Below are 72,089 nucleotides of genomic sequence, written 5' to 3'. Positions count from 1 at the left end.
AGTAGAAGTCAGTTAGAAAGGTAATCATACAGTAGATATTACCATTAGAGTCAGGTAGAAAGGTAACAGTAGATATTACCATTAGGAAACAGGTAGAAAGGTAATCATACAGTAGATGTTACCATTAGGAGAATGTTGAATCATCAGCATACATCATACAGGATATTACCATTAGTGAGTCAGTTAGAAAGGTAATCATTTACAGGGCCAGGTAGAAAGCTTACCATTAGGGGTATAATCCCAGAGTCCTGTTAGAAAGGTAATAAGATAAACAGTAGATATTACTATTAGGAGTCAGGTAGAAAGGTAATCATACATGTTATTAGTGATAGGTTTAAAAGAGACATTTAAACAATTATTGTTAAACAATGTATTTTGAAAACCAGAATACAGCAATGAGGAGAGTGAAGAGATATTTAACAATTATTTACTTAACAAACAGTAAGATATTTCTGTCCTGCTAATGTTGTGTTTCATGTCCTCCACTCTAGCACCCTGCAGCTTATCTGGGTGTATGGTGTCGTGGAAATTTCCTCTATTTACCAAATCATGGGAGCAAACCACACACACACGTCAGAGTTAGTTATAAAAGTCCATCTTTAATTATATGAGCTCTATCAAAGTCCTGTGACTCTCAGATAAATTCAGTGTCACCCCAGTGAATTCTCTGAGAGACCCCTTACAATGCAACTGAGTTCCTTTTAATAGCAAAGACACACATAGTCAGACAGCATAGACATAATTCATCGTTCAGCTTTGTCCCCTTTCCCAAACCCCAGAACCATAAACCAATTCCTAACAGGCATATATCAAATTGTCATTTAGATACAACCCACTCTAAATACAAACTCCTGGACAAACTCACGGAGAGGAGAATGAGGCTATAGGTTAAGATAGAAACAACATAAGAGGGAGCATAGAATGATTCCAGACACTGCAACCCTTCTTTCCCCACTAGAAAAGATAGGGAGTAAAAGATATGTTTACACATGATGACACTTTGACCTCTCCCCTCTCTGCGGCCCATGCAACTTAGTTTTGACCTAGAACAGATAACTGCAACCTCACCACAGAATTACACAAAAATACCATTCTGATGAGAAGTAACTTACACACATTTGATGAATATTAAACATCTTACAAATGTTACCAACAAATTCTGATCCTTCCACGACAATGGTTTTACTAGGGATAGCTTGAGCTGACAATTGATTGACTTGGTGATAAAACCATCAGCTGGCATTCCAGTGACAGGATGTGGGGTGGTTGTAATTGTGATAGAGACAACTAGACCTCAATGGTCCTTAGACATCCTGACATCTGGGACATTAGGTCAGGGTCGGGGGTTAAGATAACACCAGGTGCAGATAAAGACAGGATGAGCCCAAAGTGGTTTATGGTGCCCCTCAGTCTATATGGGGGGGTGGATCCAAGCATTCTAGGTATTCGCTATATAAACTGTGTATTGTCTGTAACGGATAAGCTCTCAGCCTGACAGTCAGTTAAGACTGTTGGGCTGACGGTTTCATTATTGCAATAATTAATCAATATTAAATAAAGATGATTGTTTGAATAAATGACCAAGTGTCTCTAAGTACTGAATTTCCATGATAAACTTCCACCAGTAGACCAGGAAGTTACTCAGGAATCATAAAAAGGTGAAAAGAAGTAGAAGGAGGTGACCAGCTACAGACCAATTACAACAACATGGCTAAGGAGAGAGACCAGCTACAGAACAATTACAACAACCTGACTAAGGAGAGAGACCAGCTACGGAACAATTACAACAACCTGACTAAAGAGAGAGATCAGCTGGAGAAGGAGTAGAAGAGATAGCAGAGGAGATAGGAAGAGAGGAGATAGGAGGAGATAGCAGAGGAGATAGGAGGAGAGGAATCTAAGAAAGACTAATTGAGATAGAGCCTTCGTGTCAGAAAGAGACATAGAGGAGGAAGAAGAACATTAAGAGAATAATGAAGGGAGGGAAAAAAGACAACTAATTGTTCTTTTTAGATTTAGAGGAGAGTGTGTAGTCATACTGTACTCTGTAAAATGCTTCTTCATTATTTTTATTAGCAACATCGCCATCAGCTTATGCTTAGTTAAAAATACATGTTTTCAAAAAACAGTGTGACCTGCAGTTGGACACACACAGATGGCAGAACAGTACTGAGAGCACACACACACACACACACACACACACACACACACACACACTTCCCTTTGAAAATTCTGAGAAAGATGCCGACGTAGATTTCCCCCACACACTTCTGAATAACTCCTTACACTGATGTCACACACTTCTGAATAACTCCTTACACTGACGTCACACACAGACAGTATAGAAAGACAAAAGGCCCCTATATGTCATCAGGCCATTGGTGATGTATGTGATGAAATAGGTGGCTGGCCACAGAATACAAGCCATAACGTGACCTCAGTTTGAAGGTCGGGGTGTCAAAGTCTCAGTAATACTATATGATCTATATGTGACTTCAGAGGGTCACATTTTTTTTATCCACTAAAATATATGATTACTTGAAATATTACCTGAATCATATGTTTAAATCATATGCACGGTGGGAAACAAAAATGTTTTCATTTGAAGCTAAAGTGTGGGAAGTCACGTGGTGAAAAGTGATGAGTTGATTTGCCAGTTTCAGTTAAAACAATGTCACTTACAGTAAGGCACAGGAACAGACACAGGACAGAGGTAATGATGTCACAAGAACCTGGGTAGTCTTAACATAGAGCTGTTAGACTGAAACACAGTATGTTGTTGGAAATGTCTGAGAACATTTATACTGAGCCCACCTGAAGAGTCTTACCAGTCAACGTCTAGTGAAAAGTTAGCTATTCGCTGGCGCAAGTGAGGACACTTCAGGCTGAGGAGTAAGTTTCACACATCCCCATGTGCTACACATGCACACACATACACACACACACACACACACACACACACACACACACACCAGTTACTGGCCAGTTACTACAACCTGACTGAGGAGAGAGACCAGCTACAGACTAGTTACTGTAATACAGTATGTTGTAATTTAACATTAAGGACATCTAGTTGTTAAAGGACTAATGAATAACTATTGTATGGAGTAACATCTAGTTGTTAAAGGACTAATGAATCACTATGGTATGGAGTAACATCTAGTTGTTAAAGGACTAATGAATCACTATGGTATGGAGTAACATCTAGTTGTTAAAGGACTAATGAATCACGATGGTATGGAGTAACATCTAGTTGTTAAAGGACTAATTAATCACTATGGTATGGAGTAACATCTAGTTGTTAAAGGACTAATGGATCACTATGGTATGGACTAACATCTAGTTGTTAAAGGACTAATGAATCACTATGGTATGAAGTAACATCTAGTTGATAAAGGACTAATTAATCACTATGGTATGGAGTAACATCAAGTTGTTAAAGGACTAATGAATCACTATGGTATGGACTAACATCTAGTTGATAAAGGACTAATGAATCACTATGGTATGGAGAAACATCTAGTTGTTAAAGGACTAATTAATCACTATGGTATGGAGTAACATCTAGTTGTTAAAGGACTAATTAATCACTATGGTATGGAGTAACATCTAGTTGTTAAAGGACTAATGCATCACTATGGTATGGAGTAACATCTAGTTGTTAAAGGACTAATGAATCACTATGGTATGGAGTAACATCTAGTTGTTAAAGGACTAATTAATCACTATGGTATGGAGTAACATCTAGTTGTTAAAGGACTAATGAATCACTATGGTATGGAGTAACATCTAGTTGTTAAAGGACTAATGAATCACTATGGTATGAAGTAACATCTAGTTGTTAAAGGACTAATGAATCACTATGGTATGGACTAACATCTAGTTGATAAAGGACTAATGAATCACTATGGTATGGAGTAACATCTAGTTATTAAAGGACTAATGAATCACTATGGTATGGAGTAACATCTAGTTGTTAAAGGACTAATTAATCACTATGGTATGGAGAGGTAACATCTAGTTGTTAAAGGACTAATGAATCACTATGGTATGGAGTTTTTGACATCTAGTTGTTAAAGGACTTTGTGCATCACTATGGTATGGAGTAACATCTAGTTGTTAATGGACTAATGAATCACTATGGTATGGAGTAACATCTAGGTGTTAAAGGACTAATGAATCACTATGGTATGGAGTAACATCTAGGTGTTAAAGGACTAATGAATCACTATGGTATGGAGTAACATCTAGTTGTTAAAGGACTAATGCATCACTATGGTATGGAGTAACATCTAGGTGTTAAAGGACTAATGAATCACTATGGTATGGAGTAACATCTAGTTGTTAAAGGACTAATGAATCACTATGGTATGGAGTAACATCTAGGTGTTAAAGGACTAATGAATCACTATGGTATGGAGTAACATCTAGGTGTTAAAGAATACTAATGAATCACTATGGTATGGAGTAACATCTAGTTGTTAAAGGACTAATGAATCACTATGGTATGGAGTAACATCTAGGTGTTAAAGGACTAATGAATCACTATGGTATGGAGTAACATCTAGTTATTAAAGGACTAATGAATCACTATGGTATGGAGTAACATCTAGTTGTTAAAGGACTAATGAATCACTATGGTATGGAGTAACATCTAGTTGTTAAAGGACTAATGAATCACTATGGTATGGTGAAGCAGTGTGTAATAGATTGATAATTGACATGATGTCAAATAGGAGAGAGGGATGATTTGTTTATTGTACAGGAGAGGGAAGATCTAATTGTGGTGCTATGTCATATAGGAGAGAGGGATGATTTATTGTACAGGAGCCAAGTGACTTGGTGTCATATAGAGAGAGGGATGATTTATTGTACAGGAGAGGGCTGGGGGCGCACGTGGTGATGTCAAATAGGAGAGAGGGATGATTTATTGGCCCTGTCCCACAGGAGAGGGCTCAGAACGCACGTGATGTCATATAGGAGAGATTTATGATTTGTTTATTGTATGGGAGGGGCTCAGAACATCAGTTGTTATATAGGACTAGAATGATTTATTGTATGGAGAGGGGACTCAGAACCTGTGATGTCATATAGTTGAGGGATGATTTATCACAGGAGGGCTAACATCTGAGTTGACATATAGGACTAGAGGATGATTTATTGTACAGGAGAGGGCTTATTAAAGGACGTGATGTCAAATAGGAGATGGATGATTTAGTTGTAATGGAGAGGGCTAGAACGCACGTGATGACATATAGGAGAGAGGGATGATTTATTGTACAGGAGAGGGCTTGACACGTGATGACATATAGGAGAGAGGGATGATTTATTGTACAGGAGAGGGCTCAGAACGCACGTGATGACATATAGGAGAGAGGGATGATTTATTGTACAGGAGAGGGCTCAGAACGCACGTGATGTCATATAGGAGAGAGGGATGATTTATTGTACAGGAGAGGGCTCAGAACGCACGTGATGTCATATAGGAGAGAGGGATGATTTATTGTACAGGAGAGGGCTCAGAACGCACGTGATGTCAAATAGGAGAGATTTTTGAAAATGTTTCATTGTAAAAAGTTTCATTTGTTCAATTCTTCTATTGGAAAATGTATTTAGACGTCTTGTTTTCGACCCAAATCAATAAACATATTAACCAGCATCATCTTAGTTAATTTATTAATTTACTAGACCTACTATTGACCAATAATAACTTGTGTTTGGGTTGACTAATCACTTATATTATTAGGCCAAAAAAACATGAGAAAGAGGAAGAAATAAAGCACAGAACAGAATGAACAAGGGATGAAGAGGACGATAAACACAACTGTCTGGTCCACAAGGCTGAATCTCAAATAGCATCCTATTCCCTATGTAGTGCAGATAAAGAGAATATGGTGCCATTTGTTTCACATCCCAATAGTCTACATCTTATTGGTGGATAGAGACTTGACACATTCTAACACCTAGAGCCTTCTTATTGGTGGATAGAGACTTGAAACATCATGTCACCAGCTGTGGGCCACAGACAGAGAACAGAGAAGTGCAGGATTTAGACACATCAGACCAACTACTGCTCAGTCAGTTAGAAAGGTAATCATACAGTAGATATTACCATTAGGAGTCAGTTAGAAAGGTAATCATACAGTAGATATTACCATTAGGAGTCAGTTAGAAAGGTAATCATACAGTAGATATTACCATTAGGAGTCATTTAGAAAGGTAATCATACAGTAGATATTACCATTAGGAGTCAGTTAGAAAGGTAATCATACAGTAAGTTAATACAGTAAGTAAGAATCATAAATATTACAATAAGATGTCAGACAGACTTAATTAGTTGATTTATGGATTGATTGGTTTATTCATTGATATCCGGTACGGTTAGTTAAGATGGCCGAGTATGTCAACAAAGAGATGATTGAATTGAACAAAGTTACTGAAGAAAACCGGAAGAGATTAACGAGGAGCATGAAGACTGAAACCCATCTCTCAGGTAAGAACTAAGTATTCTAAGTATCTTAGTGTCTCACACAGTAGCTGAGGCACGCATGCACACAAACACACACTAATACCACAGGCTAGAAAAACACATCTACATATTTATTGTTCTGTCTTCTGGGTGGTTCAGTTGGTACGGAGCATCGTGTTCAAAACTTGCTGAGGTCACGTACACTAAAATGTATCAATTCAATGTATTTTTTTCTTCAGCTATTGAAAGTATTAGGAACTATTTAAATATGATTAATTGAAAATAACCTTTTTAAACAACAACACATTGGAAACCCAGACTGAGGAGCTGTAGAACTGCAATCACTCTCAGTATTTCACTTTTATTTACCTAGGCAAGGCAAGTTTAGAACAAATTCTAATATTCAATGATGGCTTAGGAACTGCCTGTTCAGGGACAGAACAACAGATTTGTACTTTGTCAGCTCAGGGATTTGAACTTGCAGCCTTTCAGTTATTAGTCCAACACTCTAACCACTATGCTAACCTGCCACCCCAGTGTGTCTGCAAGGGGTGACCATCCATGATCAAAATGATAGTTTGAACCATTTGAGGCTGTGCAGTGTTTGTTTACAATTCCATTGTTTATAATTCCATGGTAAAACAAGTTTATATTTGGGTTCTGATGGGGCTAGACAATTAAACTAAGTTCAGCTTTCTAAGATACATTTTTAAAGAATCAATTCAGTAAATATTATGAATTTAAATGTGTACATTTTTTAAAATACAGAAATCGCAAATTGACCCTTTAAATCATGCTATGACTATATTGTGTTACTTTGGTCATTTCTTCATACATTTGCTTCCTGTTTATCAGATTGGAGATGACCGCAAGGTTGAGTAAACTGTTGCTGCCAACCCTCAAATTGGGGGAAAACCAAAGACACATTGGAAATGTTTGGTTAGGGATGTGTGTTCTCTTTTAATTTGAACCATTAGTGATGATGGTGTGTATGTGTCTGTCGGGGTGTGTGTATGTGTGTGTGTGTGTGTCAGCGAGTGTGTGTTCCTCTGCAGATGGAAGACTTAGACCCTACAGGCTGGCTGCTGGGTGTTTAGGAGTGCTGTGTGTTCTACAAGTCACTCTCAACATCTCCCTGAGGCTGGCTTTCTGTGAGTGAGGCTGTGTCCCAAATGACACCCTATTAGCGCTCTGGTCAAATGTAGTGCACTATATAGGGTATAGGGTGCCATTTGGGACACTATTTCCCATTTGGGACACTATTCCATGTGTAGTGCATTACTTTTGACCAGGGCCCATAGGACAGATATGTATTTTATTATCACACCATAGTTCTGTACTTACAGTGCAGGGATCACAATTCAGACTTGATGTTACATAATGTTGTTGTTGACATGGTCCATGAAAAAAGTAGTATGTACTGTAACTGGTACACTAGGCCTTGTGTACATCACTGAAAATGGTGAACAATGTAAACACCACAACCAGAGCTGTGTTCCAAATAGCACCCTATCCTCTTTAAAAGGCACTACTTTTGACCAGGGTACATAGGGCTTTGGTCCTCGGTACTGCACTACAGAAGGAATAGGGTGTCATTTGGGACGCATCACATGCAGGAACTTCTTTGTTTTTCAGCTGGCTCTAACGAAGAGAGAAACCAGTTAAAGGCTTGTTACAACACCACCAGCCTGCCGCAAGACAGAGACCAGTCAGATACCAGTAGTCGTGTCATTAACCTGTGTACAGAAAGAGACCAGCTGCAGAAGGAGAGAGACCGGTGCCGGAAGAACATGAACCAGCTAGAGAGGATGAGAGGCCAGTTACTGAGGGAGAGAGACCAGTTAGAGAGTGAGAGAGACCAGTTACTGAGGGAGAGAGACCAGTTACTAAAGGAGAAAGACCAGGTACTTAAGGAGAGAGACCAGTTACAGAGTGAGAGAGACCAGTTACAGACTGAGAGAGACCAGTTACAGAGTGAGAGAGACCAGTCAGAGAAAACAGATGACAAAATACAGTTACAGGAGCGTAATAATGCCCTGACTAAAGACAGGGACATGTTGAGAGACAGGGTCAGTGTTCTGACCAATGAGAAGGTGGCGCTGGAGAAGAGGCTCTCTGTGAGTGGTAAGTAGTCAAGTCAGACACTAGGGCTGCATCCCTCTTCTCTACCCTTCATTCTCCTGAAGGGTGATTTTACAGTCTGACCTCAAATACTAGACGTAACATAGTAAAAGTAAATCTGTGGCACTCAAATTACTGTGATATGTTACGTTTGGTATAGTTACAAAAGAGAGAAGGTTACTTAAGGCAAAAAAAGAAGGGATGTAAAGGTTTTCCTCCTCTTCCTGTGAAGAGGAGAGGCGAGAAGGATCGGAGGACCAATATGCGGCGTGGTAAGTGTCCATGGTTCTTTCAATGAGAAATACTCAACATGAACACAACTGATACAAAGAACACTAAACGTGAAACGAACGAAAACCAAAACAGTACCGTGTGGTGAAAAACACAGACACGGAAACAAACACCCACAAACACACAGTGAAACCCAGGCTACCTAAGTATGATTCTCAATCAGAGACAACTAATGACACCTGCTTCTGATTGAGAACCATACTAGGCCGAAACATAGAAATCCCGAAATCATAGAAAAAACAAACATAGACTGCCCACCCCAACTCACGCCCTGACCATACTAAATAATGACTAAACAAAGGAACTAAAGGTCAGAACGTGACAAGGGAAGATGGAACTGTCTATCAACTCAAAGATTGTGTGTTCAAATCACATCATGGACGACATCAGTATTTTTAACTTATTAGCAACTTTGCAACTACTTACTACTTTTTATCTACTTTGTAACTATAAACTTAACATGTGAGCTAACCATTCCCATAACCTTAAAGTAACCCCTAACCCTAAACTTAATCCCTAAAACCTAGCCTAGATAATGTTAGCAACCGACCCACATAGCTAACATTAGCCACAACAAAGTGAAATTCATAACATATCATACAAAATTGACGATGGACATCTACAAATTAATACATACTATGTGAGATTTTACATTTCATACTAACGTTTGCCATGTTACATTTGTTGCTGAGACCAGGGTGGAACAACACTGTGTGCTGTGCACACAATCATGGATTCACCAATAGTTAAATGACAATGTGAATGAAAATATTCAGTACAATAAACACGTGTTATATATTTCACATATTATGTACATTTCTTCAACAGAGCTAAATATTTGTCCGAAAATCTGCAATTCTTGTCCGGAGGGTTGGAGGCTGTTGGGATCCAGCTGTTACTTCCTGTCAACTCAGAGGAAAACCTGGGAAGAGAGCAGACTGGATTGTATGAACAGAGGAGCAGACCTGATGATCATAAACAGCGAGGAGGAACGAGTGAGTGAGTGAGTGAGTGAGTGAGTGAGTGAGTGAGTGAGTGAGTGAGTGAGTGAGTGAGTGAGTGAGTGAGTGAGTGAGTGAGTGAGTGAGTGAGAATCAATGTAACTGGTCAGTAATTTATCTTCCAGTACTTAACACATGCAGTCTATAGTAGTTGACAATATCAGTATCTTTCTCAACAACAGAAGTTTCTCTGTGGCCTCAACAAGATTGTCTGGATTGGTCTGACTGACTCCGTTACTGGGAGGACATGGAAATGGATGCATGGCACACCACTGACCACGGCAAGGTAAGAGTCTAATGCTCTAATAACAATGACCACCCCAAGGTAAGAGTCTAATGCTCTAATAACACTGACCACCCCAAGGTAGGAGACTACAGCTCTATTATAACACTGACCACCCCAAGGTAAGAGACTACTGCTCTATAATAACACTGACCACCCCAAGGTAAGAGACTACTGCTCTATAATAACACTAACCACCCCAAGGTAAGAGACTACTACTCTATAATAACACTTACCAGGCAAGTCAGTTAAGAACAAATTCTTATCTACAATGATGACCTACCCCGGCCAAACCAGGACGACGCTGGGCCAATTATGCGCCGCCCTATGGGACTCCCAATCTCGGCCGGATGTGATACAGACTACTGCTCTCTAATAACACTGACCACAGTTTAAGCAGTCTAACTCTGTGTTGTTCATACTCTGGGTTCTGAGAGAGTGGTCAGTCTAACTGTGTTGTTCATACTCTGGGTTCTGACAGAGTGGTCAGTGTAACTCTGTTGTTTCTACTGCAGGTATTGGGAGGAGTGGAGGCCCTTATGGTGGTGCAGTGCAGAACTGTGTGGTGATACGTTACTGGTCATCAGGATACAGAGAATGGTGGGACTATCAGTGTTCAAATCCACAGTACTGGATGTGTGAAAAAGGCTCTTTGTAGGTACTGCTGTTGAAGGAACTCTGAAGACGGATTCTATATTTTGTTAGAATGGCACTCTGAACTAGACGTTGGAAAGAAAGGCACACACACACACACACACACAAGCATGCACACATACAAAACAAATGAGGTATATATCACCCAATAGCTGCTGTCAATGTTTAAATGTCCAGTTCATTATGTAGCATTGCATGTAGGCTGTACACAATTCTCTCTCTCTACCTCTACCTTTCTCATGTTGATGGATGTTTACACTGTTGAAAGGTTACGTGATGATTCCACCTAGTGGTTAACGTGAGAGATGGACTCACCATAGAGTTGAAAAAGTGGTATTACAGACTGGCCTACTGGCTTTTCCTCAATTCATCCTTCCTCGATTACTCCTCGCATCCTCTCTCCTCTTTCTCAAAACACATTGGAGAATACATTCCTTGGGGAGGGACCTTCTCCTCTAATAGGGGTGAGGAGGAGAGGATTTTATGTTAAGATTTAGATGAGTGTGTAGACATACTCTGCTCTAAAATGCTTGTATTCATTGTTTTTATTAGCAACATGTCATGTGATTTGCCATGCTTCCGCTAAGTCCATTAATCAATTTTCTCTATTTTTTTCATGATCGATTATTATCATCAATCCCTTTTTTAATGAGAAGAACAAAGGCACAGATTAATAAATAAATGAACAATGTCCTCTGAGTTCTACCAGCTTCCTGATTGAATGTGATTGGATCGTTTAAGTGTGACCTGCAGTTGGACACAGACGACAGAACAGGACTTAGAGGACACACACTGTGTGCAGGCAGACACGCACACATGCACAAACGCAAGCTGTGAAGTTCCCCTTTTAAACCTCTGATAAAGATGCAGACAGATTTCTTACACACACTTCTGAATATTTTCTCACACTGATGTCACACACACACAGCATAGATAGGACAAAAGGCCCCTATATGGCCATCGATGGCCAGTCACGGAGTGCAAGCCATAACGTGTCTTCCTTATGAACAACGACACAAGCAGGACTTGCAAAATATGACGTCCTGCTTGAAGGTGATTGGATACTTAAGACATTCTATCAACTGAAGTGCACTACAGACAGACAGACATCAGAGAGGTACCAGTGGAGACACACATCAGAGTAACTACTCAACTACTAGTAATCATACAGTAGATATTACTATTAGGATTCAGTTAGAAAGGTAATCATACAGTAGATATTACCATTAGGAGACAGTTAGAAAGGTAATCATACAGTAGATATTACCATTAGGAGTCAGGTAGAAAGGTAATCATACAGTAAGTAAATAATGTAAGTAAAAGTAACTTAGAATCATAGATATTACAATAGAAGTCAGACAGACCTAATTAGTTGATTTATTGATTGATTGGTTTATTCATTGATATTCGGTACGGTTAGTTAAGATGGCCGAGTATGTCAACAAAGAGATGATTGAATTGAACAAAGTTACTGAAGAAAACCGGAAGAGATTAACGAGGAGTGTGAAGACTGAGACCCATCTCTCAGGTAAGAACTAAGTATTCTAAGTATCTTAGTGTCTCACACAGTAGCTGAGGCACGCAGGCAGGTCTGCACGTACAAACTGAATGCGTTCACGCATGCACACAAACACACACTAATACCACAGGCTAGAAAAACACTTGTACATTTGTATTGTTCTGTCTTCTGGGTGGTTCAGTTGGTACGGAGCATCGTGTTCAAAACCTGCTGGGGTCACGTACACTAAAATGTATCAATTCAATGTATTTTTTTACTTCAGGTATTGGAACTATTTAAATAAGATTAATTGAAAATATTTAAAAAATTAGCAACAACACATTGGACACCCCGCCTGAAAAGCTGGAGAAATGTAATCACTCTCAAATTCATAGAGAGAGCTACAGTGTGTCTGCATGGAGTGACCATTCATGATCAAAATAGTTTGAACCATTTGAGGCTACACAGTGTTTGTTTACATATCCATAGTTTATAATTCCATGGTAAAACAAGTTTATATTTGGGTTCTGATGGGGTTAGACAGTTCAACTAAGATCATAAGGTATTTCTATGTTACATTTTTCAAGAATCAATTAAATATCATTCATTTAAATTAATGTTTAAAAAATGTATATAAAAATCGCAGATTGACCCTTTAAATCATGCTACGTCTATATTGTGTAACTTTAGTCATTTCTTCATACAGTAGCTTCCTGTTTGTCTGATGTGAGATGACCACACTCTTGAGCAAACTGCTGCTGGAAAACCAATGACACGTTGGAAATGTTTGGTTCTCAGAATTAGTAAGGGATCTGTGGGATGATGTGTGTTCTGTTTAAATCTGAATCATTAATGATGATGGTGTTTGTGTGTGTGTGTGTGTGTGTGCGTGTGTGTCTGTTGCCGTGTGTGTGTTCCTCTGCAGATGGAAGAACAGGAGTCTACAGGCTGGCTGCTGTGTGTTTTGGAGTGCTGTGTGTTCTACAAGTCACTCTCAACATCTCCCTGAGGCTGGCTTTCTGTGAGTGAGGCTATCCTCTTTTATAATGCACTACATTTGAACAGGGCCGATAGGACAGATATGAATGTCATTGTCGCACCATCTTTCTGTTCTCACAAAACAAGGATCACAATTCAGACTTACAGACATTACATAGCTTATGGGACCCGTAGTTTGTTGAAACACAAACTAAAAGAATGACAACACCACAACCATTATGTCCCAAATAGCGTCCTATGCTCTTTGACCAGGGCACATAGGGCACTAAGGAAGGAATAGGTTGTCATTTGGGACCCAATTCCCTGTCTTTCAGTCCACTCCAACAGAGAGAGAGAGCAGTTAAACGGCTGTTACAACACCACTGGCCTGGCGCAGGTTGGAGACCAGCCAGATACCAGTAGTATCATGGATCTGTGTACAGAGAGAGACCAGTGCCGGATGAACAGAAACCAGCTAGAGAGGGAGAGAGACAAAGAGAAAATGGACAAAAAAGAGTTACTGGAGCGTTACACTGCCCTGGCTACAGAACGGGTTGAGAAACAGGGTCAGTCTTCTGACCAATGAGAAGGTGGTGCTCTCTAGCTGTGGTAAGTTGTCAAGTCAGTCACTAGGGCTGCGTCCTATTCTCTACCCTTCCTTCTCCTGAAGTGTATACTTGTTCAGTCATGAATTTAAATGCACTGGTGCAAGCATATTCATTTAAATCGATGTGGAAGTGTACACTTCGGGAGAAGGGTTTAGCATTGGAATTTAACCCCTGTGTGCACCCTCGTTATGGATTTACAAATAGTTAATGACAATGTTAGAATTTGTTGTTTAATACTTGTTACATACAGTATACTGTACAGTATTTCTCTGACAGAGCTAAACATTTATCAGAAAATCTGGAAAACCTGACTTGAAGGAAATCTGTCCCAATAATCTCTCCTTTCTCCAGATGTGTGCACTTGTTCACTTCCCTTCATAGGTTTAAAATAAATGACTGGTGTAAGGCTCTTATTTTTCAGACTAAATAACCCACGGATACTAGAGAAGCTTCAACCAAGTTTAATTCTTCCCAAAGGTTCTGTACAGCTGTATTCAGACAACCCAACATTTGTTCCATCCAGATATTTATATCTCACTTAAGACACTCCCTCTCTCCAATCCTTACATTTTATGGTCCAACGGGAAGAGAGTAAAGAGGGTAACATGATGCCAAACCTTTATTACTCCCTTATGAGAATCTGTCCTCACCTCCTGACCTCAACCCCTCCTTCATCTAATCCACAGATGTCCATCTGTCTCCCCTGTATCAACATGTTGCTCTCCTCTTCTCCATCCAACACATTCCACAGCTATCTGTCTTTCTACAGAGACCCAGTCTCTTTTATTATACTATGTGTCTGATCTATCATGTCTTTAATATCTCAATGTTCAAAATGTCGAATCCAACACTGGTATATGGGAATTCTCTCTAGCACCCATGTCTACACCAATGCTTTTAGATTTGTGGGAAGTAGTGAACGAGTGCACACTTCAAGAGAAAGAAGAGATTTTTGGAACGCAACCCAGATCTGAATATTTGAAAAACAATATTGCGGACACTGTCTGTCTTGTCTCTAGGTCCTGAAAGAGTGGTGGAAGGGAGTGGCATGGCAGTCCAAACTATGAGGACTGTGTTAAAGTGTCCTAAACAATGGAGGATGTTGGGATCCAGCTGTTACTTCCTGTCTACTGAGAGGAAAACCTGGGAGGAGAGCAAACTGGATTGTCTGGCGAGAGGAGCAGACCTGGTGATCATAAACAGCAGACAGGAACAGGTGAGAGAGGGGAGGGGGGGAGAGATTTGATGTGGATCTCTTTTAGTCTTCATTTGGACTAATCTTCCAAGAGTCCTTAAACATGAAATTACCATTTATATTATATTACGATCACATTTTCACATATAACACGCTGTTACAAACAGACATAATACACTAACATATTGACCAGATAAATACTCTAACAGTCTAAAAAGATAGATTGATTCCTCATCTACCATAGTCCAGCACAACTTCCCTATGTATTATATTTAAATGGTTTAAAGTATTGTTTAAATGTATATATTGTAAGGTTTCTGGTTTGTTCAGTTAGAGACAGAAGAGGAGAGAGAGAGAGAGAGAGAGAGAGAGAGAGAGAGAGAGTCATGATGTTTAGAATAACTTTATTCAATCCTAACAGAAGTTGTTGTACCAGCTGCATGGTGATGCAGATCTCCTGGTCTGGGTTGGTCTGACTGACTCTGTTAATGAGGGGACCTGGAAATGGGTGGACGGCACACCACTGACCACATCGTAAGAGAAATTACTACTTTTATAATACGACTCTAACATCTGGATATCATTTAGGATGATGTTTCTACCACAGTATCTCACAGTGTCTGACAATTTCACTTATGTGTCCTGTTCTCAGTGGTGATTTTAGCATGTAAATCTTGGTGGGGAAAACCCAACAATTATTTTGGGATGAATGCCAGCAAAGCTGGCATGGGACATTATTACAGTATTCTCCCTGTACACCAAGTCAGAACCGGGGGCATATAATCAAATAAGCATTTAAGCAGACAATGAAAGCTCTTACAATATTCAATGATGACATTTCTCTAAAACAAGCTATAGGCTACATGTGCATCACCAAGTCAGAACAGTAGGCTAAATTATGAGGGGGAAAGGAACCAAAGTATTAGGATGAGACACATGGACTACTAACAGCTTACTACACAACACCCACGTAGTATTACTTTCTTAGCTTCAGTCTACATATCTCCTTGACATATTACATCATTTATGCAGCAGCATATAAGACCTTTTTCACACCCTCTCCACCGAATAGCAGGCAGCGGTCGCAAAATAGGGATTGCTTTGCAACGCTTGCAGATAGCCACTGTTTCCTTACAAACCACTCCTTGTTGAATTTGCGATTTCTGAATTGCTGTGTAATGTTTATGTCCAATGGCCGATGATCACCGATACATTTTATCTATAATTTCTCTTCATATGACAAGGATTTAAAAGAAATTGCCAGTAGATTGTCGACGTGATTCATGATAATGACTGCTCGTCTAGCTTGATAGATAAGATTTTTAAAGTATCATGTCCAATCAAAGCTACGGTAGATATAACGTGATTTGTCATTTATCTGTGGCCAATGACCTTGAGCTATCTTGGATGGGCACTTCAATGTAAATCTACGGCAGCACCCAAGGGGGCTTGAACTGCCAAGCTTTCTCTGTAGATTGTGCTGTGACGTAGTGTCCCCATGAGTGACAGAACACTGAGCCAATCACGGCACAATTGAAGAACTCTACCAACCCCTACGCCCGGTATATTCCGCTGGCTGCCCCTCCACCACAGAAAGCCCTGAGCTATGCTGAAACACCTGTATACTGGAGCATGGAAGTTCCCTCTAGTGCGCACCCCTACACCAACCCAATTCTTTTAGATTTGTGGGAAGTTGTGGAAGAGCTCACACTTCAGGAGAAAGGAGAGATTATTGGAACGCAACCCAGATCTGAATATTTGAAAAAACAATATAGCGGACACTAACTGTGTTCGAATACCCATACTAACATACTGTATACTACATACTTAATGAGTATATACTACATACTAGTAGTTAATTTTAGTATACTGTAAACTAACAGTATCGTTTCAGTTGAGCGTACTAGACAGCGTCGTCTGTCTATCGGAAGTTGAGGCTGTTGCTCTGCAACCTCTTGCTAGCTGATTAGCATAACTAATGACTAGCTAAACTTTTTACGATTTTTGGTGTGTTCGTAAATTACATTTGGAATGGCAGCGTGTGCTCTGGGCATTCGTAAATCCAGAACGTTTCGCTCTTGGAGAGTTCAAAGCGCACGCTGGATGCTCTGGCCAAGGACTAGGGTTGATCCGAGCATTCAACGGAAGTCAAGCACCCAAGCTAACTGGCTAACATTGGCTAGATTTACATTTACATTACATTTAAGTCATTTAGCAGACGCTCTTATCCAGAGCGACTTACAAATTGGTGCATTCACCTTATGACATCCAGTGGAACAGCCACTTTACAATAGTGCATCTAAATCTTTTAAGGGGGGTGAGAAGGATTACTTTATCCTATCCTAGGTATTCCTTAAAGAGGTGGGGTTTCAGGTGTGTTTGATGCCATTCCATTCGCTCTGTTCCAGCCATTCCAGTCGTCCTCCCCTCAGCTGCTTTCACTGGTATGTAATGATAAGTAGTTGTGATGTATGAAAGCATGTGTGTATTTCAAGGACCAGTTGACATTAACCCACTACTGCTACACTATGAGGACTAAACACACTGTTTTACTCACCCTAGCAGAACTTGTTAGGCTGTTTTCATGTTATCCAGAGTGTTGGTGACTGATCGCAACAATTTAATTACGCTTTTTGCCAACGTTTACTGACAACCGGCCATATTCAAAGGGTGTTGAGCGTTTTTACGTAAATTCATCAGTTATTCTGCGTGAGAGTGCTCTAAAATCAGAGTAGATAGTTAGAATTAACAATGTCCATTGAAACGCACAACGATTATACCACTTAGTTAAGAATGGTGTGAATAATCAAGTCAATAAACGTTGAGTAGTCAGATAGTGAATATACTGACTGGTACGTTCGATGTACTAGTAGCAAACTAACGTTATGTAGATAGCTAACATACCGGTACATACTGCTGTATTGCTATGCGATATGTAAGGATAGCGTAGCAAATAAATTGTCAGCCAACATAACGTGTAACGTAACTTATTTGAAAAGTCATTACTTTAATACATTGCTCAACATTTTCTTAACATGTTTCATAATTAGTTAAAGTAATGAATTAGTATCTGCTCTCTTCGGACTTTGGCTAAATATTTTCTGCCATTTTTTTTTATCTGAAAACGTTGTGAAGCCAAGACCATTTTCTAAAGAATTGCATTATGGGCCCTAAAAGTAGAGAAACAGATTGTATACTACGTATTTTGGCGAATTTAGTACGACTTCCGGGAACTTTTGGCATACTAACTCTATCCATACTATGACCAATAATGGTGCTGTTGGTATGAGTAGTTGAACACAGCTTGTGTGTGTTGTTTCTAGGTACTGGAAGTGTGGTAAGCCGGACCATGGTGGCACCAACAACAAGGATTGTGTCGAGGTTAACCATCGGGACAACGTTTTGGCCAACTGGAACGATGCACCATGCAACCACATGCTGCATTGGATCTGTGAGAAATTACAGAAATAGCTACATATAGGTCAAATCCACATCTTGTTTAAATGTCTTTATTATATTGTTGCACATTAACATTTTCCCTAAGATTGTGTAATTAACTGAGCACATGCATTTGCATGGTACATGGTATTATCTTTCTGTCTTTCAGCTGTAATTCATTTTTGGCAATATATTATTGGCAGCCTTTTGGATCAGTCACAATACTGTATTGTTTTCAGCTTTGTCCTTTTCCCTCTAAACAGTTTATCCATATTACTTCTATGAAATGGTATTGTACCATCTACTCCGCTGTGAGATATATTTTCATCTGTTTCAATCTGGTGTCCAAAACTGAAAGTAAAAGACCATAAGACAGATCTACCTCTTCCTAGACCGCTTATGTTGCTTATGCCTGACACACACAAACACATGTACGCAATCAGACACGCACACAAGCATGCACGCACGCATTTAAACCTCAGTAAAGTTTCAGTTTTATAGCAGCATCTATGCCAGGGTTGCCCAATCATTTTCCTGAAGAGCATTCAAACTCAACTCTGGATGTCGAAGCCAGTTCCACTGCAATTTTTCATTGTTCCCTTCTAATTAGGGACTGATTTAGACCTGGCACACCAGGTGGGTGCAATTAATTATCAGGTAGAAAAGAAAACCAGCAGACTCTGGATCTCGTAAGGGTAAGAATTGAATACCCCTGCTGTGGAGCAGAGCTCTCCAACCCTAATCCTGTAGACGTACCGTCCTGTAGGTTCACACTCCAACCCTGTTCCCGGAGAGCTACTGTCCTGTAGGTTCTCACTCCAACCCTGTTCCTGGAGAGCTACCGTCCTGTAAGTTCTCACTCCAACCCTAATCCTGTAGAAGTACCGTCCTGTAGGTTCACACTCCAACCCTGTTCCTGGAGAGCTACCGTCCTGTAGGTTCTCACTCCAACCCTGTACCTGGAGAGCTACCGTCCTGTAAGTTCTCACTCCAACCCTGTTCCCGGAGAGCTACTGTCCTGTAGGTTCTCACTCCAACCCTGTTCCTGGAGAGCTACCGTCCTGTAAGTTCTCACTCCAACCCTGTTCCCGGAGAGCTACTGTCATGTAGGTTCTCACTCCAACCCAGTTCCCGGAGAGCTACCGTCCTGTAGGTTCACACTCCAACTCTGTTCCCGGAGAGCTACTGTCCTGTAGGTTCTCACTCCAACCCTGTTCCTGCAGCAGCGCCTCTTCAACCTCAGGAGGCTGAAGAAATGTGGCTTGTCACCAAAAGCACTCACAAACTTCTACAGATGCACAATCGAGAGCATCCTGTCGGGCTGTATCACCGCCTGGTACGGCCACAACCGTAAGGCTCTCCAGAGGGTAGTGAGGTCTGCACAACGCATCACCGGGGGGCAAACTACCTGCCCTCCAGGACACCTACACCACCCGATGTCACAGGAAGGCCATAAAGATCATCAAGGACAACAACCACCCGAGCCACTGCCTGTTCACCCCGCTATCATCCAGAAGGCGAGGTCAGTACAGGTGCATCAAAGCTGGGACCGAGAGACTGAAAAACAGCTTCTATCTCAAGGCCATCAGACTGTTAAACAGCCACCACTAACATTGAGTGGCTGCTGCCAACACACTGACTCAACTCCAGCCACTTTAATAATGGGAATTGATGGGAAATGATGTAAAATATATCACTAGCCACTTTAACCAATGCTACCTAATATAATGTTTACATACCCTACATTATTCATCTCATATGTATATGTATATACTGTACTCTATATCATCTACTGCATCTTTATGTAATACATGTATCACTAGCCACTTTAACCATGCCACTTTGTTTACATACTCATCTCATATGTATATACTGCACTCAATACCATCTACTGTATCTTGCCTATGCCGCTCTGTACCATCACTCACTCATATATCTTTATGTACATATTCTTATCTCCTTACACTTGTGTCTATAAGGTAGTAGTTTTGGAATTGTTAGCTAGATTACTTGTTTTTATTACTGCATTGTCGGAACTAGAAGCACAAGCATTTCGCTACACTCGCATTAACATCTGCTAAACATGTGTATGTGACAAATACAATTTGATTTGGAGAGCTACTGTCCTGTAGGTTCTCACTCCAACCCTGTTCCTGGAGAGCTACCGTCCTGTAGGTTCTCACTCCAACTCTGTTCCTGAAGAGCTACTGTCCTGTAGGTTCTCACTCCAACCCTGTTCCTGGAGAGCTACCGTCCTGTAGGTTCTCACTCCAACCCTGTTCCTGGAGAGCTACTGTCCTGTAGGTTTTAGCTCCAATCCTAATAATGTAGAGCACCTGACTACAACAATTAGCTGTTGAAAAAATGAATCAGGTCAATTAAAACTGAGGTTGGAGCGGAGACCTGGTTGCTCTCCAGGAACAGGGTTGGAGTTAAATCTACTGGAGGGTAGGTCTCCAAGAACATGGTTGGCGTCAAAACCTACTGGAGGGTATCTCTCCAGGAACATCCTCCCTCTGTGAGGATAACAACACTGAGACTAGTCTGTTTAAAATACTCCAGCACCCTCCCTCTGTGAGGATAGCAACACTGAGACTAGTCTGTTTAAAATACTCCAGCACCCTCCCTCTGTGAGGATAGCAACACTGAGACTAGTCTGTTTAAAATACTCCAGCGCCCTCCCTCTGTGAGGATAACAACACTGAGACTAGTCTGTTTAAAATACTCCAGCACCCTCCCTCTGTGAGGATAGCAACACTGAGACTAGTCTGTTTAAAATACTCCAGCACCCTCCCTCTGTGAGGATAGCAACACTGAGACTAGTCTGTTTAAAATACTCCAGCACCCTCCCTCTGTGAGGATAGCAACACTGAGAGTAGTCTATTTAAAATACTCCAGCACCCTCCCTCTGTGAGGATAGCAACACTGAGACTAGTCTGTTTAAAATACTCCAGCACCCTCCCTCTGTGAGGATAGCAACACTGGGACTAGTCTGTTTAAAATACTCCAGCACCCTCCCTCTGTGAGGATAACAACACTGAGACTAGTCTGTTTAAAATACTCCAGCACCCTCCCTCTGTGAGGATAGCAACACTGGGACTAGTCTGTTTAAAATACTCCAGCACCCTCCCTCTGTGAGGATAACAACACTGAGAGTAGTCTATTTGCAATGTATAAGTACCCATTAGGTACAAGTAAGTTCCCCTCAAGATACAGTTCATTTTAACTATCTATATCCTGTGTTACACCTAGTAATTACATTGTACTTATGCAGATACTACATGTACTCTGTGGTGTACTAGTGGGTTTATCCCCCCACTTGGTTGTCACAATGGGTAACGTACACATTAGTTATAAACTACATTTTTTATTTTAATCAGGGATGACACCCATATGCCAGACCCCAGTCAGTGAGGTTGACTTTAATCTGATCTGTTTCTGTCAACTCAACCAAGTTAATCCCGGAAAGTGTTAGCAACAACATCGAGTGGAGATTTTGAAGAGTGCATTCCAGGGTAGGTAATTAGAGCCTCCAACCTTCGTAACTCGGACACCCAGGACATCGGTCTAGGAGAGATGACAGCCTTGTGACAGTTGTAACTGAATCGGATGCAGTGGAGAAGAAACAGACTTGCACATATGTAACAGGTGTGCTAACAAACATCCCTCGTTACACCTCTGTAATTACAGACAGTAATTACATGTTATTATTACAGTGTAACTTTCAGTTGTTAATATGAACTAAAATGCTTGTTACAGTGTAATTATACATGTAATTACACTGTAATAAGGACCCGTTCAAATGAAGATTACCGATTTCTCAACTAATTAATGTCTACAAAATGATTAGGTAACATTTCATTAAATAACTTAATAAGTTTGAATGTTAGAGAGAATCATTTTAAATGCATGATGCTGGATAAATCACCAATAATCATTTGCAGATCATTTTTGTTGACCTAAATCTCTGCGTTAACTTCCTGGGACAACTCAACAAATGACAGCACACCTTTAATCTTAGCATGTTGAGTATCACAACACAGACTATTACAGCAACGCTATACAGACTATTACAGTATCACAATACAGACTATTACAGTATCACTACACAGACTATTACAGTATCGCAACACAGACTATTACAGTATCACTACACAGACTATTACAGTATCGCAACACAGACTATTACAGTATCACTACACAGACTATTACAGCAACGCTATACAGACTATTACAGTATCACAATACAGACTATTACAGTATCACAATACAGACTATTACAGTATCACTACACAGACTATTACAGTATCACTACACAGACTATTACAGTATCACTACACAGACTATTACAGTATCACAATACAGACTATTACAGTATCACTACACAGACTATTACAGCAATGCTATACAGACTATTACAGTATCACAATACAGACTATTACAGTATCACTACACAGACTATTACAGTATCACAATACAGACTATTACAGTATCACTACACAGACTATTACAGTATCACAATACAGACTATTACAGTATCACAATACAGACTATTACAGTATCACTACACAGACTATTACAGTATCACAATACAGACTATTACAGTATCACTACACAGACTATTACAGCAATGCTATACAGACTATTACAGTATCACTACACAGACTATTACAGCAATGCTATACAGACTATTACAGTATCACAATACAGACTATTACAGTATCACTACACAGACTATTACAGCAATGCTATACAGACTATTACAGTATCACAATACAGACTATTACAGTATCACTACACAGACTATTACAGTATCACAATACAGACTATTACAGTATCACTACACAGACTATTACAGTATCACTACACAGACTATTACAGTATCACTACACAGACTATTACAGTATCACAATACAGACTATTACAGTATCACTACACAGACTATTACAGTATCACTACACAGACTATTACAGTATCACTACACAGACTATTACAGTATCACTACACAGACTATTACAGTATCACAATACAGACTATTACAGTATCACTACACAGACTATTACAGCAATGCTATACAGACTATTACAGTATCACAATACAGACTATTACAGTATCACTACACAGACTATTACAGTATCACTACACAGACTATTACAGTATCAGACTATATTACAGTATCACTACACAGACTATTACAGTATCACAATACAGACTATTACAGTATCACTACACAGACTATTACAGCAATGCTATACAGACTATTACAGTATCACAATACAGACTATTACAGTATCACAATACAGACTATTACAGTATCACTACACAGACTATTACAGCAATGCTATACAGACTATTACAGTATCACTACACAGACTATTACAGTATCACTACACAGACTATTACAGTATCACTACACAGACTATTACAGTATCACTACACAGACTATTACAGTATCACAATACAGACTATTACAGTATCACTACACAGACTATTACAGTATCACTACACAGACTATTACAGCAATGCTATACAGACTATTACAGTATCACTACACAGACTATTACAGTATCACTACACAGACTATTACAGTATCACTACACAGACTATTACAGTATCACAATACAGACTAGTAGTGTCTAAAACTCTGCCACTATGCGTTGCACAAGCCATCTATATTAGTCTTTGTGGTTAAACCCTGGCTGTTGTGAGAGTGGGCTTGTAGGCTGGGTGTGAGTCTATATTAGTCTTTGTGGTTAAGCCCTGGCTGTTGTGAGAGTGGGCTTGTAGGCTGGGTCTGAGTCTATATTAGTCTTTGTGGTTAAACCCTGGCTGTTGTGAGAGTGGGCTTGTAGGCTGGGTCTGAGTCTATATTAGTGTTTGTGGTTAAACCCTGGCTGTTGTGAGAGTGGGCTTGTAGGCTGGGTCTGAGTCTATATTAGTCTTTGTGGTTAAGCCCTGGCTGTTGTGAGAGTGGGCTTGTAGGCTGGGTCTGAGTCTATATTAGACTTTGTGGTTAAGCCCTGGCTGTTGTGAGAGTGGGCTTGTAGGCTGGGTCTGAGTCTATATTAGTCTTTGTGGTTAAGCCCTGGCTGTTGTGAGAGTGGGCTTGTAGGCTGGGTCTGAGTCTATATTAGTCTTTGTGGTTAAACCCTGGCTGTTGTGAGAAGGCTGGGTCTGAGTCTATATTAGTCTTTGTGGTTAAACCCTGGCTGTTGTGAGAGTGGGCTTGTAGGCTGGGTCTGAGTCTATATTAGTCTTTGTGGTTAAGCCCTGGCTGTTGTGAGAGTGGGCTTGTAGGCTGGGTCTGAGTCTATATTAGTCTTTGTGGTTAAGCCCTAGCTGTTGTGAGAGTGGGCTTGTAGGCTGGGTCTGAGTCTATATTAGTCTTTGTGGTTAAGCCCTGGCTGTTGTGAGAGTGGGCTTGTAGGCTGGGTCTGAGTCTATATTAGTCTTTGTGGTTAAGCCCTGGCTGTTGTGAGAGTGGGCTTGTAGGCTGGGTCTGAGTCTATATTAGTCTTTGTGGTTAAGCCCTGGCTGTTGTGAGAGTGGACTTGTAGGCTGGGTCTGAGTCTATATTAGTCTTTGTGGTTAAGCCCTGGCTGTTGTGAGAGTGGGCTTGTAGGCTGGGTCGGAGTCTATATTAGTCTTTGTGGTTAAGCCCTGGCTGTTGTGAAGTGGGCTTGTAGGCTGGGTTCTATATTAGTCTTTGTGGTTAAGCCCTGGCTGTTGTGAGAGTGGGCTTGTAGGCTGGGTCTGAGTCTATATTAGTCTTTGTGGTTAAGCCCTGGCTGTTGTGAGAGTGTGCTTGTAGGCTGGGTCTGAGTCTATATTAGTCTTTGTGGTTAAGCCCTGGCTGTTGTGAGAGTGGGCTTGTAGGCTGGGTCTGAGTCTATATTAGACTTTGTGGTTAAGCCCTGGCTGTTGTGAGAGTGGGCTTGTAGGCTGGGTCTGAGTCTATATTAGTCTTTGTGGTTAAGCCCTGGCTGTTGTGAGAGTGGGCTTGTAGGCTGGGTCTGAGTCTATATTAGTCTTTGTGGTTAAACCCTGGCTGTTGTGAGAGTGTGCTTGTAGGCTGGGTCTGAGTCTATATTAGTCTTTGTAGTTAAGCCCTGGCTGTTGTGAGAGTGGGCTTGTAGGCTGGGTCGGAGTCTATATTAGTCTTTGTGGTTAAACCCTGGCTGTTGTGAGAGTGTGCTTGTAGGCTGGGTCTGAGTCTATATTAGTCTTTGTGGTTAAACCCTGGCTGTTGTGAGAGTGTGCTTGTAGGCTGGGTCTGAGTCTATATTAGTCTTTGTGGTTAAGCCCTGGCTGTTGTGAGAGTGGGCTTGTAGGCTGGGTCTGAGTCTATATTAGTCTTTGTGGTTAAGCCCTGGCTGTTGTGAGAGTGGGCTTGTAGGCTGGGTCTGAGTCTATATTAGTATTTGTGGTTAAACCCTGGCTGTTGTGAGAGTGGGCTTGTAGGCTGGGTCTGAGTCTATATTAGTCTTTGTGGTTAAGCCCTGGCTGTTGTGAGATCTTGTAGGCTGGGTCTGAGTCTATATTAGTCTTTGTGGTTAAGCCCTGGCTGTTGTGAGAGTGGGCTTGTAGGCTGGGTCTGAGTCTATATTAGTCTTTGTGGTTAAGCCCTGGCTGCTGTGAGAGTGGGCTTGTAGGCTGGGTCTGAGTCTATATTAGTATTTGTAAACCCTGGCTGTTGTGAATGGGCTTGTAGGCTGGGTCTGAGTCTATATTAGTCTTTGTGGTTAAGCCCTGGCTGTTGTGAGAGTGGGCTTGTAGGCTGGGTCTGAGTCTATATTAGTCTTTGTGGTTAAACCCTGGCTGTTGTGAGAGTGGGCTTGCAGGCTGGGTCTGAGTCTATATTAGTCTTTGTACATCAGTTGTATGTTTGATGTTTGATTATTATGTATTATATTCAAATTGTTATGATTTATAAGTGCACATTGATTATTCCTTATTTGCTAAGTAAATAACAGAGCCAAGAAAGGTGGAACCAACAACTTCGCTGAAAGTTGCATGTCACGGGGGCTATTCGAAGCTAATGCAGTACGCCACAGGATGTTTTTGTACTGATCAAGGGGAGTCAAGTCTGGAGTGAACCAAGGGCTCTGTTCTTAGTTCTACATTTTTTGAATGAGGCATGTTTATTTAACATGGTGAGGAAAGCACTTTTAAAGAACAACCAGGAGTCCTCTACTGATGGGATGAGGTCAATATCCTTCCAGGATACCCGAGCCAGGTCGATTAGAAAGGCCTACTCGCTGACGTGTTTTAGAGAGCGTTTGACAGTGATGAGGGGAGGTCGTTTGACCGCGGACCCATTACAGATGCAGGCATTGAGACAGTGATCGCTGAGATCCTGGTTGAAGACAGCAGAGGTATATTTAGAGGGCAGGTTGGTCAGGATGATATCTATGAGTGTGCCCATGCTTACGGATTTGGGGTTGTACCTGGTAGGTTTCCTATTGAACATACTTCTTTCTGAAAGACATATTATAGTTTGATTACATTTTAGGGTGTCTGAGGAGTAAATACAAATGTATTTTGACTTGTTGAAACAAAATGTAAGCTTTCAGCTAATATAAGACACAATAGAAATATGTACCTAAATGTTTAAAATCTTTAAAAACTATTAGAATTTGTTTGAATTACGTGCCCTCCAGTTTAACCGGGCGGCAATCAATTTACATATGGTGTCCAGGGCACAGCTAGGGGCTGAGGGGGGTCCGTAACAAGCGGCAACAGTGAGAGACTTATTTCTGGAAAGGTGGATTTTTAAAAGTAGAAGCTCAAACTTTTTGGGCATAGACCTGGATAGTAGGACAGAACTCCGCAGGCTATCTCTACAGTAGATTGCAACTCCGCCCCCTTTGGCAGTTCTATCTTGATGGACAATTATGAAATTGGAGATTGAAATTTCAGAATTTTTGGTGGCCTTCCTTATTCTGTAATAGCTACTGTAAATTGGACACTGCTGTTAGATTAAAAAGAAATGAAGCTGTCTGCCCATATGACAAGTCTATGTCCCGGAAAGTTGGCTGTTGTTAACAACACCATTCTAGTCACATATCGCATGTTGAGCAGCAACCGTCCCGTATAAGGGACACCAATCCAGAGAGCAGGGCTGCCCAACCCTCTTCCTGGAGATCTACTGTCCTGAAGGTTTTCAGTCCAACCATAATTTAGCATTTCTGATTCAGCTAGTTAAGGTCTTGTTGAGCAGCTAATTAGTAGAATCAGGTGTGTTAAATTAGGTTTGGGCTGAAAACCCACAGGACGGTAGATCTCCAGGAAGAGGGTTGGGCAGCCCTGACCTAAAGGTTGAGATAGCTAGGTGAGACAGCCACATATCACAGTCTATTATACAGGATAGAAATATTGCATTCCAGCTAAACAATGGATATACACTGAGTGTACAAAACATCAGGAACATCATTCCTAGTATTGAGTTGCGCAACCACAGCTCTCTTTATTTTGCATCTTGGTAGCAATAAGTGAAAAGAGCAAATGGGAATCAAGCATTTCAAATACAGGTACAGTCTGTTCCTTTTGGTTCAAACTGAATGACGTAGCATGTATTTGTTTGTTTGCCAACAAGGTTTTTGAAACGCAGGGAGGTAATTGCCTCCAAGTAGAGTACAGGTCATGTTTTCTCTAAATAAGGAACAGGTCTATCCTTTACACGCACAGTGACACACACACACACACACACAGTGACACACACACACACACACACACACACACACACACAGTGACACACACACACACACACACACACAGTGTCATACACACACACACAGTGACACACACACACACACACACAAAACACAAAAACTGACACACACACACAGTGACACACACACACAGTGGCACACAGTGACATACACGCACACAAACACAAACAGTGACACACACAGTGGCACACACACACACACACACAGTGACACACACACACAAACAGTGACACACACACACACACACAGTGACACACACACACACAGTGACAAACACACGCACACACACACAAACACAAACAGTGACACACACACACACACAGTGGCACACACACGCACACACACACACACACAGTGACACACACACAGTGACCCACACACAGTGACACACACACACACAAACACAAAAACTGACACACACACACAGTGACACACACACACACACACAGTGGCACACAGTGACATACACGCACACACACGCACACAAACACAAACAGTGACACACACACACACACAGTGGCACACACACACAGTGACACACACACACACAGTGACAAACACACGCACACACACACAAACACAAACAGTGACACACAGTGGCACACACACGCACACACACACACACACACAGTGACACACACAGTGACCCACACACAGTGACCCACACACAGTGACACACACACAGTGACACACAGTGGGACACACATACACAGTGACATACACAGTGACTCACACAGTGACACACAGTGTGACACATCCACACATACACACAGTGACACACACACACACACGCACACACATACACACACACAGTGACACACACACACACACAGTGGCACACAGTGACACACACACAGTGACAAACACAGTGACTCACACAGTGACACACACACACAGTGACACACACCCAGTGACACACACACACACAGTGACACACACACACACACACACACACAGTGACACATACACGCACACACACAGTGACACATACACGCACACACACACACCAACACAGTGAAACACACACACAGTGACACAAAGTAACACACACAAACACAGTGACACACAACACACAGTGACACACACACAGACACAGTGACACACACACACACACAGTACTGTGACACACACACAGACACAGTGACACACACAGGCACAGTGACACACACACAGACACAGTGACACACATACACAGACACAGTGACACACACACACACACACACAGTGACACACAGAAACACCCACACACACAGTGACACACACACACAGTGACACACACACACCAACACAGTGAAACACACACACACAGTGACACAAAGTGACACACACAAACACAGTGACACACACACACACAGTGACACACACAGACAGACAGTGACACACACAGTGACACACACACAGACCCAGTGACACACACACAGACCCAGTGACACACACACACACACTGTGACACATGCACACACACAGTGACACACACACAGTGACACACAGAGTGACACATCCAAACACACACACACACAGTGACACATACACGCACACACACAGTGACACATACACGAACACAAACAGTGAAACACACACACACACACAGTGACACACACACACACAGTGACACCAAGTGACACACACAAACACAGTGACACACAACACACAGTGACACAGACACAGTGACACACACACACACACACAGTACAATGACACACACACAGACACAGTGACACACACAGGCACAGTGACAGACACAGTGACACACACACACACACAGACACAGTGACACACACACACACACAGTGACACACAGAAACACCCACACACACAGTGACACACACAAACACAGTGACACACACAGACAGACAGTGACACACACACAGACCCAGTGACACACATACACAGACACAGTGACACACACACACACACACACACACAGTGACATACAGAAACACCCACACACACAGTGACACACACACACAGTGACACACACACACCAACACAGTGAAACACACAGACACAGTGACACACACAGGCACAGTGACACACACACAGACACAGTGACACACATACACAGACACAGTGACATACACACACACACACACACAGTGACACACAGAAACACCCACACACACAGTGACACACACACACAGTGACACACACACACCAACACAGTGAAACACACACACACAGTGACACAAAGTGACACACACAAACACAGTGACACACACACACACAGTGACACACACAGACAGACAGTGACACACACAGTGACACACACACAGACCCAGTGACACACACACACACACTGTGACACATGCACACACACAGTGACACACACACAGTGACACACAGAGTGACACATCCAAACACACACACACACACACACACACACACACAGTGACACATACACGCACACACACAGTGACACATACACGAACACAAACAGTGAAACACACACACACACAGTGACACCAAGTGACACACACAAACACAGTGACACACAACACACAGTGACACAGACACAGTGACACACACACACACACACAGTACAGTGACACACACACAGACACAGTGACACACACAGGCACAGTGACAGACACAGTGACACACACACACACAGACACAGTGACACACACACACACACAGTGACACACACACAGTGACACACAGAAACACCCACACACACTGTGACACACACAGACAGACAGTGACACACACAGTGACACACACACACTGTGACACACACACACACGGTGACACACACGCTGACACACACTTCCTCATTCTACCTCCATCATTTAATTCTCTCTAATACACTTCCTCTCTCACTCTTACCTTTCTATCTATTCTGTCATTCTCTAAACCTTACCCTTATATCAGTCCATCTATTCTGTCATTCTCTAAACCTTACCTTTCTATGAGTCCATCTATTCTGTCATTCTCTAAACCTTACCCTTCTATCAGTCCATCTATTCTGTCATTCTCTAAACCTTACCCTTCTATCAGTCCATCTATTCTGTCATTCTCTAAACCTTACCCTTTCCATCAGTCCATCTATTCTGTCATTCTCTAAACCTTACCTTTCTATCAGTCCATCTATTCTGTCATTCTCTAAACCTTACCTTTCTATCAGTCCATCTATTCTGTCATTCTCTAACCCTCACCCTTTCCATCAGTCCATCTATTCTGTCATTCTCTAACCCTCACCCTTTCCATCAGTCCATCTATTCTGTCATTCTCCAACCCTCCATGTTTTCCTTTTGAGGGAAAGCCATGTTTTATAAATGTATAATTCTAAATTAATAATGTACCCCCCCCCATCTAAAAATAACAAAAACAAATACAAATGTGGGGGGGGGGACATAGAATTTGAATTGTTGAATGACTAAATGTATGACCATAAGCACATGGTTTGGAGGGCTCTATGATATCGGTCTTAATATAGTAAAGTAGTATATTTAAATACGAGGGACATGGAATCACCTCGACAGAAGAGAAGACCACTTTTGCAGCTTCAACATTACTAATGTATATTTCCCTAATGAGTTAGACATAAGTTAAATACAGTAACACAGTATAAAGGTATTATATGTGTGCAGTAACTAAGTATTACTATATTAACGTTGTTGTTACGTAGGACTTGCATTGAGTTATTACATTAGTGAAATAAGGAACGGTCACTAGTCCTTGTGTACAGTACCTACAAAAACTCAGCTCATTGCTCTGCATTTAAAATACAAGTATCAAAGTGTTATGAAACAGGCTGATAAAATGTTGCTCCAAAAGTAATTATGATTTCATTACACAGGCATGAGAACAGCTTAATGTTTAGAGTTACTGAGAATGCTAACAGTAACTAAATATCCCAAAACTGCTTTCTTGAATCAACTACAGCCAAGGTATGTGGAAAATCATGTTATTTTCTTTTCTGAGTAAACTATCCCTTTAAAGAGGGTATAGTGTTTGAAACAAGAACACTTCCCCTCAGATGGAAGGAGGCTAAAAGTTATTTTTGCCATGCATCCAACTTGCTGTTTGCAAATGGCTTTGAATTACTCTGCAGTATTTCCAGGTATCATAAAATTAATTGCAGCTTTCAACTTTTTCAGTGGCCTGTTGACAAAGTCATACAGTAGTTGAGCATTCAACTTATTAATACTTATCTGTACAAAATATCATTGGTACATTTTTTTTAACTTCATTATGTACACCTTGGGCAATGGACATTCAGGAGAATGGACATACACAGGGATGTTCACGTAGAAATGTATTGTGTAGCTCCAATATGACTGTCAACAAATGTAAAGGAGATTGTGTATGCTCTATTCATTCTATTTCTATATTCAACCTGTAGATACGGTCCTGCCATTAGTGGAAGGCAGCCAATAGTTTCAGAAAGGTAGTCACGTCCTGAGATCTGTGTGTAACATGAGGGACTTACACATAAACATACGTATAATTCCTGTAGCCAAACTACACCACATGTTTAGTACATGAGGTCCTCACCTCAGGGCTATTCTAAACATGTCAGGTTCTTTACATCAAGGACTGGAGCGTGGGAATCAGACAACAGTATCAGGATGCAACAGCAATTGTAATTTTCAGTGTCACATAGCAGACACACATTCTCCATAGGCCTTCATCATTCCTGTGCATCAGCTCTATAAGCTCTGTGCATCTGTCCTAAAAGACAGACTTCAATATCGGAACTAAAATACATTTCACAAGGTTTATCCTCCTGAGACTCAGCAATACATCAATACATGTGTGTCCTCTCTAGAGGACATCAGTTCTTGGTCCGTATCTCTGAGTACAAGCCTCTGTATAAACTGGAGTTGATGTCCGCACCCCCGCTGAAATCTAATTATCATAATCATTTTTGAAATCCTTAAAAAATGTGTCAGTTTAAGCTCGAGTGAACAGATTCTTTCGCATTGAATGCGTCTCAATCCAACACATCGGCCGATGTTGCACTTCCGCATCTGGGGTGAAAGGTAAAAGAAAATAGTTTGTGCTTTTTTCATACCCCTCTGTGGAAAGCTGAGACTCTGACGAACATGTTGGTTGTTTTGCTCTTGGACGCACACAGGTCTCACAAGACTCTTCTGGAGGTCCCCTGGTACCAGTTGAAAAAATGTATGTAACTATATCTGTTTTTAAATACATAAAATATATATATATATATATATATGTTTTTTTTTTCTGAACCTTCCTATATCTCGCAGATATAGAACAGACGCTTCAGAACAAACTTCCTTTGGATTTGTTGTTGTTCCATGTAGTCAACCTGTTAAAAGGTTTCTACCATCAGACCATCATAAATAGCCATTAGTCAGCTACCTGCATCCCCTCTCCCATGGACACACCCCCTCCCTGTGCTATTCTCCCATGGACACACCCCCTCCCTGTGCTATTCTCCCGTGGACACACCCCCTCCCTGTGCTATTCTCCCATGGACACACACCCTCCCTGTGCTATTCTCCTATGGACACACCCCCTCCCTGTGCTATTCTCCCATGGACACACACCCTCCCTGTGCTATTCTCCCATGGACACACCCCCTCCCTGTGCTATCCTCCCATGGACACACCCCCTCCATGTGCTGCTCCCCCATGGACATACCCCCTCCCTGTGCTGCTCCCCCATGGACATACCCCCCCTGTGCTGCTCCCCCATGGACATACCCCTCCCTGTGCTGCTCCCCCATGGACATACTCCCTCCCTGTGCTGCTCCCCCATGGACATACCCCCTCCCTGTGCTGCTCCCCCATGGACACACCCTCCCTGCGCTGCTCCCCCATGGACACACCCCTCCCTCTCCCATGGACACACCCCTCCCTGCGCTGCTCCCCCATGGACATACCCCTCCCTGTGCTGCTCCCCCATGGACATACCCCCTCCCTGTGCTGCTCCCCCATGGACATACTCCCTCCCTGTGCTGCTCCCCCATGGACACACCCCCCCTGCGCTGCTCCCCCATGGACACACCCCCTCCCTGCGCTGCTCCCCCATGGACACACCCCCTCCCTGTGCTATTCTCCCATGGACACACCCCCTGTGCTATTCTCCCATGAACACCCCCTCCTGTGCTATTCTCCCATGGACACACCCCTCCCTGAGCTATTATCCCATGGAAACACCCCCTCCCTGTGCTGCTCCCCCATGGACATACCCCCTCCCTGTGCTGCTCCCCCATGGACACACCCCCTCCCTGCGCTGCTCCCCCATGGACACACCCCCTCCCTGTGCTATTCTCCCATGGACACACCCCTCCCTGCGCTGCTCCCCCATGGACATACCCCCTCCCTGTGCTGCTCCCCCATGGACATACCCCTCCCTGTGCTGCTCCCCCATGGACATACTCCCTCCCTGTGCTGCTCCCCCATGGACACACCCCTCCCTGCGCTGCTCCCCCATGGACACACCCCTCCCTGCGCTGCTCCCCCATGGACACACCCCCTCCCTGTGCTATTCTCCCATGGACACACCCCCTGTGCTATTCTCCCATGAACACCCCCTCCTGTGCTATTCTCCCATGGACACACCCCCTCCCTGAGCTATTATCCCATGGAAACACCCCTCCTGTGCTATTCTCCCATGGACACACCCCCTCCCTGTGCTATTCTCCCATGGACACACCCCCCCTGTGCTATTCTCCCATGGACACCCCCCCCCCTGTGCTATTCTCCCATGGACACCCCCTCCTGTGCTATTCTCCCATGGACACACCCCCTCCCTGAGCTATTATCCCATGGACATACCCCTCCCTGTGCTGCTCCCCCATGGACACACCCCCTCCCTGCGCTGCTCCCCATGGACACACCCCCTCCCTGTGCTATTCTCCCATGGACACACCCCCCTCCCTGCGCTGCTCCCCCATGGACATACCCCCTCCCTGTGCTGCTCCCCCATGGACATACCCCCTCCCTTGCTGCTCCCCATGGACACACCCTCTCCCTGTGCTGCTCCCCCATGGAGATAACCCCTCCCTGTTCTGCTCCCCCATGGACATACCCCCTCCCTGTGCTGCTCCCTCATGGACATACCCCCTCCTTGTGCTGCTCCCCCATGGACATACCCCCTCCCTGTGCTGCTCCCCCATGGACACACCCCCTCCCTGTGCTGCTCCCCCATGGACACACCCCTCCTGTGCTATTCTCCCATGGACACACCCCCCTGTGCTATTCTCCCATGGACACCCCCTCTTGTGCTATTCTCCCATGGACACACCCCCCCTGAGCTATTCTCCCATGGAAACACCCCTCCTGTGCTATTCTCCCATGGACACACCCCCTTCCGCGCTACTCTCCCATGGACACACCCCCTCCGGTGCTATTCTTCTCATGGACACACCCCTTCCCGCGCTATTCCACCATGGATACACCCCCTCCCGGGCTATTCTTCTCATGGACACACCCCTCCTGCGCTATTCTTCTCATGGACACACCCTCTCCCTGTGCTGCTCCCCCATGGAGATAACCCCTCCCTGTGCTGCTCCCCCATGGACATACCCCTCCCTGTGCTGGTCCCCCATGGACAAACCCCTCCCTGTGCTGCTCCCTCATGGACATACCCCCTCCCTGTGCTGCTCCCCATGGACATACCCCCTCCCTGTGCTGCTCCCCCATGGACATACCCTCTCCCTGTGCTGCTCCCCCATGTAGATACCCCCTCCCTGTGCTGCTCCCCATGGACACACCCTCTCCCTGTGCTGCTCCCCCATGGAGATACCCCTCCCTGTGCTGCTCCCCCATGGACACAACCTCTCCCTGTGCTGCTCCCCCATGGACATACCCCCTCTCTGTGCTGATCCCTCATGGACATACCCCCTCCCTGTGCTGATCCCCCATGGACATACCCCCTCCCTGTGCTGATCCCTCATGGACATACCCCCTCCCTGTGCTGCTCCCCCATGGACACACCCCCTCCCTGTGCTGCTCCCCCATGGACACACCCCCTCCCTGTGCTGCTCCCCCATGGACATACCCCCTCCCTGTGCTGCTCCCCCATGGATATACCCCCTCCCTGTGCTGCTCCCCCATGGACACACCCCCTCCCTGTGCTGCTCCCCCATGGCCATACCCCCTCCCTGTGCTGCTCCTCCCCCATGGACATACCCCCTCCCTGTGCTGCTCCCCCATGGACATACCCCTCCCTGTGCTGCTCCCCCTTGGACATACCCCCTCCCTGTGCTGCTCCCCCATGGACACACCCCCTCCCTGTGCTGCTCCCCCATGGACATACCCCCTCCCTGTGCTGCTCCCCCATGGACATACCCCCTCCCTGTGCTGCTCCCCCATGGACATACCCCCTCCCTGTGCTGCTCCCCCATGGACACACCCCCTCCCTGAGCTATTCTCCCATGGAAACACCCCCTCCTGTGCTATTCTCCCATGGACACACCCCTTCCGCGCTACTCTCCCATGGACACACCCCTCCGGTGCTATTCTTCTCATGGACACACCCCTTCCCGCGCTACTCCACCATGGACACACCCCCTCCCGGGCTATTCTTCTCATGGACACACCCCCTCCTGCGCTATTCTTCTCATGGACACACCCTCTCCCTGTGCTGCTCCCCCATGGAGATAACCCCTCCCTGTGCTGCTCCCCCATGGACATAACCCCTCCCTGTGCTGCTCCCTCATGGACATACCCCCTCCCTGTGCTGCTCCCCCATGGACATACCCCCTCCCTGTGCTGCTGGACATCCCCCCCTGTGCTGCTCCCCCATGGACATACCCCCTCCCTGTGCTGCCCCCCATGGACATACCCTCTCCCTGTGCTGCTCCCCCATGTAGATACCCCCTCCCTGTGCTGCTCCCCCATGGACACACCCTCTCCCTGTGCTGCTCCCCCATGGAGATACCCCCCCTGTGCTGCTCCCCCATGGACACACCCTCTCCCTGTGCTGCTCCCCCATGGACATACCCCCTCTCTGTGCTGATCCCTCATGGACATACCCCCTCCCTGTGCTGATCCCCCATGGACATACCCCTCCCTGTGCTGATCCCTCATGGACATACCCCCTCCCTGTGCTGCTCCCCCATGGACATACCCCTCCCTGTGCTGCTCCCCCATGGACACACCCCATCCCTGTGCTGCTCCCCCATGGACATACCCCCTCCCTGTGCTGCTCCCCCATGGATATACCCCCTCCCTGTGCTGCTCCCCCATGGACATACCCCCTCCCTGTGCTGCTCCCCCATGGCCATACCCCCTCCCTGTGCTGCTCCCCATGGACATACCCCCTCCCTGTGCTGCTCCCCCATGGACATACCCCCTCCCTGTGCTGCTCCCCCTTGGACACACCCCCTCCCTGTGCTGCTCCCCCATGGACACACCCCCTCCCTGTGCTGCTCCCCCATGGACATACCCCCCCTGTGCTGCTCCCCCATGGACATACCCCTCCCTGTGCTGCTCCCCCATGGACATACCCCCTCCCTGTGCTGCTCCCCCATGGACACACCCCCCCTGTGCTATTCTCCCATGGACACACCCCCTGTGCTGTTCTCCCATGGACACCCCCTCCTGTGCTATTCTCCCATGGACACACCCCTCCCTGAGCTATTCTCCCATGGAAACACCCCCTCCCTGTGCTGCTCCCCCATGGACACACCCCCTCCCTGTGCTGCTCCCCCATGGACACACCCCTCCCTGTGCTATTCTCCCATGGACACACCCCCTGTGCTATTCTCCCATGGACACCCCCTCTTGTGCTATTCTCCCATGGACACACCCCTCCCTGAGCTATTCTCCCATGGACACACCCCCTCCCTGAGCTATTCTCCCATGGAAACACCCCCTCCTGTGCTATTCTCCCATGGACACACCCCCTCCCTGAGCTTTTCTCCCATGGAAACACCCCCTCCTGTGCTATTCTCCCATGGACACACCCCCTTCCGCGCTACTCTCCCATGGACACACCCCCTCCGGTGCTATTCTTCTCATGGACACACCCCTTCCCTCGCTACTCCACCATGTATACACCCCCTCCTGTGCTATTCTTCTCATGGACACACCCTCTCCCTGTGCTGCTCCCCCATGGAGATAACCCCTCCCTGTGCTGCTCCCCCATGGACATACCACCTCCCTGTGCTGCTCCCCCATGGACACACCCTCTCCCTGTGCTGCTCCCCCATGGACACACCCCCTCCCTGTGCTGCTCCCCCATGGACACACCCCCTCCCTGTGCTGCTCCCCCATGGACATACCCCTCCCTGTGCTGCTCCCCATGGACATACCCCCTCCCTGTGCTGCTCCCCCATGGACATACCCCTCCCTGTGCTGCTCCCCGATGGACATACCCCCTCCCTGCGCTGCTCCCCATGGACATACCCCCTCCCTGTGCTGCTCCCCCATGGACAAACCCCTCCCTGTGCTGCTCCCCCATGGACATACCCCCTCCCTGTGCTGCTCCCCGTGGACATACCCACTCCCTGTGCTGCTCCCCGTGGACATACCCCCTCCCTGTGCTGCTCCCCCATGGACACACCCCCTCCCTGTGCTGCTCCCCCATGGACATACCCCCTCCCTGTGCTGCTCCCCCATGGACACACCCCCTCCCTGTGCTGCTCCCCCATGGACACACCCCTCCCTGTGCTATTCTCCCATGGACACACCCCCTGTGCTATTCTCCCATGGACACACCCCCTCCCTGTGCTGCTCCCCATGGACATGCTCCCCCATGGACATACCCCCTCCCTGTGCTGCTCCCCCATGGACATACCCCTCCCTGTGCTGCTCCCCCATGGACATACCCTCTCCCTGTGCTGCTCCCCCATGGACATACCCCTCCCTGTGCTGCTCCCCCATGGACAAACCCCTCCCTGTGCTGCTCCCCCATGGACATACCCCTCCCTGTGCTGCTCCCCCATGGACATACCCCTCCCTGTTCTGCTCCCCCATGGACATACCCCCTCCCTGTGCTGCTCCCCCATGGACATACCCCTCCCTGTGCTGCTCCCCCATGGACATACCCCTCCCTGTGCTGCTCCCCCATGGACATACCCCTCCCTGTGCTGCTCCCCCCTGTGCTGCTCCCCCATGGACAAACCCCTCCCTGTGCTGCTCCCCATGGACATACCCCCTCCCTGTTCTGCTCCCCCATGGACATACCCCCTCCCTGTGCTGCTCCCCATGGACATACCCCCTCCCTGTGCTGCTCCCCCATGGACATACCCCCTCCCTGTGCTGCTCCCCCATGGACATACCCCTCCCTGTGCTGCTCCCCCATGGACATACCCCCCAACACTCAGATTCTCGTCTAATCTATTTAATTGAAATGATAGGAGTGCAACCATGTTTCACTTTGAACTATCCACGGTCTGAAAATAATAATAACCCAATAATAATAACCCAATAATAATAACCCATAGCATTTACAGTACAATAAAACATATCATTTCATTCACACAGTAATATTCATTTAGTAAATAAATCTTTATCAGTCTTCACACCTCCAACGTTGTCGGTGCTCCCAGGGTACTGTAGGAACGTCCTGCCCCGGAGAAAGCCACAGATCAGCTGTGTTTGACCCCTGTGATAGTCCACAGATGGTCAGCCATCCAACCAATGTATTGAGTCATCACGTTGGGCCTCAGTGCCTGCAAGTCGCAACCTTATCTCCTTCCACTACAGCTTTGAATTACTCTGCAGTATTTTCAGGCATCATAAAATTAATTGCAGCTTTTTACTTTTTTCGGTGGCATGTTGACAGGGTCAAACAGTAGTTGATCATTCAACTTATTAATACTTATCTGTACAAAATATCATTGGTTAAATATCATTTAACTTAATTATGTACACTTGGGGCAAAGGACATTCAGGAGAATGGACAAACAGAATGTTGAGATAGAAATATATTGTGTAGATCCAATATGACTGTCAGATAGATTGGAATAGTATAGGAGGTTGTGTGTGATCTATTCATTCTATTTCTATCTTCAACACAGAGTTCCAGGTACAGCCCTGCCATTACTTGAAGGCAGCCAATGAAATATATTTTTAAGTAGTTGCCTTCTAAGATCTGTATTTAAAAAGTTAAAAAGTAATCACTTTGAAATCTGTAAGTAACGTGAGGGATTTACATAAATATACACAGAGGGTACAAAATGTTATGAACACCTTCCTAATATTGAGTTGCACCCACTTTTGCCCTCAAAACAGCCTCAATTCGTCAGGGCATGAACTCTACAAGGTGGCAAAGGCATCCCACAGGAATGCTGGCCCACGTTGACTCCAACGCTTCCCACAGCTGTGTCAAGTCCGTTTTGTCACCAAAGCCCCATACACTACCCACCCTTGCGACCTGTACGCTAACGTTGGTTGGCCCTCGCTTCATACTCGTCGACAAACCCACTGGCTACAGGTTATCTCCAAGTCTCTGCTAGGTAAAGCCCCGTCTTATCTCAGCTCACTGGTCACCATAGCAGCACCCACTCGTAGCACGCGCTCCAGCAGGTATATCTCACTGGTCACCCCCAAAGCCAATTCCTCCTTTGGTCGACTTTCCTTCCAGTTCTCTGCTGCCAATGACTGGAACGAACTGCAATAATCTCTGAAGCTGGAGACTCATATCTCCCTCACTAGCTTTAAGCACCAGCTGTCAGAGCAGCTCACAGATCACTGCACCTGTACATAGCCCATCTATAAACAGCCCATCTATCTATCTACCTCATCCCCATACTGTATTTATTTATCTTGCTCCTTTGCACCCCAATATCTCTACTTGCACATTCATCTTCTGCACATCTACCATTCCAGTGTTTAATTGCTATTTTGTAATTATTTTGCCACCATGGCCTATTTATTGCCTTTACTCCTTTATCTCACCTCATTTGCACTCACTGTATATAGACTTTTTGTTTTATTTTGTTCTACTGTATGTTTTGTTTATTCCATGTGTAACTCTGTGCTGTTGTATGTGTCGAATTGCTATGCTTTATCTTGGCCAGGTCGCAGTTGCAAATGAGAACTTGTTCTCAACTAGCCTACCTGGTTAAATAAAGGTGAAATAAAATAAAATAAATAAAAAATAAAGTTGGCTGGATGTCCTTTGGGGGGTGGACCATTCTTGATACACACAGGAAACTGTTGAGCATGAAAAACCCAGCAGCATTGCAGTTCTTGACACACTCAAACCAGTGTTCCTGGCACCTACTACCATACCACGTTCAAAGGCACTTCAATATTTTGTCTTGTCCGTTCACCCTCTGAATGGCACACGTACACAATCCATGTCTCAATTGCCTCCAGGCTTAAAAATCCTTCTTTAACCCGTCTCCTCCCATTTATCTACACTGATCAATACAGGATCATACCTTTCACCTGGAATCACCTGGTCAGTCTGTTATGGAAAGAGCAGGTTTTTCCTAGTGTTTTGTACAATCAGTCATACAACTTTTTAATACATGAGGTGAGGTCCTCAGGAATATTAATACATGAGGTGAGGTCTTCAGGATTGTTAATACGTGAGGTGAGGTCTCCAGGACTATTAATACGTGAGGTGAGGTCCTCAGGACTGTTAATACGTGAGGTGAGGTCCCCAGGACTGTTAATACGTGAGGTGAGGTCCCCAGGACTATTAATACGTGAGGTGAGGTCCCCAGGACTATTAATACACGAGGTGAGGTCCCCAGGACTATTAATACGTGAGGTGAGGTCCTCAGGACTATTAATACATGAGGTGAGATCCCCAGGACTATTAATACGTGAGGTGAGGTCCCCAGGACTATTAATACATGAGGTGAGGTCCCCAGGACTATTAATACGTGAGGTGAGGTCCTCAGGACTATTAATACACGAGGTGAGATCCCCAGGACTATTAATACGTGAGGTGAGGTCCCCAGGACTGTTAATACATGAGGTGAGGTCCCCAGGACTATTAATACGTGAGGAGAGGTCCCCAGGACTGTTAATACGTGAGGTGAGGACCCCAGGAATATTAATACGTGAGGTGAGGTCCCCAGGACTATTAATACGTGAGGAGAGGTCCCCAGGACTGTTAATACGTGAGGTGAGGTCCCCAGGACTGTTAATACGTGAGGTGAGGTCCCCAGGACTATTAATACGTGATGTGAGGTCCTCAGGACTAATCTAAACATAACAGGTTCTTTACATCAAGGACTGGAGCATGGGAATCAGACAATATCAGGATGCAACAATACTTTATTTTAATTTTCAGTATTGCAAGACAGACATCTCCATAGGCCTACATGGAACTCCGTACAACTGTCCTACAAGACAGCCTTCAACAGATGGCAATATCAGATTTCCCACAGACAAATATCACTAGGTTTCATTCACACACTCAGACAATGATGATCTGCTGTAACACACAGAGAGCGTGCCCAGGGAGGAGAGCTAGGTGGAATATGGACACCAATGGCTAAAAACACTACATTCACAATCATTCCTATTTCTCATACTTACTTCACTAAAACCACCACCACCAACCAACAAACCACCATACATTTTTTTGTTATGTGTCGGACCCCAGTAAGACTAGCTGTTGCCATTGGCGTTGGCTACAGTGGCGATTTTAACATGTAAATCTTAGTGGGGTAAACCTTTTTTGATGCATGCCATCAAGGCCAACACAACACACAAAAAAATACATTAATTGCACTATAACATTGGCAAATGGTGCCCACAAACAGCCTACATAAAGCTGTCCCAACAGCAGAGTCCCAACACCTTACCACCGCTGCACCTGGCTATCAGCGGAGCCTTGTTTGGCAGCGAAAGAGTTAATTCAGCCTCATTTACTGCCTTTTTAATAAAAGCCTGCTGATATGGCAGACTTGTTCAAACAAATGTGGTTTTCACTGACAATTGAGATGTGTTTTTAGAAAACCCTTTACTCAGTACTTTGTTGAAGCACCTTTGACAGCGATTGTAGCCTCAAGTATTCTTGCTTATGGCGCTACAAGCTGGGCACACTTGTATTTGGGGAGTTTCTCCTATTCTTCTCTGTAGATCCACTCAAGCTCTGTCAGGTTGGATGGGGAGCGTCGCTGCACAGCTATTTTCAGGTCTCTCCAGAGATGTTCAATCGGGTTCAAGTCCGGGCTCTGGTTGGGCCACTCAAGGACATTCAGAGACTTGTCCCAAAGCCACTCATGCGTTGTCTTGCCTGTGTGCTTAGGGTCATTGTCCTGTTGAAAGGTGGACCTTCGCCCCAGTCGGAGATCCAGAGAAGTTTTTCATCAAGGATCTCCCTGTACTTTGCTCTGTTCATCTTTCCCCTCGATCCTGACTATTCTCCCAGTCTGCCGCTGAAAAACATCTGCACAACATGATGCTGCCACCACCATGCTTCACCTTGGGGATGGTGCCAGTTTTCCTCCAGACATGAAGCTTGTCATCAGGCCAAAGAGTTCAATCTTGGTTTAATCAGATCAGGCAATCTTGTTTCTCATGGTCTGAGAGTCTTTCGGTGCCTTTTGGCAAACTCCAAGCGGACTGTCAAGTGCCTTTTACTGAGGAGTGGCTTCCGTCTGGCCGCTCCACCATAGAGGCCTGATTGTGGGAGTGCTTCTAACTGTTTCATTATGGAGTATTGTGTGTAGATACTTTTTTAAAAACTTTTTAGAATAAAGTTGTAAGGTAACAAACTGTGGAAAAAGGTCAAGGGGTCTGAATACTTTCCAAATACAATGTAAATACATGAAGGACATGGAATCACCTCAACGTAAGTTTAGACCACTTTTGCAGCTTCAAGTTGACTAACATATTTTCATGAGTGAGACAATTAACAGTAACATGGCATAAAGTTATTATACATGTGTAGTAACTGAGTATTACAATAGGAAAATTGTTATAGGACTTTGGAAATTACTTTAGAATTGCATAAGTGGAATAAGGAACGGTCACTAGTCCTTGTGTGCAATACCTACAAAAACTCAGCTCATTGCTATGCATTTAAAATGCAAGTATCAAAGTATTATGTAACAGGCTGATAAAATGTTGCGCCAAAACAATGTTTATTACACAGGCACAATAACCATTTCATGTTAAGTGTAACTGAGAATGCTAACAGTAACTAAATATCCCAAAACTGCTTTCTGGAATCAACTACATCCATGGTAGATGGACAATCATGTTAGTTTGTATTCTGAGTAAGCTAGATGGTATAGTGCATGTTTGAAACACTTACCCTCAGACGGACAGAGGTTCAAAGTCGTTTTTGCTAAGCATCCAACTTGCTGTTTGCAAATGGCTTTGAATTACACTGTCTTTCCAGGTATCATGAAATTAATTGCAGCTTTCAACTTTTTCAGGGTCATACAGTAGTTGAGCATTCAACTTATTAATGCTTATCTGTACAAAATATCATTGGTTAAATATCATTTGATTTAATTATGTACACCTGAGGCAGTGGACATTCAGGAGAATGGAAATATACTGAATGTTCACGTAGAAATGTATTGTGTAGCTCCAATGTGACTGTCAGATTGGAATAGCATAGGAGGTTGTGTGTGCTCTATTCATTCTATTTCTATCTTCAACATGCAGTTCCAGATACAGCCCTGCCGCTAGTTGAAACCAGCCAATCCAATAGTTTCAGAAAAGTAGTCACTTCCTGAGATCTGTGTGTAACGTGAAGGATTTACACACATATCATTTCAGTAGCAGTACTACACCAACTTTACAATACGGAGAGGTTACATCCTCGGGACTAATCTAAACATAAGATTATTTACACCAAGGACTGGAACATTGGAATCCGACAACAGTATTAGGATGCAACAATGTATTTTCATTTTCAGCATCACAAGACAGACATCTCCATAGGACGACATCATTCCTATACATCCGTTCCAGAAGCTCCGTACAACTGTCCTACAAGACAGACTTCAACAGATGGCAATATCAGATTTCTCACAAACAAATATCACAAGGTTTATTCACGTTTCATTCCCATACTCAGACAATAACAATGTGTTGTAACACATATAGAGCCCAGGGAGAAGGAGAGCAGGTCAAGATGGAATATGGGCGCCAACGCCTAAAAAACACTACATTCACAATCATTCCTATTTCTCATACTAACTTCAGTAAACCCAACATCACCGCTCGCAAGGCACGCTGACCAGCACATTGTAACGCGATCCTCTGAATGACACAAACAGGAAGGCTTTTATACACAAGGCCACGCCCTTAATGAGCAATCACATACACCTGGCACAGGCAGACCAACACCGATACGTTCAAAATAGGTTGACGGTTCTCCCCCGTTACACGTATTCAAATAGTTTTGAAAGTAGTACTTTTTATGGATCTGTATTCAAACAGTTATAGTTACCTCCAAAGTAACTATTTATTCCAACAGAAATAGTTACTTTCCAAAAAGCATAGTTCGAACTATCGTTATCCCAGGGCAGGTTAACTGTAACTATCGTTATCCCAGGGTAGGTTAACTGTAATGTACGTTTTGTTATGCATCGAGCCCCAGTAAGACAAGGTGTGGCCTTTGGCGTCGGCTAATGGGGATCCTGATTAAATAAAAATCAATATGACCTTTTGTCTATATTCCCGGTTCTATGAAAAGGACAAAAACAATGTGTTCCAATAAACATGGATCTGATCTGTTAATGGTCTTTATTTATCAATTCATGCAACAGTGGATCCCCTCACTAAGGGAACATAGACATGATCCCACAACCACAAACAGACAAGAGGTTTACTAAACAGCCACCCACGGCCTTCCACTCTGTCTACCAAAACACAACCTCTCTTCTTGCGTGTTTCAAGGGTACGCACTTCAAGAATCAATAGGTACATATGAAAATGGAAGTAGAAACCGCAGATTTCCCCTTAGTCAGCTTTTCATGACATCACTCTGTATTCAGCTTCAAAGCAGCAGGTTTTGGTTCTATTCAACCAGTGAGTGACAAATACTGCAGAGAGAAAAGCATGTTCTCCGTTCATTCATTGTCCTCATCCTTTACTGGTTGGGTTATTGTTAACATCTTTGTTTTCAGAGTTCTGTAAACTTACAAATGCCTTTATTTCTTTATTTTATCATGGAGTCAAACTGAGACCAAGGTTTCTTTTACAGACGAGTCCTAAATGACAGAAATCAAAATTTAAATACAAAATGCAAGCAGAAAGAAAAACACGGTCATTCAAAACAACCACATTCATCAGTAATAAGGTATTCAATCAGCTTTCTGAATTGCCCCAGAGGCAACAAAACATCACATTCATCAGTAATAAGGTATTCAATCAGCTTTCTGAATTGCCCCAGAGGCAACAAAACATCACATTCATCAGTAATAAGGTATTCAATCAGCTTTCTGAATTGCCCCAGAGGCAACAAAACATCACATTCATCAGTAATAAGGTATTCAATCAGCTTTCTGAATTGCCCCAGAGGCAACAAAACATCACATTCATCAGTAATAAGGTATTCAATCAGCTTTCTGAATTGCCCCAGAGGCAACAAAACATCACATTCATCAGTAATAAGGTATTCAATCAGCTTTCTGAATTGCCCCAGAGGCAACAAAACATCACATTTAAGAACATTTTGAAGATTTTGCAGATTGCTACTCAAATATCTACATGTGGTAGGTGCTAAAGTGACCCATAGTTGAATTACTGGTTGGGTTATTTTTAACCCATTTGTTTATTGTGAGTACTTTCAACTTCCAACTACCTACATACACATGGTATTGTAGGTACTATAGTGGCAAATGGTTGGGTCACTGGTTGTGTTATTTTGAACCCATCTGTTTATTGTGAGTACCATCAACTTCCGACAGGGATGCTTTCGTTATGGGGGCTCATGGTCAAAATGACCTAGCTGTACAGGTGAAGATTGGCACAGATCCTTCTCCACAACCCCTCCCATCCTCGGTCCCTTCTCCCCAACCCCTCCCATCCTCGGTCCCTTCTCCACCACCCCTCCCATCCTCGGTCCCTTCTCCCCAACCCCTCCCATCCTCGGTCCCTTCTCCACACATCTGATTCATTCCTCCTGTGCACCTCCCCTTGGCCAGGTAAACCATATAAATATTCAATCCTCAGTTAGCTACCCAGGGAGCTCTTGGTTGCCTCGAGACGTGGAGAAAGAGGGGGAGAGGCAGGTGTAGACGTGTAACAGGTGGAGTTTCTCAGGATAAGGAGGAAATAAATGATCTTCACAAAACCACTGGGATTGAGACAGCGGTGCAAGGATGGGGCTTGTAGTAAGTCTGCATTGCACTTTTGATTATCAGGATTTTAATAGACTTATTTTGTGTTCTTTCATCTTCACTAAAAATATGTTATTTTACAGTTCATATACTTGCAAAAAAGATTTCTCTATATTTCATGTTTGTTTGCTGCTTCTTAAGGGGATTTTATACATTTCCAAATGGAATTTCTAGACCCGATTAGCAAAGAGGCACATTGATAGTTTACAGCTTCTCATCATTAACGTGTGTTTGACATACAGAAGGGGAAAGATGATTATAAACTGGCGGCGACCTCCGAGGACGATGGAAAGAAGAAGAGTGAAAAGCAGGTGAAGAAAGCGAAGGAGAAGATGGATAAGGATGACCTGAAAAAGGAAGTTGACCTGGTGAGGAAAACTGATTATTTATTCATATAATGACATTAGATGACATGGACAGTGCACATGAATCCATATGCAATTTGTTTCAAATATATACAATGACATAGCTTCAAAATGTTTGTGTTTTCTATAAGAAAAGACAAAGGTGCATAGAACACTGTAATGAAAAAACATTTTTTTCCCACATGAAAAAAGACAACAGTTGACTGTAGAATACTACATGAAACTGTAGAATACTATACTGTACACTGTAGTATCCCTCGATCATGTGTAGTACTTACTGTAGAATGTTGTAGTATACTGTAGAATGCTATAGAAAATATGACAGTATTATTGTTTGTTTTTTAACACTGTAGAAAATACTACAGTAATGTTCACAAAAACACAACAGTCCACAAAAACACTACACTTATTTGACTTTATTAACTACAACAGTATTTAATATGCATATACTCTGCCAATTCTATTCCCCAATATTGCATTGTGAGCCACCCATAAGTGAGAAATTATCCGTTCAGACTTCAATCCTACTACCTACAAGTTATGGAAAATGCTTTCTTTCAGTATTTTTTCATTAGGTTTCCTGAAGGAAAGTGTGTCAAAGATAATGAAACCAAAAAACTATAGTAAATAATATAGTAATGCAGTAATGTTATACGGTAGTTTGGGCGGGGAAAGAATTGCTGTATTTCAAATTGTACTGTAATTCCATCCCACAGAATTCAGTACCATAAAAAAAATGTTGGAGCTCCTAAAACGTTTTGACCACTAGTGGGTGCATGGTGTTGTTGTTTCTGGCTCATTACCATATTTAGAGGCTTGCCTTGTAAGAGGCTGTATTTGTTGCACCCGTTATCGAGAACGTTGTACCAATTTAACTGGTGTGTGGTAGTAGCGCCCCAACCATTTCAAATGTATAGGGAACATACTGAAGTGGCAGTAAGTCTTAAACCTTTCATGGTTGAGCATTTTGCCATGTCATTTTGGTCTGTAGTCGCTGACCGTTTGGAAGCCTTTGTTAAGGCCTCTAGAAGTGCTAATGATATGAAACACAAAATATGAATTGATATGCTATAATGTGTAAGCACTACCTAACAGCTAACCTGCTTGTACCAATCCCATGTTGTGTAAAACAGGTTATTATTGATATGCTATAATGTGTTAGCACTACCTAACAGCTAACCTGCTTGTATGGTTATTATTGATATGCTATAATGTGTTAGCACTACCTAACAGCTAACCTGCTTGTACCAATCCCATGTCGTGTAAAACAGGTTATTATTGATATGCTATAATGTGTAAGCACTACCTAACAGCTAACCTGCTTGTACCAATCCCATGTCGTGTAAAACAGGTTATTATTGATATGCTATAATGTGTTAGCACTACCTAACAGCTAACCTGCTTGTACCAATCCCATGTTGTGTAAAACAGGTTATTATTGATATGCTATAATGTGTTAGCACTACCTAACAGCTAACCTGCTTGTACCAATCCCATGTTGTGTAAAACAGGTTATTATTGATATGCTATAATGTGTAAGCACTACCTAACAGCTAACCTGCTTGTACCAATCCCATGTCGGTTATTATTGATATGCTATAATGTGTTAGCACTACCTAACAGCTAAAACAGGTTATTATTGATATGCTATAATGTGTTAGCACTACCTAACAGCTAACCTGCTTGTACCAATCCCATGTCGTGTAAAACACTGTGAAATACAAACCCCTTCTATCCCTCAATTCATTTCATTCATTCCAATTAGTCAGTAGTATTCACTGTTTTTCCACACATTTCCAACTTTAACTGTATATATAACTGTAAAACAACACATTTCACTGAACCTGTCCATTTTTAACCGTATAATAGAGTAAATTCTATGATATTTGACTGTCATTACACAGTAATTGCTTTCATACTTTATTCATATTACAGTAGGCAATATTAAATACAATAACTTACCACTAGCTGCCTGTAAGTTACTGTAAAATTCACGGCAACCCCTTTACAGTGTAACCCTATTCGTCTCTGTGGGCCAGAAAAGGTGCAGCACACAACCTATCAAGCCTGTATAAAGCTCTTTGGTTTACAGATTTGCATTTGGGCACTCATTTGCATTTTCATTTACTTACTATCACTCTGCAGTGAGTCTTGGGGGCAGTCCTAAAACCCCAATAGCCTGTGTTTAAACTTGAGAGAAACAGTAGCCTATCGTTGGAAACTGCTTTCTTACATGTAGCGAAATAGGAAAACGGATACGTGCACTGTGCAGTACTTATTCAGGGCAGAAGGTAACATTCAGTAATGGATTCAGTCACGAATCAGAGCGATTCCATCCATCATACAGAAACCAATGACTCTTCTATGGTTTAGAGTCAAATCTATGCTGCATGACCTTGTCATACATAGAATCAGTTCAAACTATTGGAGAAATGTGTTTCATCACTAAATGTTCTGTTTACTTCTACCAATGTGGAAAGATTAAAGAACAACAAGCTCTCTCTCTCTCTCTCTCTGATTTAGGATGACCACAAGTTGACCTTGGATGAGCTTAACAGGAAATACGGCACAGACTTAGCCAGGGTGAGTGAATATCTATGTGTGTTCATGTGTGCCTCTGTTTGTAACATTAACAACCAGTTGGATCAGTAGCTCCTCAGGATGAAAGCTGACTGTAATTTGCGTTGGTAGAACTTCCTCTGCCTTCTAAGTCAAGATGGCATCACTATCTAACACGGAATCATAACATATGAAACATATCTATATCTTCCTAAAGTTTACACAGTTTGGAGTAAAACATATATTTTCAGATTGTGTGACATCCCTTTGCTTACTTTGTGCCTTGCTCTTTCCTCCTTCCCTCCCTCATCCTTTCCCTTCTCTTTCCTCCTTCCCTCCCTCCTCCTTTCCCTTCTCTTTCCTCCTTCCCTCCCTCCTCCTTTCCCTTCTCTTTCCTCCTTCCCTCCCTCCTCCTTTCCCTTCTCTTTCCTCCTTCCCTCCCTCCTCCTTTCCCTTCTCTTTCCTCCTTCCCTCCCTCCTCCTTTCCCTCTCTTTCCTCCTTCCCTCCCTCCTCCTTTCCCTTCTCTTTCCTCCTTCCCTCCCTCCTCCTTTCCCTTCTCTTTCCTCCTTCCCTCCCTCCTCCTTTCCCTTCTCTTTCCTCCTTCCCTCCCTCCTCCTTTCCCTTCTCTTTCCTCCTTCCCTCCCTCCTCCTTTCCTCCTTCCCCTTCCCCCTCTTTTCCCTTCTCTTCCTCCTTCCCCCCTCCTCCTTTCCCTTCTCTTTCCTCCTTCCCTCCCTCCTCCTTTCCCTTCTCTTTCCTCCTTCCCTCCCTCCTCCTTTCCCTTCTCTTTCCTCCTTCCTCCCTCCCCTCCCTCCTCCTTTCCCTTCCTCTTTCCTCCTTCCCCTTCCCTCCCTCCTCCTTTCCCTTCTCTTTCCTCCTTCCCTCCCTCCTCCTTTCCCTTCTCTTTCCTCCTTCCCTACCTCCTCCTTTCCCTTCTCTTTCCTCCTTTCCCTCCCTCCTCCTTTCCCTCCTCCTTTCCCTTTCCCTCCTTCCCCCTCCTCCTTTCCCTTCTCTTTCCTCCTTCCCTCCTTTCCCTTCTCTTTCCTCCTTCCCTCCCTCCTCCTTTCCCTTCTCTTTCCTCCTTCCCTCCCTCCTCCTTTCCCTTCTCTTTCCTCCTTCCCTCCCTCCTCCTTTCCCTTCTCTTTCCTCCTTCCCTACCTCCTCCTTTCCCTTCTCTTTCCTCCTTCCCTCCCTTCTCTTTCCTCCTTCCCTCCCTCCTCCTTTCCCTTCTCTTTCCTCTTTCCCTCCCTCCTCCTTTCCCCTTCGCTTTACATTTTCCCTCTCTCTTTCTTCCCCCACCTAGGGTCTATCCTCGGTTCGGGCTAAGGAGATCCTTCTTCGCGATGGCCCAAACACCCTGACTCCTCCCCGCACTACCCCTGAGTGGGTGAAGTTCTGCAAGCAGCTCTTTGGCGGGTTCTGCATGCTGCTGTGGATCGGAGCTGTGCTCTGCTTCATAGCCCACATTATCCAGGTCACCTCAGAGGAAGAGCCGACCAATGCTAATGTGAGAATCATACAATCGTAGAATTCAGAGATCATTTGAGATGAAGCCTCCAGTGCCTGAAAGGCTTTTCCTACTTAATGATAACGCAATATTCTCATAATCATTCTGCCTCTTCTTAACAGTTGTACCTGGGCCTTGTGCTCGCTGTTGTCGTCATTATCACCGGTTGTTTCTCCTACTACCAAGAAGCCAAGAGCTCAAAGATCATGGACTCCTTCAAAAACCTGGTCCCGCAGGTTAGACTTCTGCCTTTTCAAACTCCTCTGAGAAGAACTCTATCATATAGTTACGTGTGCGGATGTTAATTGTGTCATCTTCCTTGTAGCAAGCTCTGGTAGTCCGTGACGGTGAGAAGAAGAACATCAACACTGAAGAAGTGGTGGTTGGCGATATAGTGGAGGTGAAAGGCGGAGATAGGATACCAGCTGATTTGCGTATCGTCTCTGCCAGCGGCTGCAAGGTGGATACTTAAAAAAGCATTAAGTCACGTGTCAGACGCGTAAATGTAATTCATTCGTTGTTGTATTGACACAATTATTTTTTCCCACTCAGGTGGACAACTCCTCTCTCACTGGTGAATCTGAGCCCCAAACTCGTAGTCCCGATTTTAGCAATGACAACCCCCTGGAAACCAGGAACATTGCCTTCTTCTCTACCAACTGTGTTGAGGGTAAGTACCTTTTGTAACTATCTGCAATTATTGAATAGTTCAAATTACTTGTATATATTCATTATTTTAAGAGGGGATTCAGACCGGAGTTAAAAGCGCGTGTATTGAACTTTATTCATTTTTTATGCACTGTTTATTTGTTTCTATTCTGTTTGTATTCTGCCATTGAATTTAAGCATGTTGGGAACGCCAGAAATTGAAGTGTGTCGGAGGTGTGTCTGACCCTGATTTAATACCCAAATAATTCCATCACCATTAATAAGGTCGAGCAAACATGCCGGTTATAAGTGGAAAAGCATCTACTTTATTTTCCCCCGATAGAAGTAACAGCATTCTCCATGCACTGTCATTTATAAATTGACAAGAGCTAATTGATAAGAGCTAGGTAAATGAGTAATCCCCACAGTGAAGTATGAAATATGTGCCGTTATGCAGATTTTTTTATTGAATGGCCTTATAACTTGCAGGGATTAAATTTGGAGACACGCGCCAAATGGGATGACAAGGTAAAGAGTTGCGCCAAATGTAACCTTTGTGCCCTTTAGGGTGTTTTAAACATATGCTCCAACGTTTCTTGTTTTTTTATTAGCCACTATCGGTTGGTGACTGTACATAATAACCACGTATATTTAGTGTTCGTTCCCTTCTCTACATTCGTATCATTCCATCACACCATCACATCGTTTGATTTAGCCTACCTTTCTCGCATTCATCTGAAAACGCTGTCACGTCTTTGTGTCTGTGGCTGAGGGTCAAGTAATAGTGTATACTATTTCATGAAGGCCCAATACAAATTGTAGTAAAAATAAATCGGGGGTTTATAGGCCTGTTAAATCATTCTGGAGCTGTAACCGATACATGGATCTTGACGCACAGCGCAACACTTTGCACAGTTCCATGATCAGTGCGGGCAATTAGGGTATGTTTACTATATCATACTATTTTATACTATTCTCCATATTATAATTATAAAACTATTATAGGTTAGACTAATGTCAACGTTACCATTGATTAACTGAATGTGGCAACTTTCAAAATGAATCAAAACACCTTTATTTGTGCATAAAGGCTTTATTTTTCCATGAAGTAGGATTCATGATTATTCCCTAAACACAAATAATGTGTAAAATCAGTGTTTAAAAATTTACCCGTGGGTTCTGAAACAACCTTGAAAACACATATTTGTCTCTATCGTTCTATATTCTCAACACATTCTCTACAATCAAGTCTTGTGGCGATCAAATTCAAATATAAGGTACACAGGTATTTAAAGAGATGACTTTAGATAAATTAACAGAAAAACGAATTAAACAAAAACTCCCTGATTGAATTGGTAGGCCACCAAGTGGGTGTGTTTTCTGAGGTTTAATTACATGTATTCAGTGCTCGCAAGGAAACCTTGTTAAGCGCCTCCATAAAGTAAGTCTGAATACCAACTACTGAGAAGTGGGTTGGAAAGGGAGGCATAGGAAAAGTGTTCAATTGTCTGAATTGCCTCTTTGTGATTCTAAACTAGGAATCATCAAATCATCAATTTGTTTTCTTGAGCCCACATTATCCAGGTCACCTCAGAGGAAGAGCCGACCAATGCTAATGTGAGAATCATACAATCATAGAATTCAGAGATCATGAGATCCCTGGTCAGGGAGCCAGAACATAATTGGCTGCAAGAAGCCCAAACAGATATCATATTTGACTAAAACATCATAATTTCAAACCTTGCTTACAGTTGTATATGATCACAGTGTCTCTCTATTATGTGTGGGAATACTTGTGAACATATTTCCCAAATTAAAATCACCTGGAGCTGATTTCCTGACCCCCCAAAAAAAAACATATTTATATATATAACAAAATTGTTAAAATAATATATAAAACATTATAATATACATATATTTATTTATTTATTTATTTTTATAATATATATATTTATTATATGTATTTATATATATATATATTATAATGTTTTATATATTATTTTAACAATTTTGTTATATGTATATATATTTTAAAAATTGCTCAGAAATCATGGGAAGGCAAAATAAAACCACCCGCGTTCCAAAATCGGCACACGGGCCGCCAGTTGGAGAACCCTGTTCTAAACCATATACTCAATTTTTGACCCTTCCAGGAACTGCCAGAGGTATCGTCATCAACACTGGTGACCACACTATCATGGGTCGTATCGCCGCGTTGGCCATGAGTCTGGAAAGTGGGCAGACGCCTCTCGGAATTGAAATTGATCACTTCATTGAAATCATCACCGGTGTGTCCGTCTTCTTCGGTGTGACTTTCTTAATCCTCTCCGTCATTCTGGGCTATGGATGGCTGCCATCCATCATCTTCCTCATTGGAATCATCGTCGCTAATGTGCCAGAGGGTCTCCTGGCTACTGTAACTGTGAGTGCTGATGAAAAGTCATGTTTAACAAAAACTTTATGAAAAAAATGTATACAACCTTTGACAAAATATGTTTTTTGTTACAACAACAAAACATATTTTGTCTAATTTTCTATTATTTAACCCTCTGCTATGGATTTCCATCTTAGGTGTGTCTAACTCTGACTGCCAAGCGTATGGCCAAGAAGAACTGCCTGGTGAAGAATCTGGAAGCTGTGGAGACCTTGGGGTCCACCTCCACAATCTGCTCCGACAAGACTGGCACCCTGACCCAGAACAGAATGACTGTGGCTCACATGTGGTTCGACAACCAGATCCATGACGCTGACACCACAGAGAACCAGAGTGGTACCTCTTTCGACAAAAGCTCTGCCACCTGGGCTGCCCTGGCTAGAGTCGCCGGCCTGTGCAACCGAGCCGTCTTCCTGGCCGAACAGAACAACGTACCTATCCTCAAGAGAGATGTGAGCGGTGATGCCTCAGAGACTGCCCTGCTGAAGTGTATCGAGCTGTGCTGTGGGTCTGTCAAAGACATGAGAGAAAAGTACAGCAAAGTCGTTGAGATCCCCTTCAACTCCACCAACAAATACCAGGTAACCACGTGGTCAATCAAATCTAATCAAGCTTTATTTACACAGCAAATTACAGACATGGAATGCAACACAATGTGCTTTACATGGGAAAAAAACTATGGGAGTAAAAACTGAAATATTTACTACATATTTACTACTGAGATCTAAAATATGGTGTGATGGACTTAAAATCATGGATGGCTTTTCTCAATCAGCTTGTAACTGCTACTGGGTATCTACATCCAGTCAGCTTGTAACTGCTACTGGGTATCTACATCCAGTCAGCTTGTAACTGCTACTGGGTATCTACATCCAGTCAGCTTGTAACTGCTACTGGGTATCTACATCCAGTCAGCTTGTTACTGCTACTGGGTATCTACAACCAGTCAGCCTGTAACTGCTACTGGGTATCTACATCCAGTCAGCTTGTTACTGCTACTGGGTATCTACAACCAGTCAGCTTGTAACTGCTACTGGGTATCTATATCCAGTCAGCTTGTAACTGCTACTGGGTATCTACATCCAGTCAGCTTGTAACTGCTACTGGGTATCTACATCCAGTCAGCTTGTAACTGCTACTGGGTATCTATATCCAGTCAGCTTGTAACTGCTACTGGGTATCTACATCCAGTCAGCTTGTAACTGCTACTGGGTATCTATATCCAGTCAGCTTGTAACTGCTACTGGGTATCTACATCCAGTCAGCTTGTAACTGCTACTGGGTATCTATATCCAGTCAGCTTGTAACTGCTACTGGGTATCTACATCCAGTCAGCTTGTTACTGCTACTGGGTATCTACAACCAGTCAGCTTGTAACTGCTACTGGGTATCTATATCCAGTCAGCTTGTAACTGCTACTGGGTATCTATATCCAGTCAGCTTGTAACTGCTACTGGGTATCTATATCCAGTCAGCTTGTAACTGTTACTGGGTATCTAGATCCAGTCAGCTTGTAACTGCTACTGGGTATCTATATCCAGTCAGCTTGTAACTGCTACTGGGTATCTATATCCAGTCAGCTTGTAACTACTGCTACTGGTATCTATATCCAGTCAGCTTGTCTGCTATCCAGTCAGCTTGTAACTGCTACTGGGTATCTATATCCAGTCAGCTTGTAACTGCTGCTGGGTATCTATATCCAGTCAGCTTGTAACTGCTACTGGGTATCTATATCCAGTCAGCTTGTAACTGCTACTGGGTATCTATATCCAGTCAGCTTGTAACTACTTATATCCAGTCAGCTTGTTACTGCTACTGGGTAACTGCTGCTGGGTATCTATATCCAGTCAGCTTGTAACTGCTACTGGGTTTCTATATCCAGTCAGCTTGTAACTGCTGCTGGGTATCTATATCCAGTCAGCTTGTAACTGCTACTGGGTATCTATATCCAGTCAGCTTGTAACTGCTACTGGGTATCTATATCCAATAAGTAGCCGTAACTTTACTTTACCAGGCTCACTGGTTCCCTTCTGAGTTATTTAAAATAAAGTCAACCCTCTTCATGGTGTTATCTCATCTTCCACTAGCTCTCCATTCATGATAACAACATGGCCGGCGAGTCCAATCATCTTCTGGTGATGAAGGGAGCCCCTGAGAGGATCCTGGACAGCTGCTCCACCATCTTGCTCCAAGGCAAAGAACATCCTCTGGATGACGAGATAAAGGAATCATTTCAGAAAGCCTATGAAGCGCTAGGAGGACTGGGAGAGAGAGTGCTGGGTAAGAGGGCATACCAATATGGAAACATATTCATTCAAAGGTTTGGGAGCTAATGTACAGTCTTGAACATGCAGCATTTGTTCTAGGTTGTTTCTGCCTCTGCGTCCTTTCCAGGTTTCTGCCATTTCCAGCTCCCTGATGACCAGTTTCCAGAAGGCTTTGACTTTGACTGTGAAGATGTGAACTTTCCCACTGAGAATCTGTGCTTCGTTGGCCTCATGTCCATGATTGACCCTCCCCGTGCTGCTGTGCCTGACGCTGTGAGCAAGTGCAGGTGTGCTGGAATCAAGGTATGGCAATACCATAGTAAACTCAAGACTCTTCGGCCATCACACGTAGCAGCCACTGTGAACAGGCCACTCAACTTCCCGTCCTTCCCTTAGGTTATCATGGTCACTGGGGATCATCCCATCACTGCGAAGGCCATTGCCAAGGGTGTGGGCATCATCTCTGAGGGCAACGAGACTGTTGAGGAAATTGCTGCTCGTCTGAAAATCCCAGTTTCTGAGGTCAACCCAAGGTATGTCGCAGTTTGTTCGGGAACATTTCAGTGTATGTCATCACACTGTCTACACTTAAAGAGGAGTGACAGAAACCTATATTTAGCCGTTTTGTGAAAAATACAAGCCAGTTATATTTAGCTTATATTATAACTTTCCGTCTTTGTGCCATGCAGAGATGCCAAGGCCTGTGTTGTCCACGGTGGAGAGCTGAAGGACATGACCCCCGAAGAGTTGGATGACATCCTGATGCATCACACTGAGATTGTGTTTGCCAGAACTTCTCCTCAGCAGAAACTGATTATTGTGGAGGGTTGCCAGCGTCAGGTACTATTGAGTTAATGAATCAATGCTTATGAGTCAGTCAGGATCATTGCATCTTTCGTTGCTAAGATCTTTAACCTCTACAGGATTGGTGGGTTCCCCATGGAACGGTTGAGCTAACATAGGTTAACGTGATTAGCATGAGGTTGTAAGTAACAATAACATATCCCAGGACATAGACATATCTGATATTGGCAGAAAGCTTACATTTTTGTTACTCTAACTGTACTGTCCAATTTACAGTAGCTATTACAATGAAATAATACCATGCTATTGTTTGAGGATAGCGCACATATTATTAAACCATTATTAGGCACATTTGGGCAGTCTTATACAACATTTTAAACAAAAATTCAATGGTTCATTTGATCAGTCTAAAACTTTGCACATATAATGCTGCCATCTAGTGGCCAAAATCTAAATTGCGACTGGGCTAGAATAATTGTATCAAGAATATGCATATCCCTGCTTCCGGTCCTGAGCTACAGGCAGTTAGATTTTCGGTATGTCATTTTAGGCGAAAATTGAAAAAAGGGTCCGATCCTACTAAACACCTCTCTTACTTATCCACAGGGAGCCATTGTGGCTGTGACAGGCGATGGTGTGAACGATTCCCCTGCTCTGAGGAAAGCTGACATCGGTGTTGCTATGGGTATCGCTGGATCTGACGTCTCCAAGCAGGCTGCAGACATGATCCTCCTGGATGACAACTTTGCCTCCATCGTGACTGGTGTTGAAGAGGGTATGAGGAGCTCTGCGATGAATATCAATCTGCTGTGTCTTTCCATCCTTCTGTCATCACCCTGACTATCCCGTCCATCCTCTATTTCCCCCCAGGCCGTCTGATCTTTGACAACTTGAAGAAGTCCATCACCTACACCCTGTCCAGTAAAATTCCAGAGATGACCCCCTTCCTCTTCTTGCTCCTCGCCAACATTCCACTGGCCCTAGGGACCGTCACCATCCTCTGCATCGACCTGGGAACTGACATGGTGGGTCTTTCAGATGTGGATATTCCTCTTTAGTGAACAATCTGATCATGTGTTCTGGTGCATCACCACGAACAATGTCCGTGGTCATTTCAGAGGTTGTTCAGAAGACATTTTCACAAACATCGAAGTGACCAACGATATGTTTCTAATTCGGGTGATCTTTTCCCATTGTTACCTTCAAGATCCCCGCTATCTCCCTGGCCTATGAACAAGCTGAGAACGACATCATGAAGAGACAGCCACGGAACCCCAAAACAGACCGACTGGTGAACGAGAGACTCATTAGTGTGGCCTATGGTCAATTTGGTAAGGCGTCTGTTTAGGCCTTTATGAGTTGTATGTTGACCAGTCTGTTTCATAGCACATTTACAATCTGATCAATGTGTCTTCACTGACAAAATACTTGGTCACACTTTATTAGGATAGTCCATCTGTATTATCAACAAAACATCATACTATCAACAGACTATCAGTTGATTAGCAACTGCTTGCCATGGTTAGGGTAAGGTAAAGTTATGGTTAGGACTAGGGTTAGTAGATAGTTAGGTGAAATGTTACTGATGTTAGTCTGTAGATAGTCCATCTGTGGATGCTCTACAGACTATCCAAATAAAGTGTTACCAAATGCTCTCCTCCTTTTTCCTCTTCACAGGAGTGATGCTGGCCGCAGCCGGCTTCTTCACATACTTTGTAATCATGGCTGAGAACGGGTTCTATCCCATGGACTTGCTAGGAATCCGTTTGGACTGGGAAAACCAGTATATCAACGACTTGGAGGACAGCTACGGCCAGCAGTGGGTGAGTACACAAACACTGCTCTGCCTTTTTGCTGTCATCTTACTAACGGATTCATAGAAATAGAATGAATAGAAAGGGCATCTCCATTCAAGTCAATGATGGCATTGCTCCCCCCCCTCTCTCCCCCCTCTCTCTCCCCCTCTCTCCCCCCTCTTGCTCCCCCTCCCCCCTCTCGCTCTCTCTCTCTCTCTCCCCTCTCTCTCTCTCCCCCTCTTGCTCCCCCTCTCACTCTCTCTCTCTCTCCCCTCTCTCTCTCTCTCTCTCTCCCCCTCTCTCTCTCTCCCCTTATCCTTCAGACATATGAGAGCAGAAAGATAATTGAGTTCACCTGCCACACAGCGTACTTCGCCGCTGTTGTGATTGCACAGTGGGCCGTTTTGATCGTCTGTAAGACCAGGAAGAACTCCTTCTTTCAGCAGGGACTAATGAAGTAAGTACACACATCGATCTCAGTGGTCTGGGTCCTAAGACACACACATTCATACACACACACACACACACACACACACACACACACACACACACACACGTTCATACGGCCCTGCGACTCACTTCAAAAATCAATATCCACCCTGTTGGTTTTAAATCCATCAAAATGAATTTGTTTTTCCTCCCACCTCAGGAACCGTGTTCTCATCTTCGGACTTTGTTCAGAATCCGCCCTGGCTCTCTTCCTGTCCTACTGCCCTGGAATGGACGTTGCCATCAGAATGTACCCACTCAAGTGAGCAATAGACCCTTCACATTATATTATGCTCTTCTGTATACCAACTTGGAACAAAGGTCACCCTCTGTTTTAAAAGATGAGGTGGAAAATGGGTGGATATTATAAAGGGCGGAAACTACTGCGGTCTCACAGGATCAGTTAGGGCTCACTAGCTAGCTCCAGTGTAATGGGGTTTACTGCCCAACCAAGAGAGAAAGTACAGCTCCAGTGTAATGGGGTTTACTACCCAACCAAGAGAGAAAGTACAGCTCCAGTGTAATGGGGTTTACTGCCCAACCAAGAGAGAAAGTACAGCTCCAGTGTAATGGGGTTTACTGCCCAACCAAGAGAGAAAGTACAGCTCCAGTGTAATGGGGTTTACTGCCCAACCAAGAGAGAAAGTACAGCTCCAGTGTAATGGGGTTTACTACCCAACCAAGAGAGAAAGTACATCTCCAGTGTAATTGGGTTTACTGCCCAACCAAGAGAGAAAGTACAGCTCCAGTGTAATGGGGTTTACTGCCCAACCAAGAGAGAAAGTACAGCTCCAGTGTAATGGGGTTTACTGCCCAACCAAGAGAGAAAGTACAGCTCCAGTGTAATGGGGTTTACTACCCAACCAAGAGAGAAAGTACAGCTCCAGTGTAATGGGGTTTACTGCCCAACCAAGAGAGAAAGTACAGCTCCAGTGTAGTGGGGTTTACTGCCCAACCAAGAGAGAAAATGCAGCTCCAGTGTAGTGGGGTTTACTGCCCAACCAAGAGAGAAAATGCAGCTCCAGTGTAGTGGGGTTTACTGCCCAACCAAGAGAGAAAGTACAGCTCCAGTGTAGTGGGGTTTACTGCCCAACCAAGATAGAAAATGCAGCTCCAGTGTAATGGGGTTTACTGCCCAACCAAGAGGGAAAGTACAGCTCCAGTGTAGTGGGGTTTACTGCCCAACCAAGAGAGAAAGTACAGCTCCAGTGTAATGGGGTTTACTGCCCAGTGTAATGGGGTTTACTGACCAAGAGAGAAAGTACAGCTCCAGTGTAATGGGGTTTACTACCCAACCAAGAGAGACAGTACAGCTCCAGTGTAATGGGGTTTACCGCCCAACCAAGAGAGAAAGTACAGCTCCAGTGTAATGGGGTTTACTGCCCAACCAAGAGAGAAAGTACAGCTCCAGTGTAATGGGGTTTACTACCCAACCAAGAGAGAAAGTACATCTCCAGTGTAATGGGGTTTACTGCCCAACCAAGAGAGAAAGTACAGCTCCAGTGTAATGGGGTTTACTGCCCAACCAAGAGAGAAAGTACAGCTCCAGTGTAATGGGGTTTACTGCCCAACCAAGAGAGAAAGTACAGCTCCAGTGTAATGGGGTTTACTGCCCAACCAAGAGAGAAAGTACAGCTCCAGTGTAATGGGGTTTTACTGCCCAACCAAGAGAGAAAGTACAGCTCCAGTGTAGTGGGGTTTACTGCCCAACCAAGAGAGAAAGTACAGCTCCAGTGTAATGGGGTTTACTGCCCAACCAAGAGAGAAAGTACAGCTCCAGTGTAATGGGGTTTACTACCCAACCAAGAGAGAAAGTACAGCTCCAGTGTAGTGGGGTTTACTGCCCAACCAAGAGGGAAAGTACAGCTCCAGTGTAGTGGGGTTTACTGCCCAACCAAGAGAGAAAGTACAGCTCCAGTGTAATGGGGTTTACTGCCCAACCAAGAGAGAAAGTACAGCTCCAGTGTAATGGGGTTTACTACCCAACCAAGAGAGAAAGTACAGCTCCAGTGTAATGGGGTTTACTGCCCAACCAAGAGAGAAAGTACAGCTCCAGTGTAATGGGGTTTACTACCCAACCAAGAGAGAAAGTACAGCTCCAGTGTAGTGGGGTTTACTGCCCAACCAAGAGAGAAAGTACAGCTCCAGTGTAATGGGGTTTACTGCCCAACCAAGAGGGAAAGTACAGCTCCAGTGTAGTGGGGTTTACTGCCCAACCAAGAGAGAAAGTACAGCTCCAGTGTAATGGGGTTTACTGCCCAACCAAGAGAGAAAGTACAGCTCCAGTGTAATGGGGTTTACTACCCAACCAAGAGAGAAAGTACAGCTCCAGTGTAATGGGGTTTACTGCCCAACCAAGAGAGAAAGTACAGCTCCAGTGTAATGGGGTTTACTACCCAACCAAGAGAGAAAGTACAGCTCCAGTGTAATGGTGTTTACTGCCCAACCAAGAGAGAAAGTACAGCTCCAGTGTAATGGGGTTTACTGCCCAACCAAGAGAGAAAGTACAGCTCCAGTGTAATGGGGTTTACTACCCAACCAAGAGAGAAAGTACATCTCCAGTGTAATGGGGTTTACTGCCCAACCAAGAGAGAAAGTACAGCTCCAGTGTAATGGGGTTTACTGCCCAACCAAGAGAGAAAGTACAGCTCCAGTGTAATGGGGTTTACTGCCCAACCAAGAGAGAAAGTACAGCTCCAGTGTAATGGGGTTTACTACCCAACCAAGAGAGAAAGTACAGCTCCAGTGTAATGTAATGGGGTTTACTGCCCAACCAAGAGAGAAAGTACAGCTCCAGTGTAATGGGGTTTACTGCCCAACCAAGAGAGAAAGTACAGCTCCAGTGTAATGGGGTTTACTACCCAACCAAGAGAGAAAGTACATCTCCAGTGTAATGGTGTTTACTGCCCAACCAATAGAGAAAGTACAGCTCCAGTGTAATGGGGTTTACTGCCCAACCAAGAGAGAAAGTACAGCTCCAGTGTAATGGGGTTTACTGCCCAACCAAGAGAGAAAGTACAGCTCCAGTGTAATGGGGTTTACTGCCCAACCAAGAGAGAAAGTACAGCTCCAGTGTAATGGGGTTTACTACCCAACCAAGAGAGAAAGTACAGCTCCAATGTAGTGGGGTTTACTGCCCAACCAAGAGAGAAAGTACAGCTCCAGTGTAGTGGGGTTTACTGCCCAACCAAGAGAAAAAGTACAGCTCCAGTGTAATGGGGTTTACTACCCAACCAAGAGAGAAAGTACAGCTCCAGTGTAATGGGGTTTACTGCCCAACCAAGAGAGAAAGTACAGCTCCAGTGTAATGGGGTTTACTGCCCAACCAAGAGAGAAAGTACAGCTCCAGTGTAATGGGGTTTACTACCCAACCAAGAGAGAAAGTACATCTCCAGTGTAATGGGGTTTACTGCCCAACCAAGAGAGAAAGTACAGCTCCAGTGTAATGGGGTTTACTGCCCAACCAAGAGAGAAAGTACAGCTCCAGTGTAATGGGGTTTACTGCCCAACCAAGAGTGAAAGTACAGCTCCAGTGTAATGGGGTTTACTGCCCAACCAAGAGAGAAAGTACAGCTCCAGTGTAATGGGGTTTACTGCCCAACCAAGAGAGAAAGTACAGCTCCAGTGTAGTGGGGTTTACTACCCAACCAAGAGAGAAAGTACAGCTCCAGTGTAATGGGGTTTACTACCCAACCAAGAGAGAAAATGCAGCTCCCAGATTTACGCTCAATTTATTCTATTTTTCATTTTCCTTCCCTCTTTCCACTTGTCTTTCATTCACTTTTACCTCAAATATTTTTCTTTTCTATTTCCTTGTCTTTTTCCTCAGGCCTTTCTGGTGGGTATGTGCCTTTCCCTACACCCTGCTCATCTTCATCTATGATGAGGTTAGAAAATACATCATGCGACGGAACTCAGGAGGTAAGTGCCCAGGGTCTACAGACGACAACAAGTTTTTAACTTAACGCCCACAATTGGCCGTCACTGTCAATTATTGTACAAGAACATGACAATGACATGTAAGATTGGGAGTGCGGTATTTTATCATTTGTCTCGTGGAGATTTGCAGTGGGGCAAGATGAACTCGAACTAATTTGTTTCTTCTCTCGGGAATTGTCTCTTCTTTCAGGTTGGGTGTACCAAGAGACATACTATTGAGACAAAGAGGCCGTCCCAGGATCACTCAATGTCACTCTGCTGCAGTATTGCCTTGTAATGCAATCATTCATTTTTACAATGATATTAAACCCATTTGCCTTTGATAGACAATTCTCTGACCTTTCTTGATAGTCTGTTCCTGTAGCTCCTTAAGAGTCTCGGTTGCACTTTACTATTCATCTTTATGGAGTCAGATTGCGTCGTCTTATTACGGGGTATCATCAAACACGAAATAGGACCATCGCACATCCAACACCAGACCACCCTAAAAAACGTTGGGTCCTGTAGCTTTATCCAACACGGATCGATCTGAAATGAACAGCAAAGACAACAGGTCACGATGTCAACAGTAGCCTATCCCTGGGAAATGCCTTTAGGTCCATCCGTCTGTCCTTACATTAGAAAATGCTTCAATCAAATGGTTCTGTGTTTTGTTTGATGTAGTCCTATCCGAAAAACACGGTGGAAGTGTCTGGATTCATCATTACTCCTAAATGCTTGTCTTTCTTCAAAATGTCACTGTTTTCCTTTAGGCTACCTAAACATGAGAATAACTGGTTATTAGCCTATACGAACTTGTAAAATGTAGTCAGTGTGTGTGAAACAAACTGTGAAAAAGAGTGTCACCATGTGGTGGTCTCTGATGAAGGTGCTGGTTTAGATTATAGGTACAACTGTCCCAACATCCCGGTTAGAGGACGGAAATGACCGGTAGTTTCACATTTTTAATGTCACATGCACAAGTACATTAAAATGCCTTTCCTTCAAGCTCTAACCCCAGCAATGCATTAATCAATAACAATGTAATACTAAAAATAACAAGGTAGAACAAAAACACACAATACATCAAAAGAAGAAAGAAGATAGAACACAAAGTAAGTAAGCATACTATATACAGGGTCAGTTCGAGTACCATATGTGTAGGGATACTGGATCAATAGAGACAGATACACAGTTCACACATTATTACTACACTCAAGACACACACACACACACACACACACACACATATCAGCCAGGAAGTGGACGAGTGAAATTCTATGTGATAGTGGTTTCTAGAACAGAGAGAAAAATACACAAAATCACATTTTATTTGTCACGCACTTTGTAAACAACAAGGATTATCCGTAACCATGGTAGCACCCACATGAATGTAGAAGTGTTTAGAAACATGTTTTATTCTTATTTGCAATAAAAGTGACTCCAAAATGACACAATACATTATTTACCATTCATTTCTATTGGGCACAAAATCATCTATAACACAACCTAAACGAACTGCATATGCATCCAACAAGTTTGTAGAGTCACAAGCTTGATGTTGTCATTGCATGCTAAGAATATGGGACCAAATACTATAAAGTAGTCAAAAATACTTTGGACTGCTTTATTGGGTAGAATCTTCAGGGGTGTCAATCATTTTGACCCTTACCTTTTTGAGAAAAATAAACATTACTTGTTAAACAAAATATATTTCTCTGAGCAATTGTATTAGTATGAAATAATATAATTGTGCAATTTTTTTGAGCATACAATATAGCTCAGTATTTTAATTATTTATTTTACACTGTCATTATTGCTCATCAAGGGTGTCAATAATTTTAGGCCCCCACTGTAGTACCAGACAGAAGAGATGGTAGACCTGTCGACTATTTTGAAGGTTTGTGCAGGAAATAAGGCTCTAACAGTTCAAGTTGACAAGACTGGAAGTGATGTCACTCAAGTATATTCTTCTTAACTGCTTCGATTTAGTGCAAAGATTCTCAACAGTCACGAACCATCATTACATTCAGCACACTGGATCAGGAGTTTACTGTATCACCAATCAAGTTACTTTATTATCTTTGACAGTCAGTCTTTGTTATCAAGTTACATACAGTATGAACACAATATCAAATGCTCATATTTGCCTGTTGATCTCCTACATGGGTCCCAAAAGATAATCAAGGACCTTTTCAGTGGTTCAACCAGCTGTCACTCAAAAACTCCTCGACCAATCGGATTCATTAAGAGAGACGAGAGCCCCGGTGGTGTCTTTTGCCATTGCGTCCTCACTGGTTAAGCCTACCCAACCCTCAATATCCACTTGGAGCAAGCGTGAAGTGTAAAATCTATTGTATGGACATTATAATGACCCATGTTTGTAGTCCTGGAGCTCCTGAACATGTTGATGTACTGAGTAAACAAATCTGCAGGAAGCTGAAAGGACAGGGGGAGTGTATCAGGGTGAAGATAGCCCTGTGTTGCTATTGCATTGAATATACCCCTGGGTAGATTCCCTTTGTCTGGTTACTTTCAGGTTAACGAAGTGATTAAGCAGACCTGTTCCCCTTCCTATAAAAGTAGAGCACATTGTGTGCTCTGGACACAAGCTGGATCAGGGAGAAGCTGCTGCTGGACGCCAAGCTGCCAACTGGAACAGTTGAGTTTTTAGTGAATTGTTAGATGAGCATTTTGATAAACTAAGAGTAAAGTAAAGACTATAGTTGTTTGCTTCCTTGGTGTGACAGCTTGGAGGCCAGTAAAGTAGAATGCACAAGCGGTGATTGGTTTGTTTAGATGTATTATAATCTGTCTGTGCATTTGAAGGGGAAGCTAATATTTGTCTATTGAGCTTTACTTTCTGCAGTTATATTGTATTTGCCTGTGGGCCTGGTTCACTGTTTGCTGTGTTCAACTAAACTAACTGAGTGATGTGTGATATCTCTCCACGGAATCTATCCATTGTGTACCTAACATTTACATTTACATTTAAGTCATTTAGCAGACGCTCTTATCCTAACCTAAATTAAAACCTGCAACTAGGTGCATTAAAGGGATAGTTCACTCAAATTGCAAAATAACATCCTGGTTTCCTTACCCTGTAAGCAGTCCATGGACAAGGTATGACAGCCATCCATGTTTTGGTTCATTACCCCTGGCACTGTTTCCAAATGCTAATGTTTGACCATGACTTGAATGAGATTTGTGCCAGAAATGCAAAAGCGTTAGCAACTGGTTAGCGACTGGAAACCAAAGCATAGATTGCTGTCATACCTTGTCATAGACTGCTTACAGGGGAAGGAAACCAGTGTGTACTTTAGTCATTTGGGTGAACAATCCCTTTAAGTAAGCTCCTGAATTTAGGAGTTTGTATACAGCCTTTCATGCTTATCCACATGAGTCCCTGCAACTTGTAATAACTATTTTATAGTCTTGTAATAAACGTGTAATATGTTTAATTCCGTGTCTGGTCTGTTCCCACGACCATCAAATCAAAGCACAGCCCCCACACCACCAGACCATGTGTCCACTTGACGTCTTCATTGACTCTGTCCCATCCAACAAGAATCTGTTTGTTAAAGGAGTTCTGGAAACGCCCTGAGTTTGCTTGTTACGTACGATATTAATATGTCAACAGATAGCCTTTGTTTTCCATTTTCCCTCTATGGATCTTCCTGGTATGATAGTTCCCTGTCCATCGTCACAAATAGCTTACAGAGACCGTGGTAACTGTGGAGATGTCCAGGGACAACCATAACAATGTCTTTGAAGAGTCCATGTGTGAATCTCCAGATATGTCTACTTACTACCAGACTGGGAATGAAGTGACCCCAAGAAGCACACCACAACCTGGCTACTCAGGTAAGGGGGGCGCGCATGCACACGCACACACGCACACACGCGCACACACAACGCGCGCACACACGTACGTATAATCCCTTATATTATATTCAGACAGTTCATATTACTGTAGTTAATATAAAGTCCTTCTCTGGTCAGGTTCTGATAGCTCAGGGAAGAGACGCTTCCTAGTTGCTGCAGTGTGTCTGGGGCTGCTGTGTGTTCTACTGGCTGGGATCATAGGCCTGTCAGTCTCCTGTAAGTTTGACAAGTACAATTGTGCTTATCATTTATTTCTAGGTAACAAGTATGAAATGGTTTAGAAAGCAACCATTGCTTCATTTGTTTTTAGATTACGTTCACATTGCCAACCTATAGACTGACAAAGACAATCTTAAGAATTTGCTTTCTGGTCAATGAGTATATTTATTTTCTTTGTAGAATATTGATTAAATTCATTGTGATTTCACCTTGTAAATAACTGTGTTTTTCTGTTCACCTTTTTGGTCTCTGGATATGCTGCTAATATGTTCAACAACAGATCTGTTAGTTTAAAAAATATAAAAATAATCATATGTTCCTATGTAATAAACATCAATAAATAATATGGAGCTACTGCAGTTCTGGAATTTCTGGAACCCAATTTGCTGTTGCTAAAAAATACGGAGATCTCTGCGCATGCGAGATCCACTAGCCTACCTGCGTTCAATTGCTGCTCGGTGACTCCACTGCCGCTTGTACACATAACAGCTTGAACAAACGTAGGTCTTTGTCTGTTGGAACAGTAGGCCATTGCAAACATAAGTATGACACAAACAGTTTGTCTAGCAATTTCATTTTTTCACATCCGTTACATGTACAACATATGCGCAGAGCGTGATTCGGATCATTAACATTTGAGAAATTATCTTTAAAGGGTAGGACAGGGGCAAGGGCGAAAACCCTGTATTCGTAGCCTCGGCTTAAATAATAATATTTCTAACATAATAAAGATAACTAGATGTATAGGTTCTGAAATGGATTGATTGTATTGCAATGCAATGTGTTGTTCAAGTTCAGTTAACAGCGAAAACCTGCACCGAAGGATGGCAGAGGTTTGGCTGCAGCTGTTACTACATCTCTACTGAGATGAACACCTGGGATTATGCCAGACAGGACTGTCTGAACAGAGGAGCAGACCTGGTGATCGTAAACAGCGAAGATGAACAGGTAAGAGAGAGTGTATTCGAGGGAAAACATATGTTGTTGTAAGGGTTGCGGAACTGGTGGCAGTGAAGTCAGACACAGGAGAGCAGAAATAGGTAATAGCTGGAGCATTTTCATTTCAAAACCAACTGCAATAAAAAAAGCACCTACATGGGTACAAAACCCGACGCGCACCAGTAACATAGTGAACGAGCACTTACAAACAAACAATTCCAAATTCCACACAAGGACAGGGGGGGACAGGGGGTTAAATACACAACACTTAATGAGGGAAATGGAAACCAGGTGTGTAGGAAAACAAGACAAAACAAATGGAAAATGAAAAGTGGATCGGCGATGGCTAGAAGACTGGTGACGCCGACCGTCGAACACCGCCCGAACAAGGAGAGGAAACGACTTCGGTGGAAGTCGTGACAGTTGTTAAATCACTTTGAAATCAAAACTGAAGTCTTTCAAGACCTCAGATGACAAGAAGCTTCCCATCCTGTTGGGGGGAATGCAGAGAACTGTGGGTTGGCAGGGCACTACATTGCTGCCTGCCATGAGATCAACCAACCTGCGCTTGTCTTCTATGCCATTGTGTTGTTACTGTTAACGCTATTGTCCATTGTATGTATGTTTATTTTCTTACTGATTTCCATTTTTAAATACAACCTCAACCCCCCACCATTGGTTATTTTTGCTACTGATTGTCATTGATGTTAATATAGTCAATGAATCATTCCATTTCCAACGTAAGCTTTGGCAATATGTATATTGTTATGTCATGCCAATAAAGCAATTCAAAATGAAAAGAGATAGATAGAGGTGGCTCTACAAAGTATTGACCCAGGAGGGGGTGGGGGGGTTGAAATAGTTCTGCATGCTCAAGTTTTCGGTTTTTATGTCTTATTTCTTATTTGTTTCACAATAAAAAATATTTTTAATCTTCAAAGTTGTAGGCATGTCATGTAAATTAAATGATACAACCCCCCAAAAATCTATTTTAATTCCAGGTTGTAAGGCAACAAAATAGGGAAAATGCCAAGGGGTGAATATCTTCGCAAGCCACAGTACTTGTCCTCAGCTCAGTTGTGCACCGGGGCCTCCCACTCCTCTTTTTATTCTGGTTAGAGACAGTTTGCGCTCTTCTGTGAAGGGAGTAGTACACAACATTGTACGAGATCTAGTTTCTTGGCAATTTCTCGCATGGAACAGCCTTAATTTCTCAGAACAATAATAGACTGGCGAGTTTCAGAAGAAAGCGATTTGTTTCTGGCCTTTTTGAGCCTGTAATCGAACCCACAAATGCTGATGCTCCAGATACTCGACTAGTCTAAAGAAGGCCAGTTTTATTGCTTTAATCAGAACAATATTTTTCAGCTGTGCTAATATAATTGCAAAAGGGTTTTCTAATGATCAGTTAGCCTTTTAAAATTATAAACTTGGATTAGCTAGCACAATGTGCCATTGGAACATAGGAGTGATGGTTGCTGATAATGGGCCTCTCAGATATTCCATTAAAAATCTGCCGATTCCAATAGTAATTTACATTAACAATGTCCACCCTGTATTTCTGATCAATATGATGTTATTTTAATGGACAAAAAAAGGCAAAGGGTGGTTACGTTTTAACACTTTTTTGGTTACTACATAATTCCATATGTGTTATTTCATAGTTTTGATGTCTTCACTATTATTCTATAATGTAGAAAATAGTAAACATAAAGAAAAACCCTTGAATGAGTAAGTGTGTCCAAACTTTTGACTGGTACTGTATATCTTTCTCAACAAAGGTATTTCTCACTACATTTGATCGATGGATCTGGATTGGTCTGACGGACAGAGGGACACAGGGGACCTGGAAATGGGTGGACGGCACACCACTCACCAAAGCGTAATATATACAACTACTCTTATAAAAAGGCTCTGATTAAAGTAGAAAACATTGATATTTTTCAGGATGATGTTTTTACCATAGAGTCTAACTGTATGACTGGTGTTTACCCTGTAGGTTCTGGTGGTGGTCAGAACCTGATTCTGCCACTGGAGAGAAGGACTGTGCTATGATGTATGGAGGTGTACAAAATATTCCTCTACGCGCATGGAATTACTTTAGGTGTGACTTGACATTGGAATGGATTTGTGAGGTGTTTTTTTCTTAACAATACCATTACAACATTGTCTACTCTCAAACAACAACACACACACACCATAAACTTGTCATGCCATATTATGCTTGTGATATTGTCACAATAAAGTTGATTTTCGGTTTTATAGCAGCTTCTAGTGGTCAATATGAGTAATGGTTATTCTCCTTTATTTATCTATGCCAGGGCTGGCCAACCCTGTTCCAGGAGAGCTACTCCCTCATGTAGGTTTTCGTTTCAACCCCAGTTGTAATTAAACTGGTTCAGTTTATAAACCAGCTAAGTAATAGAATCAGGTGTACTACTTTAGTAAAGTAAAATGAAAACCTACAGGACAGCTAGCCAGCCAGTTTTAGAGGAATGATTCAATACATTTTTTCAAATGAACTGCCAATATGCCAACATTCAATCCACAGCAATACACTGGCTGAAATGAGTTGATGATAGGACTTAGACAAGTTGTAAATGCAACAAGTACTGATATTGTATCATATAATAGCACTCACAGCTTTCCAAGAAAACATGTATGGTCTGTTTACATATATTTGGGAGGCTATTTATTCATAAAATTGGTATTAAACCTGTATTAAATGTATTTATAATTATATTGCAATATTTTAGATTGACTATAATTCCATTACACAACTTCTGATATGCCTTACTTTT

At 43.3% G+C, this 72,089-nt stretch overlaps 5 protein-coding genes and 1 pseudogene across 6 annotated transcripts; all 6 read left to right on the top strand.

Moving 5' to 3' along the window:
• The first annotated feature begins 5,637 nt into the window (after positions 1–5,637).
• LOC115127016 (trichohyalin-like) lies at positions 5,638–11,519 on the top strand. 2 transcript variants are annotated; one of them, XM_065003635.1, is made up of 6 exons: positions 5,645–6,493; positions 7,504–7,620; positions 8,105–8,593; positions 9,710–9,876; positions 10,065–10,168; positions 10,681–11,519. In XM_065003635.1, exons 1-6 carry the CDS (start codon positions 6,391–6,393, stop codon positions 10,805–10,807), a joined length of 1,107 nt encoding a protein of 368 aa, XP_064859707.1. In that variant the 5' UTR covers positions 5,645–6,390; the 3' UTR covers positions 10,808–11,519. The 2 variants fall into 2 exon arrangements, with proteins under 2 accessions (XP_029512516.2, XP_064859707.1); XM_029656656.2 differs by lacking the exon at positions 10,681–11,519 and having other exon boundaries at positions 5,638–6,493; positions 9,710–9,880; positions 10,065–10,155.
• Positions 11,520–11,703: 184 nt separating this feature from the next.
• On the top strand, positions 11,704–18,914 carry LOC115116245 (C-type lectin domain family 4 member M-like; annotated as a pseudogene).
• A 14,892-nt stretch (positions 18,915–33,806) lies between these two features.
• On the top strand, positions 33,807–34,814 carry LOC135561596 (uncharacterized). Its single transcript, XM_065003309.1, has one exon. The coding sequence runs from the start codon at positions 33,807–33,809 to the stop codon at positions 34,812–34,814; it is 1,008 nt and encodes a 335-aa protein (XP_064859381.1).
• A 2,428-nt stretch (positions 34,815–37,242) lies between these two features.
• On the top strand, positions 37,243–39,793 carry LOC135561595 (uncharacterized). The gene is made up of 2 exons (XM_065003308.1): positions 37,243–38,884; positions 39,741–39,793. The coding sequence occupies exons 1-2, from the start codon at positions 37,243–37,245 to the stop codon at positions 39,791–39,793; spliced, it is 1,695 nt and encodes a 564-aa protein (XP_064859380.1).
• A 7,502-nt stretch (positions 39,794–47,295) lies between these two features.
• On the top strand, positions 47,296–64,589 carry LOC115119054 (sodium/potassium-transporting ATPase subunit alpha-1). The gene is made up of 21 exons (XM_065003634.1): positions 47,296–47,453; positions 47,702–47,827; positions 50,348–50,407; positions 51,686–51,889; positions 52,012–52,125; positions 52,215–52,349; positions 52,442–52,559; positions 54,691–54,959; positions 55,109–55,552; positions 57,059–57,251; positions 57,366–57,541; positions 57,635–57,771; positions 57,928–58,078; positions 58,649–58,817; positions 58,913–59,067; positions 59,250–59,373; positions 59,720–59,865; positions 60,162–60,295; positions 60,488–60,589; positions 64,157–64,248; positions 64,457–64,589. The coding sequence occupies exons 1-21, from the start codon at positions 47,442–47,444 to the stop codon at positions 64,483–64,485; spliced, it is 3,090 nt and encodes a 1,029-aa protein (XP_064859706.1). The 5' UTR covers positions 47,296–47,441; the 3' UTR covers positions 64,486–64,589.
• Positions 64,590–67,895: 3,306 nt separating this feature from the next.
• LOC115120653 (C-type lectin domain family 4 member E-like) lies at positions 67,896–71,550 on the top strand. Its single transcript, XM_065003244.1, has 5 exons — positions 67,896–68,109; positions 68,248–68,346; positions 69,143–69,297; positions 71,070–71,170; positions 71,288–71,550. The coding sequence occupies exons 1-5, from the start codon at positions 67,986–67,988 to the stop codon at positions 71,436–71,438; spliced, it is 630 nt and encodes a 209-aa protein (XP_064859316.1). The 5' UTR covers positions 67,896–67,985; the 3' UTR covers positions 71,439–71,550.
• Positions 71,551–72,089: the final 539 nt, after the last annotated feature.

This window comes from Oncorhynchus nerka, linkage group LG18 (assembly GCF_034236695.1).
Source record: "Oncorhynchus nerka isolate Pitt River linkage group LG18, Oner_Uvic_2.0, whole genome shotgun sequence".
NCBI lineage: Eukaryota > Metazoa > Chordata > Actinopteri > Salmoniformes > Salmonidae > Oncorhynchus > Oncorhynchus nerka.
The sequence above is the reverse complement of the archived record's forward strand: the minus strand, read 5'-3'. Positions and strand labels throughout refer to the sequence as shown.

Bases quoted from the DNA above. Each gene is read 5' to 3' on its own strand.
- LOC115127016 (XM_065003635.1), top strand. From the start codon at position 6,391: ATGGCCGAGTATGTCAACAAAGAGATGATTGAATTGAACAAAGTTACT. The intron at 6,494-7,503 runs GTAAGAACTAAG...TGTGTGTGTCAG, and splicing joins GACTGAAACCCATCTCTCAG to CGAGTGTGTGTTCCTCTGCA. The intron at 8,594-9,709 runs GTAAGTAGTCAA...TTTCTTCAACAG, and splicing joins GAAGAGGCTCTCTGTGAGTG to AGCTAAATATTTGTCCGAAA.
- LOC135561596 (XM_065003309.1), top strand. From the start codon at position 33,807: ATGGACACACCCCCTCCCTGTGCTATCCTCCCATGGACACACCCCCTC.
- LOC135561595 (XM_065003308.1), top strand. From the start codon at position 37,243: ATGGACATACCCCTCCCTGTGCTGATCCCTCATGGACATACCCCCTCC. The intron at 38,885-39,740 runs GTGCTATTCTCC...CGGTGCTCCCAG, and splicing joins CTCCCATGGACACACCCCCT to GGTACTGTAGGAACGTCCTG.
- LOC115119054 (XM_065003634.1), top strand. The intron at 60,590-64,156 runs GTGAGCAATAGA...CTTTTTCCTCAG, and splicing joins ATCAGAATGTACCCACTCAA to GCCTTTCTGGTGGGTATGTG. The intron at 64,249-64,456 runs GTAAGTGCCCAG...CTCTTCTTTCAG, and splicing joins CATGCGACGGAACTCAGGAG to GTTGGGTGTACCAAGAGACA.
- LOC115120653 (XM_065003244.1), top strand. From the start codon at position 67,986: ATGTCCAGGGACAACCATAACAATGTCTTTGAAGAGTCCATGTGTGAA. The intron at 69,298-71,069 runs GTAAGAGAGAGT...TTCTCAACAAAG, and splicing joins TAAACAGCGAAGATGAACAG to GTATTTCTCACTACATTTGA. The intron at 71,171-71,287 runs GTAATATATACA...TTTACCCTGTAG, and splicing joins GGCACACCACTCACCAAAGC to GTTCTGGTGGTGGTCAGAAC.